Source organism: Balaenoptera acutorostrata, chromosome 5 (assembly GCF_949987535.1).
Source record: "Balaenoptera acutorostrata chromosome 5, mBalAcu1.1, whole genome shotgun sequence".
NCBI lineage: Eukaryota > Metazoa > Chordata > Mammalia > Artiodactyla > Balaenopteridae > Balaenoptera > Balaenoptera acutorostrata.
Genome location: NC_080068.1, coordinates 39,755,734 through 39,827,822, shown reverse-complemented (window position 1 = coordinate 39,827,822; position 72,089 = coordinate 39,755,734). Strand labels below are relative to the sequence as shown.

Below are 72,089 nucleotides of genomic sequence, written 5' to 3'. Positions count from 1 at the left end.
ACTCTCAAATTCTATGTGAATCTCATTTCCTTCTCCACTCCCAGGGCAGGCTTGATCCATGGCTTTGAGGGGACAACTGCAAGGTCAGCTCCTTCACCCCTATGTCCAACACCTATAAAATGGAGGAAATTGTTTATTACTTTAAAATATTTGTTCTTGAAAATTCAAACTTTTAAAAAAATATGGGGCTTTGGTGTGGGGCAGAAATGCCAAAGAGTTCTTGCTGAGGAAAATTTGAGAATTAAGATGTGATGAAGTAGTGAATAGATGCTTTATGGTTAATTTGGCCATGTAATGAAACATCCCATTTTAAACCAGGTTTCTTTTATGTTTTCTTAAATGTATTTTGTTAAATTCCCAATGGAATAGGTAAAGTTCATGTAAAAAGATCATAACCAAACGAGTTCTTCCAAAATGAATGGAGTTTTTACCTTAAAAGTTACTACTCTTTTTTGGGGGATCCATTTGTAACTGCTCAGGAGGCAGTAAAATGAAATGGCAAATCCTATCCTCCTTCCCCCACCGTGAGGCCATGACAGATGCTTGGGAACCACGGCGATCCTGAAACAAACAAACAGACAAATTCTTTAGAAAAAGAAAGATATGAATATGGAGAGTCATTATTTAAATCATTTACTGTAAAATAGCCAAGTTATAAATAAGCATGTAGAAGAGCCTCCAAGTTATAAGCTAGTCTGCTTTGAAAAAACATTAGGCACTGTGTCTAAAACTAATTTAATACACACTGTTTCTTTTTGCGCTCTTTTTATTTCTTTTTTTTTTTAATTAATTAATTAATTAATTAATTATTTTTGGCTGTGTTCGGTCTTTGTTGCCACACACGGGCTTTCTTTTTTTTTTTTTTTTAACTATCTTCTTTTATTTCTTAGATTGCATTTTTATTTTTATTTTTTAGAGATTGGAGTTTTTATTGATTGATTGATTGATTGATTGATTGATTTTTGGCTGTGTTGGGTCTTCGTTTCTGTGCGAGGGCTTTCTCCAGTTGCGGCAAGCGGGGGCCACTCTTCATTGCGGTGCGCGGGCCTCTCACTATCGCGGCCTCTCTTGTTGCGGAGCACAAGCTCCAGACGCGCAGGCTCAGTAGTTGTGGCTCACGGGCCTAGTTGCTCCGTGGCATGTGGGATCTTCCCAGACCAGGGCTCGAACCCGTGTCCCCTGCATCGGCAGGCAGATTCTCAACCACTGCGCCACCAGGGAAGCCCACGGGCTTTCTTTAGTTGAGGCGAGCGGGGGCTACTCTTTGTTGTGGTGCACAGGCTTCTCATTGCGGTGGCTTCTCTTGTTGCAGAGCATGGGCTGTAGGTGAGCGGGCTCAGTAGTTGTGGCTCGCGGGCTCTAGAGCGCATGCTCAGTAGTTGTGGCATGCGGGCTCAGTTGCTCTGCCGCATGTGGGATCTTCCCGCGCCAGGGCTCGAACCCATGTCCCCTGCATTGGCAGGCAGATTCTTAACCTCTGTGCCACCAGGGAAATCCCATCTTTTAATTTCTTTTTCAAAGGAAGTGATGCTTGAAAGGGTACATGGCATATTTTTTGAAGTGTTCTATTCATTCACTAATAATGAGAAATGTGTGGTTTTGAAAACTATGACCGGGACTGTTGAACACTTTGAAGGCCATCTAGGTTATGAAAAATGTAATTGTTTTTGGAAAAGTCATCAGTGTTAAGTGTTTTGTGCAAGACTTGTGTAAGGTGTTTGTAAAGTGTTTGAATTTTTTTTTTTTTTCTGAGACATGGTCTGGAATAGGTAAGAAATATTAATGACAATTTATCTTAGAAAGGATGTTTACATTACAGTTTGATTTAACTTCCCTTTAAATTTTATTATATAGTATTTATTCTGGTTGGGCATACATCAATGACTTGTTGACTATAAAAGGTTAGCCACATTGGGTATCTGTGTGGCTTATCATCTTACAGAGGAAGAATTTTATCTTTGACTATCCTTTTAAGGAAATAAAGTGACATAGAATGGCACAGAAATACGGACAAAACAATGATCTTCAGAGTCAGATAAACCTAAGCCTTGAATCTAGGCTCCACAACCGACTGGCTGTGTCACTTTGGACAAGTTACTTAACCTCTCTTAACTTTAGTTTTCTAATCTATAAAATGGGAATTCTAATAATACCTCCATCTTAGAATTATTGTGTGGAGCATGGGAGAAACTGCACATAAAAGTGCTTAGCACATTGCCTGATACATGCTGATACTAAAAGTGGATAACTATAATTATTTCTTCAAAGACTGTCACTTTATAAAAATAGGTAGGCCTCTGTCTTTTTAATAAACAAAGACATATCTCTTCCTTATATACAATGGGATCTCACAGAATGTTCATAGACCATTACACTAAATGAAAATCATAGGTTAGGAATCAGATCCAAGTTCCTATAAATGGGTAAAGAGGATAATGCTTTCCAAGTTTCAGCAGAATAGAGATCAGTGGGAGGGATCTGAAAAGAGACACAAAAACATACCAAACTAAACTGTTGGATGGAAAAAATTAACAACAGGTCACAGCATAGTGAAAAAGGGTGCAGCCTCTGTCACCAGTCTACCAGAGTTCAAATTCCAGCTTTACTACACTAGTAACATGATATGGGGCAAGTTACTTAACCTCTCTGTGCCTCAGTTTCTTCTAAAATGAGGTAAATAAAAATACCCAAAAGAGTTGTTGAGATGATTCCCGGAGTGAATATTCATGAAGTGTTTAGGACAGTGCTTGGCATATAGTAAAAGCTATGTAGATATTTGTTCAATAAATAAATATGAGTTTTCTTATTACCTAAAAACAACTCCATAGTTATTTGGCCACACTATGCAGCTTGCAGTATCTTAGTTCCCCGACCAGGGATCAAACCCCAGATCCCCTGCTGTGGAAGTGCGGAATCCTAACCACTAGACCACCAGGGAATTCCCAACAAATCCATATTTAGATTGTAAGTGTAACTTAGTATGAAGAGCATCTCAGAAGAAATTCCTGTAACATATACAAGGCCCACTTTTGCATTTTCACTATTTTTTCCTATTTTCTTCTTCTTTTCCAGAAAAAAAGATATTATTAGGATCCATTTAATTGTGGGAGAGGAGAGCTATGATTCAGTCATTTATCTTTTTAAAGCTTTTTTTGGTGTGTGAACTTGTTTTGATGAACACATAATTTGGTGTTCAGCCTTAATGCTTTCACCAGCATTTTTGAACTGAAGCAAAAGGGCATAGGAAAGTTACTGAAGAAGTGGCCTTTGAGGTGCTTTTATTCATTCCTCTAGCTCAGATGACCAGAGGGACCAATGCAAACAGAGTATGCTGGGTCCAAGACCGGCAGTGAGCCTCCACCACCAAAAGCACTGGCATGCTTTTAAAATTGGAAGCTTTTCATTTTAGATGAGACTGTAACTGACTTCCATTTTTTAGCAGGAAGCTTTGATTCTTGATAAAGATCTGCTTGTTGCTCATTATGCATCATCATTATTGCCTCTGAAGTATATTTGGGGAAAAGCATATCTCCAGTTTTCCTTCTGGGAGCATTTTACTGGATCCTAAAGCAGTTTAATCTTTTTTTTTTTTTTTAAAGCTATGGGATAAGTTCTAATTAAAAAATATTTTTATTTATTAAAACCCAATTTGTTTTCAATTTGTTTTTCTAATATCTAATTTTTTTCTTTGTTTATTAATTGCAGAGTTACTACACTCAAAACAATTCCAAATCTAGTAACTATACAAAACAATCTCATGAACTGAGAAGGAAGTTTCTTGAACAGGGAGTCCTCTCTGCCTGGTACTATGGGACCATAAACATGACTAGGCTGGCTGAAGCCATACACAGCAATCTTCAGCATCAATGGGAAGAACTGCAATTGTTCTGTGGTCTTCTGTCGAAACATTAAAACTGTTTTACTGTTGGTTATGAATGTATAAGGAAATGAAAAAAATAGTAAAACTAATATTTATTTAGTACATTGTAATTTAAAACATTAGACATATTGAGAATTTACATGTTTATTTGTAAAAAATGTATCACAAATAGTGTGAGTAGTGCTCGCCTTCTTCTAATTGCATAACTTATGATATGGAGTAGGTAACTTTTCTAAGCTTTAACTAATTCTCATATTCCTTTCTAAGTTTGGATGAGCTTCCAATATTTTATCTTTTGTGCTTTCAATGTTGTAAAATATCTCCAAGAGTTGCTTTAATGTAAAGTGTTTTTCTGTTGCCTTTTCCACTGGGGCATCTTTATCCTTTTCATTACAACTGCTTTCCTCATTTATGTCAATAAGTTTGCCTTCACTAAGTTTCTCTGGCTGCATATGTAATGTAAATATTCCCATGGTCTGCTCTTTCTCTATAACTCCATTTATGTTTGATTTGAATTTTATATCTAGTGATACCACTTTTTGTTTCTTTGCTGTACTTTCATCTTTCTTGGCCAATTCCTTCTTTCAATGATCCATTTTGTAAAATGTCACATGGGTTTATCGCTGGGAAACAAGAGGGGACCACAACTGCATTTTTGCTGTCTGTGTGTGAACTGAATTCCAGATGTGCAGTGACCAATCACTGACAGACTTCAAAAGGAGTGACATGACTGGTCACTGATCATGTGTGCATCTGCTATTTACATAGTGATTTGTGGACTAAAAAGCAAGCTGTAAAGTTGATACTTATGTAATTACTCAGTTACTCTACCAGGGTAATAGAGATTGGTAATAGAGATTGTTGGGGGATGGTGTTATTTAACTATCCTGTGGAACTGAATTGTGAATATCAGAACCATGAAAAGTGAAGACTGACTCTATATAATTTGCATGCTTTCTGTAGTAAAAGTTGAGAAATGTTAAAGCAATGGCTCTCAACATATTGCCTGGGTGATCATTCTGGAACACTTATTTGATTACATCATTCCTCTGTTAAAGATACTTGAGTGACTTTTTGTACAAGACTGTGAGAATGAACACAATCCCTCATCTTCCCTGTAGCCAGGCCCCCCCACCCTTTTTTTTTTGGCCGCACCTCGTGGCATGTGGGATCTTAGTTCCCCGACCAGGGATCGAACCCGCACCCCCTGCATTGGAAGCACAGAGTCTTAACCACTGGACTGCCAGGGAAGTACCAGGCCCTTTTCAACATGACTTTTTAACCCCTCCCATCAAGAGGTAGGTCTATTTCCCCTCTCCCTGAATCTTGGTTGACCTTGTGACTTGCTTTGGCCAACAGGATGCAGTGATGTTCTGCCCCTGCTTTGTACATTTCCTCTCTTGAGACCCTCCTCCCTGCTGTGTAACCACATGAGTGGACCTAGCCAGGAAAGAATTGTCCAGCTAAATTTACAACAAAGTGCCCACCCACAGAATCATGAGCTAAGTAAATACCTTTGTTTTAAGCCATTAAACTTTGGAGTAGTTTGTTATGTACCAATATGTCACTAAGTATTCCAATACATATAGGACCAATTCTAACCACAAGGCCTCCCAGTCATTGCTTGGACACCCCTAGCAACAGAGAACTTCCCACCTTTAACAGTAACTTTCTCTACTTTTGTGTAATATGAGATTAAAAATAAAACAAAACCCAAAAAAGGTGGCACTGATAATTATAGTTATCAAATCTTTGAAGAGCGCTGAATATTTTTGAGAGTTATTTCTTTATAATAACTGAAATCTATTACCCTGCAGTTTCTATTCATTGGACCCAATTTCCCTTCTTAGGGGTACATAAAACAATCTAAATTTCTCTTTCACATGGATGCTCTTCAAATATTTAAAGGTAGCAATTTTGTGCCTCATGAGTCCTTGCCTCTTCATCCTAAGTATTTCTAATACTAACTGACATGTAACTTTCTCCCAAGACTCTTGTCATTTCCATTTCACCAGCAAGTTCCTCCCCACTGGTCAGAGTTTGTCACAGAGGAGCAATTCCCTTAGTCACCTTCTTTACATGATAAAGTCGTTGAGCAAGTCAGGAAATTTTCAGATCACTGCTTTTCAGCTGATTCAAGGAGAGCAATTTTGCAATCTGCACTATGAAAACAACGTCCTTTTTCTTTTTTTCATCTGGCCTGCTATAGCAGGGACTCTTTAGAAATGATCCTGAAACTGTTTCAAGGACAGAAAAAAATTAGAAGAAGCTAGGATTCAAGTAGTTACACTTGCTAGGCACAACTCGGGACTATCCTAGAATCTTTTGTATCTAGTGTTCTTGTTTCAGGAGGATTTTTATCCTTGGAGAAAGACCTGTTTTACCTCTCATATTGCTTATGTTTACTTAATGTTGCTATTTGAGCCTCTAAGGCCATAAATATTGATTTTCATCTGGATGCCTTCTCTTTACCTCTTGGGTCCAGCCCCAAGGCTGTGGAATCCTCACCTAAGACAACAGGAGCTGCTTCTGCCATAGAGCTGTGCACAGTAAGCAATGCCCTGTGTTAGGACAGAGTGCCAGGGTAGAGACCGGAAGTAGGGACCAAAGTTTGCTGAATATGTAAAGACAGCCAAGAATCAAATTTGGGAAGTTGTGGGTTTTTTTAGGTGACTGACTTGTATTTGAACGTCATTTATTGGTTAGAGAGGGTATAATACATGTATGTGTAATCAGCCAGGGTGAATCAGGGTGAACAAGAGGAAGTGAGTTACTTTTGCATCTGTTCCCAAATCTGCAGTGATACATCTTTTCACCCTCAGTGGGGGGAGGAGAGGAGGTCCTTCAACTTGACTTCTTACAGTAATTTTTGCTTAAATTGCTATTAGAGCAATGTCCTCCGACTGGTCCTATTTTCCAAACTGTGTTTTCTACCACCTTATTGCATCTCTCATGGCAAAAGTCCTCTGCATATTAACACATATATGGAGGTCTTTTCAAATTCCCATTTGTGCATAGCCCCCAAATTTGCCAATTTGAGTTGTAGCAATTTTCTTTTGAGTTGTAGCAATTTTCTTTTGAACTCTGGCCAGCATTTTTTCACCCATATAAATGCATGGGTGTCTTTGAGTCCACGCCAATTCCCAATGCTGGATCCTGCACATTATATTAATTGCCATCCTTTCTCTATGTCAGTGGTATGTTCTACTTACAACTTCAAATTCTCTTCTCCCAACCCTGCTCTCTTCTAAAATGTTTCTAGTTACAGGTGATATGTGGTCTAGACCAGAGTTCCTCATATCTGCCTGATCAGCAACTCCACAGAAGCCATTTGGTCTTCAGAAAATCCTGTTTAAGTAGGTAAAGTAGGATAAGGGTTGGGGTGAAAATCAATATCCAGCCACCTAGGTCATCAGGAGTTTCTTGGACTTTTGCATTCTGACAAGGTCATATGGCACTGGGTTATGTCTGGGTCTTTGTCTGAAACATTCTTTCTTAGATTACACCTCCCTTAACCCTCACTCCCCCCAACTCCAGTCTGTAATCACTGTCTCAGTAGTTTCCCTGATTTCCCTGTGACACTGACTGTTGAATTCCAAAGGCCCTCAGAGGTCATGCTATATTAGGGTCTATTCCCCTTCTGTCACCAGGAGTCTAATAGTTTGGTAGTAACCGTGAGAGGCAAATCTGGTTCTAAAATGATGATTTCATCTGAGATCGAACTGAATTTTCCACCTTAGTTCAAAACAGCCTGGAGACTTTTAAAAACAAAATCACAAAATAAAACAAAAAAACTTGTTACCTCTACGTCATTTGGATGCCTGGTCCCTGAAAGAGCTGGCTAAACCCGGCTTAAAACCCTCATATCGTGGTCTGTGAAGGTCCAACGTCCTCCTGGTTCCACACACTGCTCTCTGCCTTCAACATTCTCCTCCCCTTCAGACTGTCTCTGATCAGCCCCGTGAAACCCTGGAGATTAAATCTGTGTATTCACCATTTTCTACTCACTAAACTTCCAGCCTTTCATGATTGTTTCCTGCAGATCTGCACGAAGAACGGTGGTGGTCCCAAAGAGATGTCACCATGTAGGTTTTTGTCATCCTCCTTCCACCACCCTACTCCCTTCTTTTCTTCCTTTCTCTCTCTCTTCCTCTTCTGAAACTACCACAAACTCCATCCACTTGTCTTACGTAGGGCTTTCTACCCACATTCGGACCCTCTCAATTTCTTGCCTTCCAACCTACACAGGTTAGACAAGGCATTTCTTCTGTGCAGATACAGTATTCTCCCTGAAGGGAATTCTGTGGAATTCAATTTTTCCACTTCATTACACTAGAAAAATAGATTTTGAAAAGTTCTGCTATGGCAGGAACTATTTACAGTGTCATATTTTGGGAGGTGGTAATATTTCATCTTTACTTTTGTAATCTATTGCTTTTTTTAGTTGATTTTGCCAAATAGCCTCAAATAACACAAGCTAGAATAATTTTGACAGGCTCCTGAGATAGAGAAGTACTTCACCCTTGACCCACATATTGTTGATTTGGTAATGCTTTCTTTTTGCATCTCCTTTCCTTAAGACTCTAAGCTGATGAAGACTCTCAGCTAGTGTAATTAATTGGTTTTTCTTTATTGTGGTGCAAAGCAAAGCTGAGCTACTCTCTTTCTGCTGATCTCCTTATCTCTTGTTTAAGCAGATTGTTTGAAAAGAAAGAGGAGGAAAGGGGAAGGAGCAGGAGGAAGAAGAAAGAGAAGAGGAAGGAGGAGAAGGGCTACTTCATCATTGTTTCTATTTCCCCCTAACTTGCTACAAAGGCCATCTGAAGCCTTGGGGCTGTCCTGTTCCGGTAGAGGACACTACATATGCTCTGAAAGAAAACTTCCATTTGATACACATTATTAAGCATGATTTCAGTAAGTGAAAGGGAGGACAAACTATAAATGAGATACATGGCTGAGAATGGATTATAAAGAAATACATTTTCTTCTTCTTTATTTATATCATTAATCATTGAGGGGAGGAAAGGAGGTTTTGTCCTTTTGTTTATTCCATTATTTCTCTTTCTTGGAGAATCTCCGTGTTTTACTTATTTTGTCAAAATTTAAATGAAGGAATTTGAAGAATAGTACTCTTTTATTTCAAATACTTCGAGGATTTACTGAGTTATTTTTCTGGTCCGGTAGTAAATTCATTCCAGATGGAGCTTCAAAGAGTTTTTTGCCAAGGTTTATATCAATATAATAATGTAACAAAAATTGTCAAGTCATAAAATTCTGTTTAATGCACCTGCTTGCTCGCTCCATCTCTTTCTCTCCCTGCTCCCCATCTCTTTCTGTTTTTAATACTTTATAATTATTTAACATTGTTTCCACTCTTTTTGGACACCACAAATTTTATACCACTTCCCTTTTAGGAAGGAAAGAGAATATGAGTAATAATCCGGCTGCCAAATGACTCAGAGTTCCCTTACAAACAAGACTTCCATGACAGTTAGAAATGGTGAACAGAAGGCAGATCAGAACTTTATGTCTATTTAATGATTTACTGTAGACCCACTGCCTAAATTGCTTTAGGCCCTTCCTCATTTCTTTCTTTTTTTTTTTTTAATTTTGTTGAAGTATAGTTAATTTACAATGTTGTGTTAATTTCTGCTGTACAGCAAAGTGACTCAGTTATACATCTATATATACAATATATATTATATACAATATACATTCTTTTTCATACTCTTTTCCATTATGGTTTGTCATAGGGTATTGAATATAGTTCCCTGTGCTATACAGTAGGACCTTGTTCATCCATTCCATATATACTAGTTTGCCTCTGCTAAACCCAAACTCCCCAAAAATGTGGAACACTTCATGAAATTTGTGTGTCTAATCTTCTCTGTGTGATTCCAATTTTATTTCATTTTTTTGTAGTTGATTTTTTTTTATTGGAGTATAATTGCTTTACAATGTTGTGTTAGTTTCTACTGTACAGCAAAGTGAATCAGTATATGTGCTGCCGAAGCGAGCACGCTTTCTGATTTCTTTTTGCTCCGCAGTCATGGACTTACTTTCATGGATGACTTATTCCTATGCTCTTCCTTCAGATTCAGAAGATGAGTGTCTGAACTAGCCAAAGTCCACTTTTTTTGCTGTTAAAGAAAATAGATTTATTGAGCAATTTTTTTATATTTCATTACATACTTTTTGACAACTGCTCTAAGTAGCATCAATTTTTAACCATCTGCCTTTTCATAATTTAAATTTTTATCAGAGAAATACATGTACTCAGATTTTAACAAGACTTGTGCTGAAACACAGTGTCCAGTGCCACACTCAATCCCACCATCATTCTTCTCACCAGAAGAAACATTTGTTTCAACTAGCTATTCATGGAATTTATTTCCCCATTTCTAAATAACATGTTTATACTACTATTTCTTGGTGTTTTTTTCTGTCATTTTACATATTCCCAATTGCTTTCAAGAAGTTAACCATCTTACACTTCCAACAGCTTCTCTCTAAACTTGCACAATCTTCCTCCATCTAAACTCCCAGTATAGTTACATGATCCTTTTTTTTTTTTTTTTTTTTTCTTTTTTTTTTTAAAGATTTATTTTTTTATTGATTAATTGATTGATTGATTGATTGCTATGTTGGGTCTTCGTTTCTGTGCTAGGGCTTTCTCTAGTTGTGGCAAGCGGGGGCCACTCTTCATCACGGTGCGCGGGCCTCTCACTGTCACGGCCTCTCTTGTTGCGGAGCACAGGCTCCAGACGCGCAGGCTCAGTAATTGTGGCTCACGGGCCCAGCCGCTCTGCGGCATGTGGGATCCTCCCAGACCAGGGCTCGAACCCGTGTCCCCTGCATTAGCAGGCAGACTCTCAACCACTGCGCCACCAGGGAAGCCCGTATGATCCTTTTTAATTAAACACATATTGAGAGTTTACATTATTATGACTGTGTAAGCATTATTCACAAGGGAGCCATATATCGTACTATGATTACTTTTCCTTTCCTTTACAATTCCCACCCCCCCTTTTTTTAATTGCCAATTTTTTTTTTTGGCTGCACTGCGAGGCATTCAGGATCTTAGTCCCTGACCAGGGATTGAACCCATGCCCCCTGCAGTGGAAGTGAGGATTCTTAACCACTGGACCCCCAGGGAAGTCCCAGTAATTGCCTTTTTAAAAAGCTTATTCTTTTTTTAAAAAAAACAATGATACTCTTTTTTTATCCACACACCCCTTATTTATTCATAGCTCTTGAGAGCAGGGTCAATCTCCTCTAAGTTATACCTATATATCAGGTAAGTAATCTGCTTTTCTCCCCCCCTACCTATCCCCCACCCCTTCCTCTTTCTGCAAACAGCTGTCCCCTGGAGCTTTCTTCTGTTCTGATTGGGATTGGTTGCCCTCTAGGTCTGACACACAGATCCTGTCCTAGAATTTTCTTTGCCTCCCTGTGTTGGAGTTCCTATTTCCTAGGTCCTACACCTTTTTTAGTTTACTTTCCATTGTGTGAAGAACCTCTTCTAGTAGCTTCCCAACAAAGGACATATGATGGGTAAAGTTTCTGAAAATTTGGAATGTCTGAAAAGGACTATATTCTACCCTCATATTGATTAATAGGTTGGGAATTTAATTCTAGGTAGAAAATTTCCCCTGGGACTGTGAAGACATTGTTTCATTGTCTTCTAGCTTCCAGTGTGAATGTTGATAAGCCTATTTTTTTTCATTCACAATCTTTTATGTATAAACGATTTTCTCTTTCTGGGAGATTTTAGGAGTTTTTCATCATCCTTAGTGTTCTGAATATTTATGATGGTGTGTCTCACTGTCAATCTTTTTCATTTATTCCACATGTTATTCAGTGGGCTCTTTCTACTTGAGAAGTCACAACCTTCATTTCTGAGTAAGGTCCGTGAGATAAGGAATTTTACTGCTTTCCTGTTTACTGCTGAATTCTCATCACCCAGCACAGGGTCTGGCATATAGAAGGCACTCACTGAAAAGAGAACAAATGAATTCATGACTAAATAAATAGGGGAATTTTTTGGTTATAGTTCTTTGTTAATTCCTCCCCTCTTGTATTCTCTGGAACTCTGGTTCTCCTGCTTTCTATTCTTCTCTCTTTTTGTTTTAAAACTTTGTCTCTTTGTTTTAATTTCTGTGACATTTCCTTGGCTTTATCTTCTAAACTTTTTATTGCATATCTTTTTAAAAATTTTATTTATTTTTTATTTTTGGCTGCGTTGGGTCTTTGTTGCTGTGTGCGGGCTTCTCATTGCAGTGGCTTCTCTTTGTTTCGGAGCATGGGCTCTAGGCACTCAGGCTTCAGTAGTTGTGGCACGTGGGCTCAGTAGTTGTGGCTCATGGGCTCTAGAGCGCAGGCTCAATACTTGTGGCTCATGGGCTTATTTGCTCCGCAGCATGTGGGATCTTCCCGGACCAGGGCTCGAACCCGTGTCCCCTGCATTGGCAGGCGGATTCTTAACCACTGCACCACCAGGGAAGTCCCTATTGCATTTCTAATATCTGTAATATTATGTTTCACCTCCAAGATTTCTCCTTTTGTTTTCTAAAAGTTCCTTTTATAAAATAGCACATTTTTCTTGTTCTAAGGGTATTTTATATTTTATACAGTGTCTTAAATCTTTGAGGATATCATTATATTTATTTGCTTGTTTTACTTTAATTTCCTCAAAAGTTAGTTTGCAAAGGTCGGTTTGCTTCTTTGGGGTTTACCCCTCTGGGGTTTAGATTTCAGGTTTCTCTGTTCTGCTGTAACTTATGACTCATCCATCTGCTTTGTATATTCTCTTCTTTGTTGTAGTCTTTTCTTTTTTTAATCCTGTGACTTTATATCTTTTAAAGCTTCCTTCACTGCCATTTTAGAGGAGTTATGAGAGGGAATGATGGTAAATTTACGTTTTAATCTATCAGTTTCACTAGAATTTCCCACGACATTTTTCAGTGAAAAGTTGAAAGAATTTAAGATTAGGTGGCTTTTTCCTGAAGACTTGAGCACAGCATGAGAAAATACTCTTTAACTATCATGAAGATGGTGAATGAACTTACTGTTTTGGAATAACAAAACACAATGTTTCAATAAACTGTCCTAACATTGTCAAACATTTTTTATGTGTGAAAAGGTGTTCTAGATTTTGTTTAAAAGTTCTAGTAAATTTCTTGAGGATTTATATAACTTTTGATGGACTTTGCAAAAACCCCCAAGGAAAAGTCATAGTGAGGGCTTGTCTACCTGAAGTGGGGAGGAGACAAGGAAAAAAATAACATCTCTCAAAATTATCCTTTTCTATATATTAAATGTAGAAAGAACAACTCAAGGGCATTGCCAGTAGTACTTTCATCGCAGAGTGGCACTTAGATGGCAGATCACTTTGCTCCCTGGGAGGGGCTGTTTGCAAGGAGTTTACTGAATCAGCCTGTCGCTGCTGGTATCCAAAAAGAAAATGAAAGGAGTCATTGCTAGAAGAACAGATGATAAAGTTTAGATAAAATTTTGTTTCCCCTCAACAATCTAAAGCAACCAATATCTAGAGCAGTGGTCTTTTACTTTTTAAACCATGTGGTTAAAAACAGTTAATACATATACATATTAAAAAGTCAAGTAGTGCTAAAGACTTAAAAATGTGTGCCCCTTCACCACTTTTACTGCTTTTAGCTATTTCTTCTGATATTTACATGTGTATTTCAAGGAAAAAAAGATATAATCATTAGATTCATCAATTTTAGATCTTATTGACTTCAGTGTCAGCCCAGTCCCTCTAAGAGGCAGACACAGAAGTGAGAACTTCATTAGAGTAAATACCTGTGAGAAAAAATGGAAAGGGACCTTGGAGAAGGCTAGGAAATGCTGTCAGACTGCCTGCAGTTCTTACTAAGTCAAGAGATAGGGAAGGGCAGAAGATAGGGTGGAGTTACCTTAGACCACAGAGCAGCTATAAGGAAAGCTCAGCAAGGCCACTGGGGAGTCCTTGAGTCACAGTGACCCATCGGAGGAATCCCCTATCTCTCAGTCATTGGCTGGGAGCACACCATGGGTATGACCTCCACATAAACATGGTGATGAATTTCAAAGTGCAGTAACCGGGCCCATGGTAGATATGCTCCCCGCATCTAGAGATCTGAGAGAGGACATTCTCATGCCTGTCACCACTTCCAATACAACAGGTGAAGATTTTAGCTCCGTTACACAGACCTTCCTGTTTTTCTTCCCTCCAATATAATTACACTCCAGTTTTGATTAAACCCATATTCAGTGCTTTCATTATAATGATTATATAAAATTTTGCCCCTAGCTGAGCCAGATAATGCATTATAATTATAGTATATTTATATGTTTTGCTTTTCCTAGAGATAATAATTGCTTCATTTTTTCCCACTTGTTTAGTTTTTCTTGAACTTATGGATCAACTTGCCCACAATTCCCAATAGGTTTGTAAAATACCTCTTAATATCAATTTCCATATAGTAAACTTAGCAGCAAATGCTGGGTTCAGGGCTGGTAAATGTTTAACAACTAGCTCTCCTGGGGTGGGAAGGTTAAAAACCCTGATATTTGGCTTTTTCCCTTCTCCTGTGTAAATACTCCCACCATGGCAGATTTCAAGCTATCAATGTGATATCCCTGAATGCAGAGCTGGGAAGAGAAGCACACAGCCATTAAGGACACCCTCAACAAAAATATGGGCAGAGGTTTACTGGAAATAAAATGTTTTAAACTTGTAGTTTCCATAAGTATTTATTAAAAAGTAATTTTATAATTTTATTTTCCTTTAAATTTACTACAATTCTGTTATAACTGAATGCATTTTACATAAACAATTTACCTTTAGGTTTTCATGTTTGAACATCTTGCTGTCATTGGGAACACTGGGGAAAGAACAGTAATTTTAGTGCTTCTAATACTGACGATTCATCCATCCATCAAAACCTTTCAGCTTCAAAACAAATTTTACATGGAGGTAGCCATGTGACTGAGTTCCAGCCAAAATAAGGCAAGAGGAAGCAATATATGTCACTTGTAAGCTTAGCCTACCAAAACCTCCATTCTCTTTTTCACCTTCTGTTGATGGAATGCCGAGGACAAAGTCCTCTAGGAGGGCAGAGCCACATGAGAGTAAATTGGTCTCCTGAATGGATTTCATGTTGTAACCACAGGACCAGCTTGAACTGGTTCTGCTCTGTCAGCGACAAGATTCTGAGTTGTTTTTCAGAGACAACGGAACAAAGCCACAAGTCATGCAGCTGAAGCATGCGCACAGAAAATTCTGACCTCAAATAACACTCAGAACCAAAGGACCAGGATGTGACCGAAACCTGAACACCGGAACACTTTCAGAAGCCAAGGGTCTGTTGTCCAGGAAGATCCAGAGCTGAAGCCCTTTGCCGTATTTTACCATAAATGGCCAATTTCCAAACCTCTGATGGAAACCTGCCCCACCAGCATTTCCACATATCAAGCTGTTTCCCAACCCCTTAAATTTCATCCGGAACCCCAGATATGGGAGACAGATTTGAGGCCTGCCTCCTGTTTCCTTGTCGTCAACCTCACAATAAAGCTCTTTTCTCAAAAGCCACTACCATAGTAGTGTTACCGAGTCCAAGCTCGTATTGCTCGCCACACAACAGGCTAATAAGTCGAGATGACGAGCTGCTGGGGCAAGGAATGGCAACTTTATCTGGAAAGCCAGCAGACCGAGAAGACGGTGGACTCATGTCCCCCCAAACCATCTTGCCTGACTTGGTACTCAGGCTTCTTTTATACCGAAAGGAGGAGTAAAGTCAAACATTTCCTGCTTCCCATCAGCCTCTGGATGGGATGTGTTAATTTCCTCCTGTCTGCAGTCATTCACAGGTGGGCCTGGTCAGGTTATTTCCTATGAGCGAAACAAAGGTATTTTAGCTTAATGCTCATTACCTGGGAGGCAGGGTTCCTAGAGATGGGCCATTATGTATAATTTAAGCTTATAGGCAACATCCCTTTAGTGATTGACTTGTAGTAGAATACAAGTTTCTTCCCTATTACAGTATAGGCTTCTATTTGTGTTGGGCAGCGAGTCCTTGCTTGGTAACAATGTGAATGATAAATAAAATCTTATTCTATGAACAGCTGGGATTTGGGGATTTATCTGTAAAAGTGATTATTGTTACCTTAATGAATACACTTCTTTACACAACTACTTTGCACATTGAGTTATTCAAGAAATATTTAACATCTAATAAATAGCAGGCAGTTGCAGGTAGTTGTGATACAGTGGTAAATAAGACTGATAAAGTTCTTGGAGCTTACATTCCCTCAGAAGGGAGAGAACCACTAAGCAAGTAAGCAAATAAATAGTAAACAAATATCAGTGGGAGGTGCTATGAAAGAAATACAATAAAGTGAAGAATGACAGGATAAAGAGGCTAATTTAGATGGGGTGATCATGGACGCTGAAGTCTGAAGGATGCCTCAGCTGCATTTTCAAATGCTTCTTTTGACAAGAAGCATTTTTTTTTTTTTGACCATGCCACGTGGCATACAGGATCTTAGTTCCCCGACCAGGGATCGAACCTGTGCCCCCTGCAGAGGAAGCACAGTGTCTTAACCACTGGACCGCCAAGGAAGTCCCTAGGAATGGATCATTTTTAGAAAGAATATTTCGGTGCTTTGTACCTCTTCCTTCCCAGTTTGGCAGAAAAAGTTAAATGTCCACCCAAACTCCATGCTCCCTCTCACAGTGTGCAGGTATCACTGGAAAGCAGCTGCTCAGCCAAAGATTGTTTTTTCCTGATGTTCTTGACTAGTTCTACACTGAGGCCTTTTTTTATTATGGTAAAATATGCTTAACATAAAATTTACCATTTTTAAGTGTACAGTTCAGTGGTGTTTAGTACATTCACATTGTTGTACAATCATCACCACTCTCCATCATCCCAAACTAAAACTCTGTACCTTTTAAAGGTACAATCCCCAGTCCTCCTTCCCCCCATCTCCTGGTAACCACTGTTCTACTCTCTGTCTACATGTGTATGGCTATTCTAGATACCTCATATAACTGGAAGTATACAGTATTTGTCCTCCTGTGTCTGGCTTATTTCTCTTAATATAACGTCTTCAAAGTTCACCTATGTTGTAGCATGTGTCAGAATCTCCTTCCTTTCTAAAGGGTGAATAATATTCCATTGTATGGATATAGCACATTTCATTTCTCCATTCATCTGTGGATGAGGTGGGGCTGCAGGTTTCTTAGAAGTGGCTGAAACTTCTCTATTCGTCTCCATTCTCTCTTACACCATCCACTTCAGAGAACTCTGAGATCCTAGAAAACAGAACTACAAGAAGGAAGGGCCGTGTACCCTGGAATAACCATGAAAGCTGCCCTCTGACCAGGCACACCTGCCTGGGTCCTTTATATAAATAAGAAAAACACTTTCATTGTATTAGCTAACCACTGGAAATGTGGAGGTTATTTGCTACAGTATCTTGTTTTACCACAATAAGCATTATCAGGCTTCTCATACTCCTTTATCTACTTGGCAAAACACTTTTTGGCCACTGACCCATGAAACTATTTTTTTTCTCTCTTTACTTCCACAATTTCTCTGCTTCTAGAAAACCACAGTCCCTTAAAAATCAAGAAAGCAAACAGTAATGAAGTGGCACTTTGCACTCCCCGTCCCCCTTCCCCGCCACTAAAAGTAGGAATTGTGATGTCTTTTCTGGAACCTATTCTAGATTAGCCCATCTCTCACCTTGACTGAACTAAGATATCCTTCTGTGTGAACATGGATCATGTTTCAGTTCAAATAATGAATTTTCTTGAACTGAGACTGAACCAAGTTCTTCATACCAAAGTCATCAGGCCTCCACTTGGCAGGGGCCCTGGCAAATCAAGAGCAACTGCTGCCATTTGTGTTGACACCACCTCCGGATGTGTTATGTTGGTGTGTTTTTGTTTAAGCATTGCCAGCCAGAGTTTATAATGCTCAACTTTCTCCTGTTCAGCAAGGTCCTGAGAAAAGAGGGCAGAGCGTTCTATGAAGAGCGTACAGACTCTGATATGATGCAGCCACCATCGGGTGATCAGTTACCTAAGTGTAAATAAAACACGTTAACAGTTTCCATGCTGATGAGAATGACCACAGGGTCAGACTCTCCACCCAGATTTCCAGGATTCCAGGAGCCCTAGAGATCTCTGAGCTTTCTTCCCTCAAATCTATTTTCAGGCCATTTCAAAAAGATAAGTTGCTCTCTAAGACATCCTTTAACTGACAGGTGAATTTTCCTTGGATTCAATCTCGAATTATTAAAAAGCAGGTAATAAAAAATTTGAAATGTGTGTTGGAAAAGTCAAGGGACTGTAGTTGACTCCAACTCTGTGGGATCAAAAGGCCCTTGGAGCACGGTCACTCTTGGAGTTCAGAGCTGGCATTAGCTGAAACACCAAGCCTCGTTGTCTCTGGCCACACTGGGTCCTGGGGCACCAGCTCTCAAAGGTCCCACTTGAATGGGGAATGGAGGTGGGTGAGGGTTGGATAGAAAGGGAAGGGGGAGAGAGGAATGGGAATTTAAAACATTACAAATGGTTAGAAATTAGAAAACAGAAATGAGAGAGAGGGAGCAAAATGAGGGAGAAGGACTTGGCAATGTGGTAGATGAATTAGGAGGTGAGGAAATGGAAGGAGAAAGGGAGAATAAAGTGGGAAAGAAGGAAAGGGGAACAGAAAAATGGGAAATAACGAGGAGAGAGGGAAAGGGTTGGAAATTAACCATCACTGAGTACCTCTACATAAATGGTAAACCACCTTGAGGTGGAGTCTCACTTTCCAGCCTGAAGGGACAGAGGCTGAGGCTGGGGTTTAGGCATGATGTCTATGAAGTCTTACCCTGGATGAGGGCTGATTGGTACTGGAGGTTCCTTCAGCCAGGACCAGATCCATAATCTGCAGGGCCCTGAGCAAAATGAAAATGCAGGATCTCTTGTTCCTAAATTATTAAGAATTTCAAGATGGCAACAGCAGACCATTAAATTATTCGTGGGGTTCTTCTGGGCATAAGACTCTGTGCAAATGTACACATGTCCATGAAGTTGGTCTTGTCTTCAACATATTAACTTAACTAGAAAGTTAGAAAAGGAACTCCAACAGTGTCTATATGATATAAAACGATCTGGTTTACTGAAACTGGAACTTTGGCACCATTTAAGTAAAATGGTTGCTTGTTTGAATTTTTCTCAAGCCAACTATTTACCTTGTGGTATATGAATTTAGCTCAGAGTTTTCTTTCATACCTGGCTCCACTCTCTAGAGCTTTATCTTTATGATAAGACTTGTACTTGCTTACTGGAAAATGACAACTATGAAATTAATAGCTACTCATAGTTTTTAATATCAGGCTCAGAGATGATATTAGTTGCACAATAAAGGGTCAAGTGTTAGCTCACATTTATTGAACAGAAGGAGAGCTTGTGATAAGTTCATGCAGGCACACAGGAAAAATGCATGGAGAAGAAATTCATAAAAATGTAATTATGTCCAATTATTAGGAAGGCTGAATTAGTTCATTTAACTCGTATATTTTCTTTTATGCTAAAAATAATAAATTAAAATGATATTAGGCTCCCTTTCTCCTGTATTCTACATAGCTCCAAGTTTCATATTTAGTTTCTTTTTTGCCAATAAAAATTATGTTCTTACAAAAAAGTCAAAGATTAGGAACTTGCTGGGTATCTCTGCTTGGTTGTTGACACCTAGCTGTCCTTTACCCACAGAAAGGTAGCTGGGTTTCTGGGCAGGAATCTCCCAGCATGCCCTACTCTTGCTCAGATGTAGGATAACCAAGATTATCACTCTTTTATTTTTGCCTTCCTCCAGGATGTGCATTTCTCAATCTCTAATCCACCAAGTTTGGGATTTTAAAAGGGCAAATCTAAGTTTTATTCAGAAGATGCCAATTATCTATAGAGAAACTAGCACTCAAAAACTTTTTTATTCTGAAATAATTTCAGATTTGCACAACTGTGGCAAAAATAATACGTGTAACCTTCAACCAATTTCTCTAAATGTTAATATCTTACACACATCATAGTACAATTATTAAAACTGGGAAATTAACATTATTATCATTCTATAATCTATAGATCTTATTCAAATTTTGCCAGTTATCTCACTGGTTTTAAAATGTTCAAGCTGAATTTGTAGTAAGATGTAGCTGATAACATGTAGTTTTCTGATTTAAGAATTTTCCCCTAAAATGTGTTTACCATCTGAGTTGTTTGTAATCTTAGAGTAAACACTGATGCTGGTGAAAATCTGAAATTGTCATATTAAGACAATCTTTCTCTATAAATGATCCAGTTTTAGTGCTTGAATGGGAAATTTGTTTCCTCTAAACTCTGGAAAGATGAATTTGTGAACTTCAATAACAATGCAACAATTTCTAGATTTAAAAAATTGAATATTTTACCCACTGAAAATTTCTTTCTCTTCTTTGATTATGCCCTCTGCCCAATGATATATCATGTAACATAATGATAACCCAGATGTATATAGTATTGTATTAGGGACTTGACTTACTTAATATGAAATGGCCTAACTTGGATTGGATTGATATGAAATAAAGAATATTCCCAATAACATGATATGTAGGATATATTCAAAAATAATAGAAGAAAGATATGGAGGCAATCCAAATGTTCATTGACAGATGACTAGATAAAATGTGGTATATACATAATGGAATACTATGCAGCTTTAAAAAAGAAAATCCACATAGATGAACCTTGAGGACATTATGCTGAATGAAGTGAGCCAGTGACAAAAGGACAAATACTGTATGATCCTACTCCTATGAAGTATCTAAAGTAGTCAAAATCCTAGAAACAGAAAGTAGAAAGGTGGTTGCTAAGAGCTGAGGGCAGGAGGGGAGAGGGAATTAGTGCTTAATGGACAGAGAGTTTCAATTTTGCAGGATGAAAAAGCTCTAGAAATCTGTTCCACAAGAATGTCAGTACACTGAACACCACTGAACTGTACACTTCAAAGTGGTTAGGATGGTGAATTTAATGTTATGTAGTTTTTAAAGTCACAATTTAAAAAAATAATAGAAGAGGTGGAAGCAGTTAGAAATAAGGATCAAACAAGCTGGCGAAAAGCTGACAATCGGAGAGGCAGCGTGATGGGTATATGAGTCATTATACTATTTTAAAATATATTTTAGAAGTCTGTATAATAAAAAGATGAAAGAAAGAAAGAAAGAAGGAAAGAAGGAAAGAAAGGAAGGAAGGAAGGAAGAAAGAAAGAAAAAAAAAAGAAAAAGAAAGAAGGAAAGAAAGAAGAAAGAAAGAAAAGAAGAAAGAAAGAGAAGAAAGAAAGGAAGAAAGAAAGGACTTCCCAGGTGGTCCAGTGGTTAAGACTACATGCTCCCAATGCAGCAGGCCTGGGTTTGATCCCTGGTCAGGGAACTAGATCCTGCATGCTTCAACTAAGAGTTCACATGCCGCAACTAAAGATCCCGAATGCCACAACTAAAAAGATCCTGCATGCCACAACTAAGACCTGGCACAGCCAAATAAATAAATAAATAAATATTTAGAAAGAAAGAAAGGTTTCTAACTCCTGGATAATATTTTTGTAGCATTATTTATAATCACACAGCATTCTTGATCCAAAATGAAAATAGCATTTCTCTTATGAAAATATTTTAGCTGAATTGTTAACTGTCAAAATAAAACTCAAAATTAAAAAAAAACAACAACCCTGGAAAGACCTTGACAACAGCGATGACACTAGAAAAAAATTTAAAATCATCTCAAATCCTACCACCCACTAGAAGTATTTTAGCGTATATACTCCAAATTTTTTTTTTTTTTTTTGCTGCTTCACACAGATTGCAGGATCTTAGTTCCCCGACGAGGGCTCAAACCTGGGCTCTTGGCAGTGAAAGCCCGGAATCCTAACCACTGGACCACCAGGGAATTCCCTTTTACTCCAGAATTTTAAACAAAGAATATTTTTTAATGTCAGTTTGTTACTGTCAGAGAAAAAGAACCTATACTGACACCATGTAGAAAATGACTTCTTCCTTGTTTATCGAGGAAGTCTTTCAAAATAGCACATAAATTTGCTATTACACACTGTATATGCAAAACTATGTGTTTATACACAGGCTTTTTTTCCCCTGTAGGGAAGCCAAAGCTTTCACCAAGGTTTCAAAGGCTACTGTGACTTAAATGGGTTGAGAACCAGTACTTTAGGTTATATATTCAATTCAAACAACTCTGCAGCCAGTCATTTCTTCATTAAGGAAAATTTTGAAGGACTTTAAAAAAATTGAATTCAACTTTGAAATTCTTAACACACATCTTCACCAAGGGAAAATAACCACTTAAGGCTGGATTAAAACACTTTGTTAGTAATTTTCACTGACACTAATTTCACTTTTCTTTGGGTGAGCAGTTATTTATAATGTACGTGGTGCCCTGCTCTGTTGTAATTTTTAAAGCAAGAATCACATCGTAATCTCTGATTTTTCTATAGCCTAGTATCATCCGTTTCCTATCAACATTTCTTTAATGAAATTCATGCTGAATAATATCTTTTCATGTATGAACTATAGAAAAAGACCTGTTTGGTTTGAAAATAGTCTGTGAGTTGGTGCAGTCTGTTTATTTTGGATATTCTGTATGTTGAATTCACTAAGATAAAAAGGAGTGCTCAAATTTGCAATATTATTAGATAACCAGGTAGGCTAGAAATACAATATTGTTTGAAGTATTTAAGTTATATCATTCCAAATTGAGTTCAACATTGAGTGGTCTTTTTTTCCTCCTACATAGATAGTATAATTTTGGTGATTGAAAAATAGGGTATGTTTTCAGACCAGATCGGAGTGTGGGTAAGAGCTTGGAAAGGGGAGGCTGAAAAGAGAATGAATATAATGGAGGAGAAAGTGAGGACTAAATGCACCAAAATAATTCAACAAAGTATGAACTAATGAATAAAGGGCCATCGGAATGAAAAAGGTATTGAGAAACCAAAAGAAAAAAATTCTAGCTATTTGAATTAGATATTGGAATAGGCAATTTAGGTTTTGAGTTATTGTCCTGAAATTATCTTAATTTACACAGGTTAGCCTCATATTTAAAAGTAACAAAATCTCTATTGAAATAATGGTTCATTATTAGAGTCCAATAGGTAAATGATTTTGCTTTTCATAAGTATTTTGATGTGAATTTATGACCGTTCTTTAACTGCACACTGAGTTTGTAAAGCTAGTTTGAATGGGAAGTGATTGCATCCTAGGCAAGTCAGAATGTGATTACTGTTACTATAAAAGATTCCTTCTGTAGACTGAAACTTTGTGTTCCTCCAAAATTCGTATGTGGAAAGCTAATCCCCAGTGTGATGGTATTTAGAGGTGGGGCCTTTGGGAAATGATTAGGTCACGAGGGCAGAAACCTCGTGAATGGGATTAGTGCCCTTATTAAAGAGGCATAATATTCCCCAGAGGAATCTTTCACCCCTTCTGCCATGTGAATACACAGGGAAAAAACCTTCACCAGACATTGAATTTGCCAGCATCTTGATCTTGGACTTCCCAGCCTCTAGAACTGTGAGATATAAATTTCTGTTGTTTATAAGCCACCCAGTTTATGGTATTTTGTTATAGCAGCCTGAACAGACTAAGACAATTCCCATGAAATACATGTCACTTAACTTTCCTACAATCCCATTCTTGTTGCAAGCAGCTGACAGGCAAATTTGATCAGATGTAGTGTATCCAATCAAATAAAGAAGGGGTTTTCAACAAAACATCTAGCATATTTGAAGAAGTAAATTGAAAAAGTTATGCTATCCAATAATCTTAGATACAAGAGAAAGCAAAAAGAAAGTGTGAAAGGACCCTTAGGACAGCGGTTGGAATTTCCTCCCTATGGTTTCTCATATAATTTTTGAAGAAATAAGCACAGAGGTAACTGTTGGATTTGTTGTAATTATCATATATTTAGGACAGCCAAGTTCTGACACGGAGCTGCACTAAATTCAAAGTTAATGTCATGAAAAGCAATGCTTCTCAAACTTTAATGTACATATCAATCACCTAGGGGTCCTTTAAAAAAGTACAGACTCTGATTATGTAAGTCTGGGGTGGGGCCCAAGAGTTTGCATTTCCAACATGCTCTCATGTGATGGCCGTGATGCAAGGGAATAGAACAATGCTGTGATGAGTCTTTTGAGTATCATGCCCTCAGTAAATGGGGAACTTGAATGTTAGATGTTATCTCATCCTTAAAAACATTATCATATGCATAATATAAGATTTAGATCCGAGACTAACTGAAAAATTTCTCTTCAGCCATACATTTACTTTGGCATCCCTTTAAGCTGTGCGCAAATCTGGAGGAGCTGGGCACTGCTACTCTTAGACCTGGGCACACAGACACCTTGCCCCAGCCCTGCGCCTCAGAGAGTCTTCCTCTTTGAAGTGACTTCTTTGAAATGTTCTAAGTCCTCTTTTGGTGCTGGCCCTGTTTCTCCCTTTGGAGAGCTCTCTGTCTCTCTGTGCACATGGAATTGACCAGATGTCCTGGAGCTCTTGTATGTATGGTGTCGTCCTGGGGCTGTTTTCAGACCCCAGTTCTAGGAGAGGTGCCTGGTGAGCAGATTTCTGCTGCTGCTGGTTGGCAAGGTATTTTATTTGCAGGATCATGTGAAATTGGGCTGTTGGAGTGATGTTGACATGCTGATTTGGGGTGATTCACACTTATTTTGGATATAGGTCTAATTTAGGGCTCTGGGCTATCTAAGGTCCACTGCTCAGGCCATATGTGTGGGCCCAGGCATCCACTTTCACTGTCTATGTGCTAACCATGCTGCCACTTCTGCTGTATAACACCAAGGGCTCCAGGGGTGGCATCAGGTGTCCTTACGCTCCTTGCCACTGGCGTTTAGGGCAGTTGCCCCATCCCTTTTGTAGGTTCTACACCATGGGTCAAGGAGTCCTTTGGGAGTGGCTGCATCTATCACTTCTGAGGGCTTTCTAGATGTTCTTCACCACAACAATGGACCCTTCTGATGGATGTGGTGATGCTCTGTTCTCCCTGGTTAGTGTTAAGCTCTCCCAGTTAAGAAACAGACATTCCTTGCATGAATTCGACTATTTATTTTGTTATGCCTAAAATCCCCTTCCTGCTGGTGGTGATGTATGAGAGACAAGGTGCAGTAGTGTTGAAAAAGATCACATTCTAGGAATGCAATAATTATGGCCTAAAGAGTTCAAGGCAAGACATAGAATATGTGTTGTTCCATGTTATGCTATAACATACTAAATGATAAATTTAAGATGACCAGAAAACAAATTATTCACGTTTCCTGCACACTCTGGGTGAGGCTTGAATTTGTGGTTATTATCAAAGAAGTGCCATAACAATCTTCGAGTGATTGGAAGCTAGTATTTACAAGTAGCACAAGGGATGGTGCAAAATCAAGAGTAATGATGTGACTAACATGACACAGATGGTAGTAGAGTGTTGTAGAGGCTAGAAGATTCATATTATTTTAATACAAACATGTTACAAGCACCATGGTGTTATGAGAAATAATAGCATTACTACTGTTTCTTGTGTTGAAAGATATGAAATTGGCAAGAAATGGCTCATTTGATAATAAAGAAAGAAAAAGAAATGACTCTTGAACCAAACAAGAAGAAATAGCACCTGGATACCAAGAAGAATCTTTACTTGCATCGAGTGGACAATAAATAAATAATTTTGTTATTATTCTAAATCTTCATCAATATATCCCTATACCTCAATGGACCTATGAATTATATAATACTTTTTCTTTTTTTTGGCCACACCACGCGGCTTGCAGGATCTTAGTTCCCCTTCCAGGGATCGAACCTGTGTCGTCTGCAGTGGAAGTGTGGAGTCTTAACCACTGGACTGGCAGGGAAGTCCCTGTAATACATTTTTTTTTTTTAATTTATTTTTGGCTGTGTTAGTTCTTCGTTTCTGTGCGAGGGCTTTCTCTAGTTGCGGCGAGCGGGGGCCACTCTTCATCGCGGTGCACGGGCCTCTCACTATCGCGGCCTCTCTTGTTGCAGAGCACAAGCTCCAGACGCGCAGGCTCAGTAGTTGTGGCTCACGGGCCTAGTTGCTCCGTGGCATGTGGGATCTTCCCAGACCAGGGCTCGAACCCGTGTCCCCTGCATTGGCAGGCAGATTCTCAACCACTGTGCCACCAGGGAAGCCCCCTGTAATACATTTTTAATCGACTTATTTATATAGACAGGAACCCACAGGAAACATTTGCCCAGGGCCCTGCACACCCTAGAGTTAGCCCCGGAACTGGGATTTTGGTGTTAGTGAGTACCCTTGAGGAGATTTCTGAGATGGAGATTGTCATAGTAAAACATTTAGAAACACACCTGGAACTGACAAGGAAGAAGTCAATAGTCAAAGTATACAGGAAAAATAGGCAAAGAGAGCTCGATATTTGTGCTTCCAGGTATTTCTCTGAGTTTCACTCACAAAGGCTTAAAGCCAAAAATTGGATTAAAAAGGGAAAGTTTTTTCTTTGCATCTAACGTTGGGATTTCATTTATACGGGTCAGTTCCTAACTCAAATCCTCAGATCCTTTCTCTCACACTCAGAAAAATCAAAACTTCTTACTGTGGCCTGTGTGATCTCCAACAGTCTGGTATCTCTTTTGGCACGTCACCTACAGCACTGCCCACTTGCTCATCCACTCTGGCCTCAGTGGCCCTCATACAGTTCTTCAGAGAAGTTTGTTCCTTCGTCAGAATTTGCACTTTCCTTTCCCTAGATATTTGCACAGGCCATACTTTCACTTCACACATATTTCTACCCAAAAAATGTTAGTTCTCAGAGAGTTCTTCCTTGACTCTACTATTTTATTATTTATTTATTTATTTGGCTGGGCTGGGTCTTAGTTGCGGCACGCGAGATCTTTAGTTGCGGCATGTGGGATCTAATTCCCTGACCCGGGATCGAACCCAGGTCCCCTGCATTGGGAGCTCGGAGTCTTAACCACTGCACCACCAGGAAGTCCCAACACTACTATTTTAGAAACTCTTTCTCATGACACCTGCAGTCTGTTGTTTGTCCTGCCTACTAGAATGTGAGCTACATTAAGGCAAGAAGTTTGCTTTATTCACTCATGTTTCCCGGGGTCTAGAACTGTGGCTGACACTCAATAAGTATTTGTTAAGTAAATAAAAAGTAAATAAATTGAGAAAAATTGGAAACATCCTAAATGTTATATTACAAAGGAATGGTTAAATATAGTACCATTTAGTAGTGTGTGCCCATGAAAAAGGATGAGGTTAAACTCTATATACTGAAAGAAAAGGCTTTGGGCATGTGTTGGTCAGTTAAAAAAGCAAGTTACAGAATATAATGTGTGTCTTGTCTTGAAACAATTTGTGTAACACATGCAGTAAAAGAATGTAATGTATTTCTCATATATGTGCTTGTGCCTGCATTAGGAAAAGATAGGAAGATTGTACATTAATAGTACATTTAGGGACTGGGATTGTGCGGGGCGGGTTTATATTTTTTACTATACATACTCCTCTTTTGAAGTTTTGTAATCATACTTTTAAAATAATACATTTTAAGGTTTCTCTCATAAATTTCTTAGTTTTTTTTTTTTTTTTTTTTTTAATTTATGTTTGGCTGTGTTGGGTCTTTGTTTCTGTGCGAGGACTTTCTCTAGTTGTGGCGAGCGGGGGCCACTCTTCATCGCGGTGCGCGGGCCTCTCACTGTCGCGGCCTCTTGTTGCGGAGCACAGGCTCCAGATGCGCAGGCTCAGTAGTTGTGGCTCACGGGCCTAGTTGCTCCGCGGCATGTGGGATCTTCCCTGATGAGGGCTCGAACCCGTGTCCCCTGCATTGGCAGGCAGATTCTCAACCACTGCGCCACCAGGGAAGCCCAAGTTCTTAGTTTTAAGGCAAACAATTAAAAGAATATCATGAACAAAAATTATTGCCAAAGTAATAAGGAAAAAAATCTTAAAACAATAGTACTCTGCTCAGTGCCTCACATACAAAGGACTCAGTAAGTTTCAGCACATACACCAACACTCCTAACTGTCAAAGAAGCCGGAGTTGGGAGAACCCCCTCAACATCTGCAAGGTCTCTCTGCTACCACCCAGATCCTTGCTTCCTGAAGGAGGCTCACAGAGACTCAGAGATTAGAAATCAAAACTCTTAATTTTATAACTACAAGAGGTCATTTTTTAAAAGCACAACAACACATTTATCATTTGTTTTTAAGAAATTGCTTTTATTAATGATTTGTTTTTAATGAGGATAAAATAGGATAGTCAATGTAAAAGCAGCCTATAACATGTGTGAAAAACACAGAAAACAAGATTATTCTTGATGTAGTTGGAATCAAATTTTTCTTTCTATTAAGAAAAAAAAAAAGACCAGTTTGTTTTCCCCTCCATCTCTCAGATCCGTGGTGTACTATTAGGTAGCCAGCCTAGTTCCTTTCCCTGGGTTAGCTTTCATTTTTGAAGCTCAAAACTGTCTAAACATCTCTGGTACCAATGATATGTGAAAGCATAAACTACAAAGAAGAGGTTACCATGGGGTTAAAATTTTAGGTACTCTGAGATTCAAGAGAGAGTCACCTTTTGAAATGTCATAGTATTTTAAGAGATTATGAAAAGGGCAGAAAGTGTGGCGGGTCCACTCTTGGTGGATATAAGAGCTATATAAGGGACAGAATCAGGTGAGAAAGTTCTGTTTGGGGCTGATGAAAAATGGAGAAGCTAGACAACGCTCCCAAACATTGAGTTTCATAGGAGTAATCTTTCTGCCTTTTGGAGCACAGCTGCCTGCTTAAACTTGATCTCTAACTTTTCACTCACACTGTGTACTTGCTGACATTCTGTGGCCTGGCTACAGTTTGGAAGACTACTTTAAGAACAGTCTTAAAACTTCCCTGTGTAAATAAGTTCTTTTGGTATTTACGGTCACGGTCACGGAGGTAGCTTTGTCCACCCTTAAATGGAAAGAAAAGAAATGAAATCTCTTAAAGAAAAATGACCCTTTTAAGTATGTTTATGTAAGCATAGAAGTTTTTAAGAGGCATGGAATAAAAAATAGATCTGACTATTAAAACTACATAAATAATCTCGAGAAATAGAAAGACAGGTGATTAGTCTTGTTCATTTGACCACTGCTAATGTCAAACCAATGTTTTTAATATTAATGGCATTGAAAAATGTGAAATAGAGCTTTGAAGCATTGACTCTAAACTTAGTTCCACATCATTAAGGTGCATACATCTCAGCCTGAAGCACATTTATTCATTTCATTTTGGTTTTGTGGCCAACCACTGCTTCAAATTGAATATCCTGTATGTGATTTATGGCTGCCAAGGCACGTTCAGGAAGAAATCTGTATGAAAAAAAGATGACAAAATTTCAATTTAAAATCTTTGACACCAGAGTTCTTTTTTGTTGTCAGTTAAAAATACCCTGAGAATTATCTGGTTTGCATTTAGTTTTCTTCTGTTCTTTCTTCACATCTACCTCTCTCTTTTTTTGTGTGTGTCTTTTAATACTCACAGTTCAAATATCATGCAAATATAAAGAAAGCACTGATATATACCACTCTTCTCACCTTCTCATATTAGTAAACTATTACATGAAATCCTATGTGAGTAAAGACCTAAAACTGAAGATCTAGGCTTATTGCTGTAACTGTCAATGAATCCTGATGCTAAGAGTTCACAGAGCAGCACCACCAGAATCCATTCCATCTGCCTCTCCACCTCTCCTTGAGTTTTTACTGAATATCTATTGATATTATGCCCTCTATAATAAGGTAGACTAAAGTACTTTAAAGACAGCTACTCCCTTTGAGGAGCTTATTGTTTAGCTAAGAGGCTGAACAACAGGCTCAGATGGCTTCACTGTTGAATTCTACAAAATGTTTAAGAAGGAAATAATACCCATTCAACACAAGTTATTCCAGAAAAGAGAAGAGGAGGGAATACTTTCCAACTCAGTTTATGAGGTAAGTGTTATCCTGACACAAAAATCAGACAAAGACATTACAATGCAGGGTTGGTTTAATTTTTAAAACAAGTCAGTGTAATGCACCATATGAACAAACTAAAATAGAAAGACCATAATATCTTAACATATTCAGTAAAAGCATTTGACAAAATCCGTATCTACTCTTGATGAATACGCTCATCAAAGTAGTAATAGAAGGGAACTTCTTCAACCCGATAAAGAGAAAATGAAAAAAATCTATAGCTGATATCATTCTTAATTGTGAAAGACTGACTACTTTCCTCTGAAGATCAGAAACAACACTTGGATGTGTGTTTTCACCAATCCTCTCTGACATTGCATAGGAGGTTCTAGCCAGTGTGATAAGGCTAGAAATAAAAAACATATAGACTGGAAAAAAAGAAGTAAAAGTATCTTTATTTGCAGGAAATATGATCATCTGTGTAAAAATGTCTGTTAGAATCTACAAAAAAGCTACTAGAAGTGAGTTTAGCAAGGTTGCTAAATACAGATCAAAGTGCAAAAATCAAATATATGCTAGCAACAAACAATGGGAAATAGAAAATTTTTTAAAATGCCATTTGCAATAGCATAAAAACCATGAAATACTTTGGGATAAATCTGACAAAAAGGTGTGTAAGACTTGTACACGGAAAACTACAAAATACTGTGTAGATATATTGAAAAAGATGAAAAAATAAAAAGATACCTTGTGTTCTTTGTTCTCTTGGATTTGAAGACAATATTGTTAATATGTCTGCTCTCCCCCAATTGATCTATAGATTCAATGCAGTCTTAAAACCCCAGCAGGCTTCTTTATAGACCCTTTAGTTTTAGCTAGTTCACCATATTGCATTCTCTTTAAACTGTTTTTCCTTCAGTTAGAATAGTCTCTGGCAAAGACTAGGCAGAGGTGATAGATGGAGTAGAGAAAATGAATCATTCTCTTTCTAGATTGAGTAAGGTTATAGTAGAGGAAACTTAACTCTTCTCCCCAGGCATGGAGAATTTCCATGGCAACTTTCACAACTGAAAAACTCTCCATAATGATAGCTCTATCAGTGTTGTAGTATTTTAGGTGTTTTGTGCTGTACTTACTTCTCTAGTGTTAGGAAGATACTGAGATATGATGGAACAAAAATCATTTTCTTATTGGTAAGTATTCCATCTATCAATCTTCTTGCAACTTCACTTGTCTCCAATACAGGGCATAGTCTGTGATTAAAAAAGAAAAGTTTGGTCCTTTTTGTTGTTTTTTATAATTAACAAAAGCAGGAAAATTAACTTATCTTTTCACTAATTAGGATTTAAAAGCTTCCAGGGGCTTCCCTGGTGGCGCAGTGGTTAAGAATCCGCCTGCCAATGCAGGGGACACGGGTTTGAGCTCTGGTCCAGGAAGATCCCACATGCCATGGGGCAACTAAGCCCGTGCACCACAACTACTGAGCCTGCACTCTAGAGCCCACAAGCCACAACTACTGAGCCCGCGCACCACAACTACTGAGGCCCACAAGCCTAGAGCCCATGTTCCGCCACAAGAGAAGCCACCACAATGAGAAGGCCGCACACCACAATGAAGAGCAGCCCCCGCTCGCCGCAACTAGAGAAAGCCTGCACGCAGCAACAAAGACCCAACGGAGCCAAAAATAAAAAATAAATTAAATAACTAAATTTATTTAAAAAAATAATAAAAAAATAAAAGCTTCCAGGATTCACTGCACAAATACCCCATGCCACGTTGATGTTTTGTTATCACAATCTACTACTTTCACATCCAGTAGGTGTGCTTCATGGCTCACTCAGTCAAAACATCAAAATGGTGGTGAGGAATTAGATAATAGAAGAGAAGAGGAGCCAGGCAAGGAACAGTAGTGGGTAGGACTGATCAAAGGATAGAAAAGAAACATCTGGCATCTTTCTTCAGGGCTTGTTAGATATGAGATGAGAAATCTATAGCTAAGTACACTTGCTTTCTTCTTATGAGAAGAGAAATCTATAGCTAAGTACACTTGCTTTCTTGTGGAGGTATTCCACAAAGCTGGATTGTTTTGAGGGCATTTAGTACTTGAGATTCACTGCTGACTTGCCTATGCTGAAGTTTTATGAGAGTTCAAGACATGCATAGGGAGTATTACATTACAACTAGAGGTGTGACCTTGCTTATACTGAAGACTGTATACGTGGGTTCTTGAGAAGTATTCATAACCACAGGCCAGTATAGAATGCCCATTAATGCAAGATGATGACAGGAAATTAAAATGTAAATGGATTGAAAGTATTGCACCAAAGTTAAGTTGTCTAGGCATAGGCTGAATGGCTTAGTGAATACAAAGGTTGTGCAGAGGAGTTAAGTAAGTAGTGGCTGTTATAACTTCCTTCCCTGAGATATCATGTGATTTACTTCAGATTATTATGTGATTGAGGTTTCCATGACTTTGAGTGGCAAGCCAGCAGAGAGTAATACAAATCAATAGTTTTCTAAATTATTGGGTACTACTTCTTCCCTCCCTGATTTCCCCGACCTGGGTCTATCAACCCTGTCTCTGAGCCAAGCCTCACATTAGTATATGGACATGTTAGCCTTTGCCAAGGAATTTCAGAATCAGGTAGTCTGGGTGAGACCAATTCCAAATTTTCAGCATTGCCTGGGTCAGTCCCCCGGGTCATCCCCAGGAACCCACATACCCGAGGTTATATTAGCCTTACCCTTGTCATCTATTTTGCCTTCCCCTCTGGAAGACCTGGTACTCTGGGCTCACACTAAGCCTGAATGCTTACCAAGAGGATTTGTATTGGGCCCAATTTCCTGTTTAAGAAAACTGAGCCCAGAGTCCCAATTATATCATTGTATTTACTTACGTACAGTACCGTGTACTTGTTAAGTACTTGTGTTCTAACACAGTTAAGGACTCAACTGCCAGGGAGTGGCTACAGCTCTGGAGATGACGCAGCTAATTCAGAGTTTCAGAGTCCGTAGCTTCAGATGAGGCTGAGCTTAAAAGGGAATTTGTTAGCTCCTTTGAATGACTATATTTAGGACTAATTCCTTTCCAATAATAAATTGGCTTCAGATTAGCAAGCTCAGTATATTTTGTTAACCTGTAGCAGAATGTTTATTAGAATCGAGGCAAATTGTGAAGCAGGTGTATTAATTTTAGGGTCCTTATCCTCACCTTTCCGCTTTTTTCCTCTCTTTTCAGGGCCAATTTCTCCTCTCTTATCGTCTCAAATCCTCCTTTACCAGAAACAAAGTACTTGGTCAAGAAATTCACCTTGGACTTCCCTGGTGGTGCAGTGGTTAAGAATCTGCCTGCCAACGCAGGGGACACGGGTTCGAGCCCTGGTCCACGAAGATCCCACATGCTGTGGAGCAGCTAAGCCCACGTGCCACAACTACTGAGACTGTGTTTTAGAGCCCGTGCACCACAACTACCGAGCCCTCGTGCCACAACTACTGAAGCCCGTGTGCCTTGAACCCGTGCTCCGCAACAAGAGAAGCCACCACAACGAGAAGCCCGCACACTGCAATGAAGAGCAGCCCCTGCTCGCCGCAACTAGAGAAAGCCCGCGCGCATTGATGGAAGACCCAATGCAGCCAAAAATAAATAAATAAATAAATTAAAAAAAAAAAAGGAAAAGGTCTCAGTTTAAAAAAAAAAAAAAAGGGCTTCCCTGACGGTGCAGTGGTTTGAGAATCCGCTTGCCAATGCAGGAGACACGGGTTCGAGCCCTGGTCCGGAAAGATCCCACATGCCGCGGAGCAACTGGGCCCGTGAGCCACAACTACTGAGTCTGCTCGTCTGGAGCCTGTGCTCCGCAACAAGAGAGGCCGCGATAGTGAGAGGCCCGAGCACCGCGATGAAGAGTGGACCCCGCTTGCCGCGACTGGAGAAAGCCCTCGCACAGAAACGAAGACCCAACACAGCCAAAAATAAATAAATAAATTTATAAAAAAAAAAAAAAAAAGAAATTCACCGTGACTGAGGGGTTAAAGACTCAGCTTACTGTCGCTTCTAGGAACATTTGCATTTTAAAGGAGGACAGGGTGGTAGCCATGATCAAATGCATGTGGTTATATTTACTATGTCAATGTTTTCCAAACCTGCCTCCAGAGTTACCTGGTTTCCTTGTAAACAAAGCAAAACAAAGCAAAACATTCTTGGAGCTCGTTTCACTCTACTGAATCAGAATCTCTAAGGAAGAGCCTAAGAACATTTATTTCTTATGTAAGCGCAGTGATGATGCTTAGAATCAGGCAAGTTTGGAAGATGTTGGAGTGCTTTGTGCTAGCACTGCGGCCAGTGCTGTTGAATGTGGAAACGGGGCATACACCTGTGCCTTTCCATACTCTATAGAGGAGGATGCACCGCGAGCGGGAGGGGGAGGTGAGGTAACATTCGTTTTGGGGGTGTGGTTTCCAGGAGAGGACACTCTTGCCATCACCCCCGAAGCACACCTCTCCATCCTGCCCACCCCCGTTCTCACTCCCTCTTAACACCTGCGTGTGTGTTGAGTCTTTCACCTGGACACGAATAAATACCCAATGCCTGATTCATTGGCAGCTGATCACTCCTTCTAGTCCCTAATGCATTTTCCCCCTTTGTTCATCTAATTTCAAAGTGAAAACGTAAAGGCAATACAATAACATTAATAAGAAAAAACGTTTTTCCTTCTTCGTTTTTTTGTTTTCTGTTTTCTGAGTTGACCCACCTAAAAATTTCTCATGTAGATTTCATACCAATTTCTCATGCCATATTTCCATCTTAACTTGATTTTGACCTTACCTTGTGCTTGGGTTTTTGGTGAACCCGGTATTCACAAAAACTGGGCAGAGACACGAGGTTTTGATACCCGTTTTTCCCAAGGCTTCAAATTCTGATGTCAGAGCTCGGTGGAACCCAACAGCAGCAAATTTGCTGGAACTGTAAGAGAATTATCCACCCCTGTTAGCTAAGGGAAAGTGAAACATTCCTCAGCTTTCTGTGAGAGGAAAATGTTGATTTTGTTTGAGAACAAATAAAAGCCAAACCCCCAAATCTTCCACGTGGTCATCTATTTTCATTTACATTTTCTTATCTGATTTCACTGAATTCTGAATGTACCAATTTTTTTATTAGCGGTGATAACAATAGAACAAATTCTAATAACTTTGATTGACTTGCTTACTGCTCATTCTACCTATAAGGTTTTTCCATTCAATCTTTAAACTGTTTTCTAATCAGTTTTTACTGCTGTTTTTATTTTGAAAAATATGAATCAGGAAAATCATGTTTAGAAAAACTATGTAACTAATATCTGTATTAACAAACTTCTGTGGGACTCTACACATATCTCCTCTCTCTCTTGATAGTTTCTCTTTTGAAATGTGGAGTTCACTTTGGCTTCTTAATTTCATTGTGAAGATCTGGAGTAAAAAGACTTCAGGTGGTGTGGGTGTGTTAGTGTGTGTAACATTCAACATACTACTTTGTCTTCTTCCTTTGATTTTCTGATCTTTAAAATGCTGGTAATAGGGACTTCCCTGGTGGTCCAGTGGTTAAGACTCTGCGCTTCCAGTGCAGGGGGTGCAGGTTTGATCCTGAGTTGGGGAACTAAGATCCCACACGCCGCACAGTGCAGCCAAAAAACAAAACAAAACAAAAAATTCATTTATAAAAAGATGCTGGTAATAAAATATAGAGCCATCTTGAGGATTAAATCAAATAGCATATGCATAATAACTTTATTACCTATAAGGAGCTATGTAATGTTAATTGTATTTTTGACCCAGATGACAAGAACCATAAAGTTAAAGGCGGGCTGCTCTCTTAAAGGAAAAGAAAAAAGGAAAACTATTATTACATTGGGTTTCCACATTTCTAAACATTAAAACAATATTAAATGTTTAATCTGTGAAATTCTGATTTGTGTTTTAAGATGGTAGAGGCAGCTTGAAACAACCATATGTATGTGCAAGGACACCTTAACCTACAGTGAAAATTAACTACATCTGTGACTACATTTGGTGTCAGAAATAATTTGGTCCGTGACCAAATTCAACCTTGAACATGGATGTGTAGGTAAGTAATAAACCAACTAACTACCCACCCCCATCCCCACCCACTGATACACATGTATTGGCTGTTACAAAAAGAATTGGCCAAAACGTTAACAAATTAAATTTTTCTATGAGGTTGATATAAGACCAGAATAAGGAAATGAGATGCCATTGAAGGAGTGTATGAAGAAAAGATATTTTGCAAATAGTGTGTCTTTAGGGAGTTCCCACCTTCATCTCTTATGTCCTTGGTAGAGCATGGAATATGCTATCTGCATCTTTTAATACGGTGAAGGCTTTCTCTCAATCCCTCTCTGTCTCTCTGTCTCTCTCTCTCTCTCACACACACACAATCTTTCATGGCACAAGCACACTGGAAAATGTTTTGATCCAGGAGCCACTCTGTTTAGCTTATCTTGGGCATGCAGGCCATGGCATAGATTTGTGTTCATTTGGACTTCCTTATATTTTGCTTCTTAGTCTGTGAGTTCCTTCCTTCTTTTTTTTTTTTTTAGTTCCTTATTTCCTTTATGAGCATCTACTCATTCCAGGATACAATGGAAACATGCTTGGCATTACTGTTTTCTTTCATTGCTCTGTGGAGGAGTTCTCAGAAATCTAAAAATATTTTAAATGATTTTTCATTTAAAACCAGTTTCATTGTTTTAGGAGAAGTCATTTTTAAGAGTTTATTCTAAACTACTGTATACATTCTGTAAATCCAAATTATCTGCTATGAGATTTTTTTTAGCTTTTATTTTTTGCAAGGCATTTGACTTTTTGTTCTAAGAAGATTCAAAAATGAAGAAAACACAATTCTAGCTCTCCAAAAATAAATAAAGAAAATAAAGAAAAATTAAACAAATTACCTGTTATGAGGACTGGAATCTGAGGTCTAATAAAACCTTAAAAGTATAAAAATATATAGCACTGCTAGAAAGTAATACTTACCAATATGGAATAATATAAGGAATCACTCCATGGCCGCATACTGAAGCCACTGTGACAATGTGGCCGTGGTTTCTCTGCATCATCGCTGGAAGAAGTGCCTTTGTGATCTTCAGGATCATTGCAGAACCAAAAGAAACAATGACACAGGTGTTAAGTTTCCAAATTAGGTAGTTTTATTTTTAAGACAAAATGTCATTTGAGACAACTTTTTCGATGAAATAAAATACGTGCCAAGATTCCATGATTACTTCTCCACCGATGACAGAAATGAAAAAAGATTAAAACGATTGTTTTGAGCTGGCTCTGAGTGTGCACTGCATATCACATGCAAAGAACTCATCTTAATATCCCTCTTCTTCCCTTCAGAGGGAATCAAATATCTCTTTTATGGATCCATCATCTAAACAATATTATTAAGGGAAAAATTCAGAGTTTTCAGAGCTGAGAAAATTCCGTATGGTAATCTGGTATCATGTGATTTTTTTGTTTGTTTTTTTGGGGCTTTATCTTTCTAATGAGAAGAGTTAAAATCTTGTGTACCTATATCAAGTTGAGTTGAAAAAGCTGAGTCCTGTACTGACCCATGGTCATTATGCATCATGATTAGATTTAGTATCTCCCTATTTGTAATACTGTGCATTATATGTTGATGTTACAGGAAACAAAAAGTCTTTCTTTACCTCCAAAAAGCTTTACTGTTTGGTGAGAAATATCAATATTATTTTATGAGAATTTTATAAACCCACCCTATGGACCCTGTGCAAATTCATAGAGCCAAGAACTGCCAAACCAAGCCACCTCCAAATTCCTGACCCACGGAAACCGTGAGAGGAATATGAACATTTATTCTGGCTTTAATCCACTAAGTTTTGATGTAATTGTTATGCAGCTGTAGACATCGAATACATGGGGTCTCTAAGTAGTTTGGTGGGCACAATAATTAATTCTCATTAGCATGTGTGAGGGGCTTGGGAAAATGGGGGAACACATCTCTTTTTTTCTTCTCTCTTCCAGAATCCAGATCTGTCCTATGTTCTACACTAATATTGAGGCACTGGAAGATTAATTCATATAAATGCTCTCTACAAAGACATATTTCAGTCTCTCACAAAACCAAACAATTATAAGAGGTCTGTAGAGCCTTATCTCTAAGCTCCAGCCTGACCTAGAGCTTTGCTCAGAGTTCCAGCCAGAAGAACCCCCAACCCCTATATAACCCAAGTAGTGAGTTCTTTGTCCTTTCTGTTCTAAAATTCCATGACATGAGGTCACAAGTGAATGTACACTGTATGTATTTTCTCTAAATCACTGAAAAGGTGTACACTGACAATCCTAAGGAAAGCTCCATGAATATTTTTTGAGCGCCCAGTACATGCCAGGCTTTGTGTTAGGTACTGGTGGATAAGGCAGACTAACTATCCTACATTCTGGTGAGTCGTGTCCCCTTGAAATCTGTGCCCTTCTGTCAGAGACACGAATATTGGATGATTGTTGTTTTAAGGCAAAGATATGGAGTTTCCCATCCAGAAGGATGTGAACTCAATTATGAACTTCATGTACCTTAAGAGGAGTTGTCAGACATACACAAACTAGGAATATTTCTGACTCACGCTCACCCAAAAATGTCCTAGGATGTTGACCTCAAAAGTTTTGGTAATCTCTTCATCCTTTGCACTAAGAAGGTCAGCTGGATATATTGTCCCAGCATTATTCACCACAATAGTTACATCACCCACCTCTTTCTTCACCTGTGAAATAGAAAGAACACATTCATTGGGTGTAGTATCGAAACTCAAAGTTTTGGGGCTGCTATCATCCAGGGATTAGATTCTTTATTCTGTTTGATGAGATCTCTCAGAGTTCAGGCAGGAAAGAGCTTTAGTCCAAAGAGTGGTTGCCAAGGGGACACTGTCATAAAGCTGGGGTAAACTGTTTTTTTAACATCTAAATTTCAGTACCCAGTACATCATAGATATTTTTTGAAACTTACCAATAAAATGAAATTAATATTTGTGTTGATTGATATATCTGTTCTAACCAAATATTTTAAAAGTGCTAATTGAGTAATCCTGTTTTCACTACCTACTAGCTACATGACCTTGGTCTGACATATCAGTTCTTACCAAATATTTTTAAAGTACTTATTGAGTAATCCTGACTCTGCCACCTACTAGCTACATGACCTTGGTCTGGCTTAAACCCTCTGAATCTGTTTGCTCACCTGTCAAGTGAGGTTAAGAGGGTTATTATAGGGATTAAATCAAAGGGTACAACCATTTTCAGAGTGCTTGGTCCATTGTATTTGATATTTACCCTTAAAAATTGTTATAATAATTATTAATATTATATTTTCTATAGAAGATTAGATTGGCACCAACATAAATAAAATCTCAAAGAGGAAATATTTAAAGGAAAAAATAAAGGAATTACTGCAGAAGTAATAGGACTAAAATGAAAGTAGAAAGTTATCCTTTTCCCTGGTGATAAATCTTTTCTCTGTCACTCTGTACAGCTGCTCAAACTTCTGACCAGAATGAAATCGATTAATAATATGAAACAATAATAATAGGCAGAGTTGAGTGGATTATATGGAAGGAAAAGTTCTATGTCCTTCCTTGTTCACACAACTACCTCAGTTAGCAAAGGCTAAAAAAAAAAAAAAATCTAATTTAAATTAGGTAGTCATAAAGAACCTTTTCATATTCCATGTAAGGGGACACAAAATTATGGGAAGAAATTTGTATTCTGAAGTCTCACCTGGTTTACAGAGTCATAAATCTCTTCTCTGTTACTGCAGTCTACCACAAACACATGTGTAATGGCCCCTAGTTTTCTGCATTCAGCTGCAGTTTCCTCAACGCCATGCTGTAATTGGAAAAAACAAATTCCAAAAGATGTAGGTCAGTGAGGGGACAAAAGTGAGGGAGAAAGCATTGGACAAGAAATTTTTTTTAAGATTAAAATTCACGTCCAAAATGTCCCACTTGTTTGTAAGCAAATTTCCTGAGAGGCACCGCTTGCCTAACTCGCAGAGATTATACCTGGCTTTTCTGCCAGGGAAGGCTCATGTTAGTCTCACGTGTTTTCACTTGTTTTGCTACATTCTCATAGCTTAAAGAACATGCTTGAAAGATGTTGCTCTTTGTGGTATCATGAAAGGAGATGTTTGAGTATGGAGAAGAATACTCAACAATATATTTAACATATGTTTGTTGAGCACCAATTATGTAATAGGCAGTAAAGCACCTAGCAGATTGTAAAAATTTTAGGATTGCGTGCATGTGAGAGAAGGCACGAAGAAATTCTGTCACATATTCTTCTTTGTTTTTTATTTGGTTTTTGCCTTGCCAGACCTTTAAAAAATACATTCCTAGCTCAACAGTCTGCTCTGGGGCCAGGTTTGGTCCATTGGCTGTAGTTTGCTAACCCCTGTTCTTGCCTATCCTGTGAGGTATTGGGTTGGCCGAAAAGTTCGTTTGAGTTTTTCTGTACGATGTTCTGTTCGGTTTTTCTGTAAGATGTTCTTTCTGTTACAGAACATCGTACAGAAAAACCCAAATGAACTTTTTGGCCAACCCAATATTATCCCCATTTCAGATAAGGAAACTGAGGCTGAGAGAAATTGTCTGCTCAATTTAAACAGTTTGGAAGTACCCTGGCTCCTGAGTCTATGTTACCAAACCTGCATATCATGGCATAAAAATCACTGCTAAGGTCTCAGTTATGTTCCCTTCATCAAACGATCCTGATGGGGACTTCCCTGGTGGTTCAGTGGTAAAGAATCTGCCTTCCAATGCAGGGGACGCAGGTTCGATCCCTGGTAAGGGAACTAGGATCCCACATGCCGAGGGGCAACTGAACTCTTGCGCTACAACTACTGAGCTCGTGCGCCTTTACTAGAGAACCTGCGTGCAAACTACAGGGTCCACGTGCCCTGGAACCCGCGCGCCACAACTATAGAGCCCATGAGCCCTGGAGCCTGCGCACCACAACTAGAGAGAGAAAACCTGCATACCACAACTAGAGAGAAGCCCTCACGCAGCAATGAAAGGTCCCACATGCCTCAATGAAGATCCCGCGCCACAACTAAGACCTGGCACAGCCAAAAATAAATAATAAATCTTAAAAAAAAAAAAGCTATTGGGTGCCGTGACCATAGTCCTCTTCTAACTTGCTCTCTGCAACTAGATGTGATGGGTAATATGGCACTTGTACTTTAAACAACACCAACAACAAAAAACCCATCCTGATGCATATGTAGAGTAAGGCTCCAGGGAATTTAGTTACCAAACTTTGAGAAAGAAAAATACAAATATAAGCAAATGTTAAGTCAGATAAGTTTTTAAACACCTGTCTCACTTGTAACTTTAAAAGGTGGGTAAATGAATCCAGTACCTTATTAATATCCCACAGAACCAGTCTGCTCTTCCGTTTTGCAAATTCATAGGCAGTTTGCCTTCCTATTCCATGCCCAGCTCCTGTAATGAGAACAATCTCCCCAGCCACAGATTTTCTCCTCTGGGGAATGAAAACCTTCACCAAGGATTCTAAGTAGGAGTAGATGATGATGATGAGAAGCAGGAGGAGATCCAAGATAATATTCATGGCTCTGCTCTGCACTCTTCTCCTCTGGTTCAGTCCCTGTCTATTCCCAGCAAAGAGCCACCCTCTTCAGAGAGCTGCAGGGAAGAGCTGTGTTCCAGGTGTTGATGGGACTGGCAGAGGTAAGCTACATTTGCAGGCAGGCTTTGTCCATGTGTTCTAATGCGTTAGATACACTTTGAGCTTTTGAAGTGGTATCAATTGCTAGTAAAACCTTGGCACGGGGACAAGGGAACTCCAGAGAAAGTCCTCTCTGGATTTACTTTTTGGTTGTTGTTGTTTAATACTATATTTTATTAGTTTTCAAGCACTGATTTGACATCTATACCTTGATTTAAAAGTTTATATTTTATTTTGTATTCAGCTCATACTCAAGTTTAAAATGAATGCAAGCATAATATAGGGCATAAGTTATTTAAAAGTAAAGCATTTATCATTGAAGTGAAATCAGGTCATGGGATTTATGGTAGCTAACAGTTCAATGAAATGGTGCCCTCTTACTGTATCTATCATTCCATTTCTCTACATTTGCACCTCCGTCATCCATGCCTATTCCCATGTGCTAATTGCTATTACATTCCACAGTAAAGGCATAGTTTTAAACTTCCTCTACTTTCAGGAGGCACACTTTTCTTGCAGTTCAGTTTATGAACAAAAATGATCAATATTGGGGCTTCCCTGGTGGCGCAGTGGTTAAGAATCCGCCTGCCAATGCAGGGGACACGGGTTCGAGCCCTGGTCTGGGAAGATCCCACATGCTGCGGAGTAACTAAGCCCGTGCGCCACAACTACTGAGCCTGCGCTCTAGAGCCCTCGAGCCACAACTACTGAAGCCCGCGCACCTAGAGCCCGTGCTCCGCAACAATAGAAGCCACCGCAATGAGAGGCCCGCGCACCGCAACGAAGAGTAGCCCCTGCTCTCTGCAACAAGAGAAAAACCCACACGCAGTAACAAAGACCCAACACAACCAAAAATTAAAAAAATAAAATAAAATAAATTTATTTTAAAAAAGATCAATATTTATTACTGTAGGGAAATCAATACTCTGATTTATTTGCCCAAAGTTAATTAGGACCAATTCTTTTTATTCTGCTAATAAAAAAAACTCACTTTTTTAAATTCAGGAGAAACATTAGCACCTTTTATCCTTCTTAAGCAGCTCTCTGGCATAATATGGACTTACTTTCTGAGAAGCAGTTCTGTTCTATGTTTCACCATGGCAACTGAAAAAAAGATGCACAACCTAAAAAATGAGAATTATGTTTTATTTGGTGGCCTCACTGAGGACTACAGCCTGATGTTATACCCTCTCAGACAGTGTACTGCTCCAAAGAGGTAAAGGAGGAGCTGATAGGGATAGAGTAGGATAATCAAATAGTTAGCTTAGGGAATTCCCTGGCGGTCCAGTGGTTAGGACTCTGTGCTTTCACTGCCGAGGGCGCAGGTTCAATCCCTGGTCGGGAAACTAAGATCCCGCACGTTGCATGGTGCAGCCAAAAAAAAAAAATTAGTTTAGAAGTCCCACTAGGGGACTGTAGATAGAGAGGGAACTTTAGGGGGCTTTGGGAAACCACAGTAAGTTAACGATCACTCAAGAAAGCAATGGGGAAATCTTGAAACTTTGTGGGCTTGCTTGACTTGTGAAACAGAGCAAATCGCTTAGCAGCAAAGCCAGACGGGCTTGCTTAGCAACAAAACCATGCAATGGAGGCATGAGTCATGCCTGAAGACGATAAAACAATAGTGGAAAAATAAGGCCTACATCCCGCCCAGTGAATGTCAACAAGTTAATGACTCCCTAGGACATGCTCTCTTCACACATAAAAAGCAGTAATTTGGGAAAGGTGACACTTCAAAGTGAAAGACTGTCATTATACTGAGACCTGAAATAATTTTTCCATAGCACCATGACAGTCCCGGATGGGCCACATAGTGCCAAAAACTCCCCCACCCAACAGGTAGGAGGAGTTGATGGAAGACTCAAAGAAGGAGGAAGAAGATGGTCTCCCCTCCCCACTCCCCCGCCCCCCACCTGCCTTCTCCTTTGATTACAAAAATGTAACCCACTAATGCTTGCTTGCCTGACTGTTTGTTTGTAAGCCTCACAAGTGTCCTATTCTAATAAATCACTTCCTATCTATCACTTTGCCTCTTGCTGAATTCTTTCTATGCTGAGACAAAAAGAGCCAGAGCTCCTCCGAGCCACCCCCCACCCCCCCACCCTGAGATGCATTTCTGTGGTTTCAGAGCCAGGATATATAGTAGTTTTTGCTGGGAAAAAAATGTAGTCGAACATCAAAGTTTATTGCTAATCACAAAAAACAGACATCTCAAGTTAATAATTTTAGTGCTTTTCTATGTATGGGAAGATGCAAGAATCTGGGCTCCTTGACATTATTCCTTTGATATGCATCTTAACTATTTTGGGCCAGTGTCCTGTCTTTCTGTATCCTGAATTCCCCTCAAGGTGCATGGTTGGGCAGCTGCAGCGGCTGATGGCTTGATGGAGAGCAACATTCATTGTTTACGAAATGGCAGACAACAATTCTTTGTCCACAACCATGAAGTTTTACCTCTAGAAATAATCCTAGAGATACTGCAGCAGCTAATGGTCGCTTGGTATCTCTCTGTGAAATGTTTTTGGTTTTGTTTTGTTTTTTAATGAAGAAAAGAAGAAAGTAGAGATATTATCTTAAAGAATCTTAAAGCATGGACTAACCAAGCTTAGTTTGATTGATTTATTCATAAAAGCTCAGTATCAGTCTCAATTTGCTAATCATTTTACATGAGATGCCTATTTCCCTGAAAACCTCTTGTGTTTGGGGGAGATTATAGGTTATATCAGTTCCCTTTGTGATAATTTGGAAAAGAGCATTAGACCAAGAGCCAGAAGTATTCACTTACAAGGGGTGTGACTTCCAATACCTCAAAAGTGGAAACAACTTAAGTGTTCATCAATGGATAAATGGATAAACAAAATGTGATATATGCATACATAAGGGAACAAAATTTTCCACCCCAAAATGTGTCTCCTTGGCATGAAGATTAATTTAGGCTGATTATTTTTAAGAAACAGAAGACTTGGGAATTCTTTCTTTTTACTTCCCCACAAGCTGCCTAAAGAATTTAGATAAAGGGCCTATTCCCAGAAGACGTGCTAAATATATACAATGGAATATTACTCAGCCATAAAAACTAATGAAATGTTGCCATTTGCAGCAACATGGAGGACCTGGAGGATATCATACTAAGTGAATTAAGTCAAACAGAGAAAGACAAATATTATGTGATATCACTTATATGTGGAATCTAAAAATAATACAAATGAATTTAGTTGCAAAACAGAAACAGACTCACAGATATAGAAAATAAACTTTTGGTTACCAAAGGGGAAAGGACAGGGAGGGATAAATTAGGAGTATGAGTTTAATAGTACACACTACTATATATAAAATAGATAAACATAAGGATTTACTGTATAGCACAGGGAACTACATTCAATATCTTATAATAAGCTATAACAGAAAGTAATCTGAAAAAATATGTATAACTGGATCTCTTTGTTGTATACTTGAAACTAACACAATATCGCAATCAACTATACTTTAGTTTAAAAACAGCTATGGAGATGAATGGTGGTGATGGTTCCACAACAACATGAATATACTTAATGCCATTAAACTCTACTTTTAAAAGTGGTTAAGGGACTTCCCTGGTGGTCCAATGGTTAAGACTCCATGCTTCCAATGCAGGGGGCAGGTTGGATCCCTGGTCTGGGAACTAAGATCCCACATGCCTCACGGCATTGAAAAGATTTTAAAAAATAAAATAAAATAAAATAAAATACAAATAAAAATGGTTAAAGTAGTAAACATTATATTATGTATATTTTACCACACACACACAAAAAGTGGCATGACTTCAAGCAATTCTTTTTATTTTTTCTATGTCTCACTTTTCTTATCTGGAAAATAATGATAAAAGTAAATGCTTCTGGGTAAAATGCTTTTACCCAACACAGACCTTTACCAACACATCACAAGTTCAACCTTCCTCACATACCCACACACAAGGGGGATATGAGACTCAAATGAGAGAGCATGTATATGAAGTAGATTTGCAAGTAGTAAATGGTTATATAAACCAAATAATAATAATAGTAATAGCTTAAATTTATTAAGTGCTTACTATATGCCATAGACTGATATAAGGGCTTTATGTAACAACTTACTTAATCCTCACAGGCAATATTTGAGGTAGGTCCTACTAGAATGAGCATTGTATAGATGAAGAAACTGATGGAAAGAAAAGTGAAGTAACTTGCTAAAGTCACATAGCCAGTAGGAGGTTGAGTTAGGATTCAGGAAGTCAGATTGCAGAGCCCCAACTTTTAACTTAGACCAACTAAGTTAAAACCAACTAGCCAAATAGTTCTCAACCAAGGATACTTTTGCCCCAAAGGAAACAATTTGCCATGACTGGAGACATTATTGGTTGTCACACCTCAGGCATGCCAGTGGCATCTAGTGGGTAAAGGCCAGAGATGCTGCTAAACATCTTACAATCCACAGACAGCCCTGTGCATTGAAGGAAAGAATTATCCAGCTCCAAGTGTCAGTTGTACCAAGGTTGAGGCATCCTGACCTACGCTATACTATATTGCATTGGAGAGAGTATAATTGGCTCTTTAGTTTTAACCCTGAGTGTATTTATAAAAAAAGAGTACTTGACTATATCAGTCTGCATGCAGGTTTGCAGTGATGTTTATATGGAGCCATTTAAATATTTAAATATTAACATAGGTGATTTAGATCAGACCTCATGCTGGCTGCAACATCAGGAATCTGTTTTCAGGTTGAATGCCTCTAAGTTCAATATTTCACTTGCTCAGAGTGGGCCAGACCAGAGGACTCACACCATGCAAATTCATATACTACTGATATACTTCTAAAAGGCAATTAAAAATTTTATAGCAGGATCTAGATTCTTTTACCTTCTGGGATATCTGTATTATCCAAGAATTAAGAAACTTTGAGAAAGTGAAAATCACTTTGTTAATGTTACTTAGTTCACATTATGCTCAAATAGTTTGGATGCTGAGAAATTTCATTCAGACTGCGATCACTTGGAAAACTACCTTTTATTATTTTTTTTGTTACCTTGGGGTGAGAATGTTCATATTCCTCAAATACAGGTTTAACCTTCTCAACAAATGCTAGAAACATAGAATCTACCCCCTTGCTTTTTTTTTTTTTTAAGTGTTGAAGAGTTTTGTTTGCATGCCTTCATGACATCATTGGCCTCATTTCAACAAATTTTCGCAACAAGTAAAAACGTTTAGTTTACCCTGATCACATGTTACATCAGTTTTTTCCTACTGATATGAATGAAGGCACATCAAGTTTATCATTAATTTCTCTTTGCATTACATTTTAGGTTGAGTTGCTTTTGGAAAAATTTTCTTGACTAAACTACCATCTATACTATACCATCTATAACATTTAGATTCTTATTAAACTGAAATATGTTTTGAATTTTGTCTGCTTTTTTTTTTCTTTTAAATTAATATCCCTCTTGAGAGCCACCCCTCTGACTGCCAGTTTTAGAAATGTAATGATTTTTACACAGGTAATAATAACCAGAAAGGGAAAAAGATGGAATAGCATAACTAGCAGATTTATAATTTGGAACACAGATAATAATGATGGTAATATTAATCATAGCATTTATATAGCAAAAGAAAGGGAAGGAAAAGGAGAATGTGGAGAGAACATTGGCAGAGGTATCATCCGAGTTGGACTTTACCTTCTGAGCAGAGCCATTCTGTGAATGTCACTTGCACACTGTAGAGTTCAGAAGAGTTGATATGATATTGTAATTGATGATGGGTAGGTGGTATATCATGGTGTAAAGAAAGGTCAACACTAAGCCATTATTTCTTTGGAGGCCATAAAATGAGGAAGTTATGGAATCTGTGCACATTGTTTTAATCCACAGTTTGTTTAGTCTAACTATAGTAATCTTCCAAGTAGAAGTTTAAGAATATAATCTTTTCAAATAAATACTTTTTTTTCCCCTTTCTGGAGGGGTTCATTAGTTCACCATCAAGGCTTCTGTGTACTGCCAAATTGATAAAGCAGTATTAGGTAGTCTTAAAGGTCATATAAACTTTATCTTGAGGTTTCCAAATCTAGTGTATATCCAACCAAACAAACCTCCAATTCACACCTCATATACAGCCTCAGCTTATTTTTGATTTATAAAACCCCTCGCCTCATCTCTACACATCAATCCTGCTTCTTTCCCTGCAGTAGCAAAGAAAGGGTCCTGCTCTCTATAATTTGCTTCTCAACCATTCTTTCCTTGTTCTTCTCATTATTCTTCTTTCCCTATTAATTCCACTCTTCCTGTTACAGGACCTGTCTTTTTTGCTTTCAACTGTTCTTTTTTTTTTTTTTTTTTTTTAATTAATTTATTTATTTATGGCTGTGTTGGGTTTTCGTTTCTGTGCGAGGGCTTTCTCTAGTTGCGGCAAGTGGGGGCCACTCTTCATCGCGGTGCGCGGGCCTCTCACTATCGCGGCCTCTCTTGTTGCGGAGCACAGGCTCCAGATGCGCAGGCTCAGTAATTGTGGCTCAAGGGCCTAGTTGCTCCGCGGCATGTGGGATCTTCCCAGACCAGGGCTCGAACCCGTGTACCTTGCATTGGCGCGCGGATTCTTAACCACTGTGCCACCAGGGAAGCCCTCAACTGTTCTTTGATCTCTTCCATCATAAAAATATTCAGTGAACTCTTTCCCCATCCCCGTTTGCCATCCTGTCTTTCATCTCTTACTGTCAGGTTAATTATAGTGATTGACTTGTGGTTTGGCTACCCATTTCCTTGGGAATATAAAAGTCTCTTGCCCTTTTACTGTACCACCTGGTACAAAGTGCTGTGACCGTCCTAAATATAAGGAGCTAAGTGAGCTCACAGGAAGTGCAAATCATCTAGTCCTGAAGATGGGGGTGGAAGGTGAGCCATAAATGGGACCTAAGGGTGAGAAGGGGTTAGCTGGATGATGAAGGGGATACAAATGTTACAGATACAGGAAACCAGGTGTATGGGTACCAGGAGGTGAGAGATCATGGCACATTCAAGGAATAAGAAGTTCTGTCTTGGAGCACAGAGCATGGGGTAGAGAAAAGATACAGACATAGCAAAGGCTTAATCTCTCAGAGTCTTTTTTTTTTTTTTAAGTAATTATTTATTTATTTATTTTGGCTGTGTTGGGTCTTTGTTTCTGTGCGAGGGCTTTCTCTAGTTGCGGCAAGTGGGGGCCACTCTTCATCGCGGTGCGCGGGCCTCTCACTATCGCGGCCTCTTTTGTTGCGGAGCACAGGCTCCAGACGCGCAGGCTCAGTAGTTGTGGCTCACGGGGCCAGTTGCTCCGCGGCATGTGGGATCTTCCCAGACCAGGGCTCGAACCCGTGTCTCCTGAATTAGCAGGCAGATTCTCAACCACTGAGCCACCAGGGAAGCCCTCTCAGAGTCTTAACAACAGTGAGGGCTAGTAAAAGGTTTTGAGCGGAAGACTGCTATCATCAGATTTAGAAACGCTGCAAGCTGGAGATTGCATTGGAAGAAGGATAAGAAGAGATGAAGGGAGACCAGTTAGGAGGCTTTTCAGTAATCCAGGTCAGAAATGATGGTGGTCTGAATGAGGGTGGTGGCAAAGGAGATATTTAGGAGCTAGAATCATGGAAGAAATATGCATTCATTTAAAAAAAATATATCAAATGCTTGGTATGTTTTATGGGCTGTTCCAGGCATTGGGGGTATAGCAGTGAACAAAATACATAAAAACAAATCACCTCCTGGACTTCCTTGGTGGTCCAGTGGCTAAGACTCCGAGCTCCTAATGCAGGGGGCCTGGGTTCTATCCCTGGTCAGGGTACTAGATCCCCCATGCCGCAACTAAAGATCCTGCGTGCAGCAACAAAGCTCCCGTACGTGGCAACAAAGATCCCACATGCTATAACTAAGACCCGGAGCAGCCAAATGAATGAATAAATAAATAAATATTAAAAACAAAACAAAACAAATCTCTTCCCTTGGGAAGCTTACGCTCTAAGGGCAATGTTGACAATAAAGAGTATAAGTAAGCAACATATGTAGCATGCTCCATAATGATAAGTGCCAAGGAGAAGATTAGAGAACGGAGGGAGAAATGGAAATGTGTGTAGGCTCTGTAGGCAGGGTTGCAGTTTTAGGTATGGAGTGAGAAATTCTGAAAAGACCTAAGGAAAAAGACTTAAAGGAAAGAGGGAGCTAGCTATGTGAATATCTGGAGGAAAAGGTTCTGGAGAGGAAAGAGTAATGTACAAAGGTCTTGAAATGGGAGCACGTCTGGTGGGTTGAGAAACATCAAGGGACTAGTGTGGGGCTTCCCTGGTGGTGCAGTGGTTAAGAATCCGCCTGCCAATGCAGGGGACACGGGTTCGAGTCCTGGTCTGGGAAGATCCCACATGTCGGAGAACAACTGAGCCCGTGCGCCACAACTACTGAGCCTGCGCTCTAGAGCCCACGAGCCACAACTACTGAGCCCATATGCCACAACTACTGAAGCCTGCACGTGCTCTGCAATAAGAGAAGCCACCGCAATAAGAAGCCTGCGCACCGCAACGAAGAGTAGCCCCCACTCACTGCAACTAGAGAAAGCCTGCACGCAGCAACGAAGACCAAATGCAGCCAAAAATAAATTAAAAAAAAAAAAAAAAGGGACTAGTGTGGCTGGAGTTAATTGCAAGAGGGTGAGGGTAGTGTGATGGTTAGTTTTATAGGTCAACATGGTTAGGCTACAGTTCCCAAGTTATTCAATCAAACACTAATCTAGGTGTTGCTGTGAAGGTATTTTGTAGATGTGGTTAACATCTACAATCAGCAGTCTTTAAATAAAAGGAAATTATTCTTGATAATGTGGATGGGCTTCACTGCATCCATTGCAAGGCTTTGAAAGCAAAACCAAGCTTTCTCTGTGCTATAGATTGAATGTTTGTGTCCCTCCGAGGTTCACAAGTTGCAACCTAATCTCCAATGTAATGGTATTTGGAAGTGTGGTGTTTGTCTCAGGGTCCAGCGAAGAATCATGAGATTGGAGTTATACAAAATGTAGCCAATATTCAATTCACAAATCACTTGGTTTTTGCACAAAACACAGGTTAGTCAAAGTAGGAAAAATAGGAAAGGGGGTTAAGAACCACTCCAAGGAGAAGTCTGGGAAGGAGGCATCTCAGCACAAGCAGTGGTCTCTGGTCCTGCCACAGGTTGTGAGCGGAAGTCGCCCTCTACTCTGACAGCCTCCAGAGCTGTCCGTCTAGAACAGCTCTCAGCAGGGGGAGTTGGGTCCTCCAGTGAAGAGCCTTCAGTGGGTTCATTTCAAGGAGTCTGCAAGTGGGGTGTTAACGATTATGCCCCAGGGGGTCTTGTCTCTATCAGTTACTCCTGTTCCATTGAACTCTTTCTGTGGACGCTGCCTCCAAAATTCCTTATTTAAAGGAACACACTTAATTTATCACTCTAACACACTTGCAGTTCTATACCAGACGTTTCAAAACAACTAATATTGAAGTTGACATTGGCCATTATAACCTGGGGCCTTTGGAAGGTGATTAGGTCATGAAGGTGAAGCCCTCATGAAGGAAATTAGTATCTTATGAAAGAGACCTCACGGGACTTCCCTGGTGGCGCAGTGGTTAAGAATCCACCTGCCAGTGCAGGGGACACGGGTTCGAGCCCTGGTCCACGAAGATCCCACGTGCCTTGGAGCAACTAAGCCCGCGAGCCACAACTACTGAGCCCACGTGCTGCAAATACTGAAGCCCGTGCGCCTAGAGCCCGTGCTCCGCAACAAGAGAATCCACTGCAATAAGAAGCCTGTGCACCGCAACGAAGAGCAGCCCCCACTCACTGCAGCTAGAGAAAGCCTGCACGCAGCAACGAAGACCCAACGCAGCCAAAAATAAATAAATAAAATAAATTAAAAAAAAAAAAAAGAGAGACCTCAGAGAGCTCCCCTGTCCCTTCTGTCCTGTGACGACACAGTGAGAAGACAGGCTGGCTGACTGTGAACCAGGAAGCAGGCTCTCACCAGACACTGAATCTGCTGGTGTCTTGATCTTGGACTTCCAGCCTCCAGAACTGTGAAGAATAATTTTCTGTTGTTCATAAGCCACCTGGTCTTTGGCATTCTGTTACAGCAGCCTGAACTAAGACACCCTGAGTAAGAAGAAATTCTGCCTCAAGACTGCAGTATCAACTTCTGCCCAAGAGTTTCCAGCCTGCCAGCTTCCTCTACAAATTTCAAATTTTATAGCCTGCACAATCATATGAGCCGATTCCTCAATTCCTTGAAATACATCTCTCTCTTTCTCTCTCTCTGTCTGCCAGTATGTATGTATATAAAACCTCCTACTGGTTATGTTTCTCTGGAGAACCCTAATAAGGTAGTAAAGTAGCAGGTAAGAAGACTGGACAACATATGGCCTTGTAGGTCATGGTAAGGACTTTAGCTTTAAGTTTTAGATAAGAAGTTAATGAAGGATTTTGAGCTGAAGCATGACATGATCTCATATTTCAAAGAGTCAATCTGGCTGCTGTGTTTGGAGTAGCAGAAAGGGGAACAAGAGGTGAGGGAGACTTGGATTGGGGGTAGCAGTGGGGATGAAAAGAGGTGACAGAATTCTGGATATATTTTCAAAGTGGAGCAAACAGAATTGTTTTCGTGATGGATATGGGAGTGAGAGAGAGGAATTGAGGATGACACGAATCTTTTTGGCCTGAGCAACTAATTAATGGGGTTTGGAACAGGTTTGGGATAACATTAAAAGCTCACTTTCGGCAATGCTACCTTGAAATGCCTATTGGCCGTATGGGCAGAGATATCAAGAGGGCACTGGATATCTGTCTGGTGTTCAGAGGGAAGATTTGGGCTGGAAGTATAAACGTGGGAATGATGGTTGATATTGAATGTGTGTGCTGGGGATTAGGATGTTGGTGAGGTGAGAGATGAAGGTGAGGGAAGAGGAGGCAGGTATAGCTCCAGGTTTCTGGTTTAGACACTTGTTAAAAGTGTCATTCTGTTAGGGAACACAGATGGGGTAGAGAAGATGCCAGGTTTTCCATGCATTGATTTAAAAACATCTATTTAACTGGAACTGGAGATAATATAGGAGACTATATAATCTAATTTGATCCTTTTATAGATGAAAAAACTGTGATTTCAGAACAGCTAATTTGAATTACATTGACCAGTGCTCTTTTTGCACTTCTAGGGTGCCTGTAATTATAGGGAAGACTATAAAAGTAAAAGGCACATTTCCCCAATGCTGAGGTTGACCTAGTCATTCCTAGACCAAAAAACCCCCCAAAACCAAAGAACTCGAGTGGTCAGATTGGCTCTCAGGTCAAGTGGAAACTCCTATCTATTTGGGGGAAGGATTTGATGTCCAGTGTAGATTACGACTATTCCAATATTTTCAGGCTCAGCATTTTAATTTCAAGAAACTTTACCTATCTATCTACCTATCTATCTATCTATCTATCTATCTATCTATCTATCTATCTATCTATGTGGCTTGTGGAACCTTAGTTCCCCAACTAGGGATTGAACCTGCACCCTTGGCAGTGAAGCAAAGAGTTGTAACCACTGGACCGCCAGGGAATTCCTAATTTCAGGAAACTTTAGACTATGGTGATTTGGGGCCAGGCCTGGTTGAATTTTTTTTAAAATTAATTAATTAATTAATTTATGGCTGTGTTGGGTCTTCGTTTCTGTGCGAGGGCCCTCTCTAGTTGCGGCAAGCGGGGGCCGCTCTTCATCGCGGTGCGCGGGCCTCTCACTATCGCGGCCTCTTTTGTTGCGGAGCACAGGCTCCAGAAGCGCAGGCTCAGTAATCGTGGCTCACGGGCCCAGCTGCTCCGCGGCATGTGGGATCCTCCCAGACCAGGGCTTGAACCCGTGTCCCCTGCATTGGCAGGCAGATTTTCAACCACTGCGCCACCAGGGAAGCCCTGGATTTTTTTTAGGTGGAATAATAGGGCATCTGTATTGTAGCATTTTATTCTACTTTAAAATAATCCCAGATTGAATAGCTTCAATTGCCATCAGAGATTTTCATTGGCTGATTTTGGAATATTGTTTAAACATAAAGGAAAGCTTGGGTAAAAGTAGAGGTTGTACAGGGTGATGGTTCAACTCTCCAAGAATTCCACTGAGGCTGTATGATAGTGAGGTCAGCAAACATGGGTTCAAATCCTGAGCTTGACTTCTAAGTAGCCATGTGATTTTATGTGTTTGGTGAACTTCCCTGGGCTATAGTTATCTCATCTTTGAAATGGGGATAATGATGTCACACACAGAGAGTTGTCCAAGGAGGTAAATCTATTACCCAGCCTGGGAGAGGAGGCTCTTAATCGCTCCCCTTCCCCACTGTAAAATACTTATTGGCAGTTTACTCACTAGCCAGGTTGGTGTTGAGAAGGTACTGAGGGTCAGTTTTAACCCTTTTCTTTGGTCTGATTCCCCACTCTTTCTAACCCTCATTTCCATTAAAAAGTGTAGATTTCTGGCAAGTGAGAATGGTGGCATGGGGGCCGGGGCGGGGAAGAGTTTCTGAAGCAAGCATGGGAATATTCTCAAATGGAATAGGAGAGAGGCTGGTGAGCCTCAGCAGTCCCATGGCAGAGCCCCAGCGTGATAGCAAGGGCTCAGAAGAAGGCTTTAGGGTGTGTCCAGGGAGGGTGGCTCACCGCCACAGTCAGGATTTCTGTACCCTGCAAAGGAGAGAGACATCGGTCTTCAAGGTCCTAGTTTAGGACCACAGGGTACCATGACAGTTGACAATTGGGAGTCTTTCTGCATTTACCTGAAAACAATGTAAGCCTCTCTGATTTTGGTGTGACCCTTACAAGTAGCACGGTTGATGGCTGAGATGGATTTTCCCATTAAACTATTGAGAAATGGGTTCAGAGTTAGCATAATATCCAAGAAGTACCTCGCAAAAGAGAGAAGTAGTACTTATTTCTCACAATGGTCAATGCCAAAATTCATCCAAGTGCTAATTTTAGACAAGTGTGTTGAGAGCCAAAGCAAGTTTATTGTGAAAAGAGGAAAGTTGTCAGTACATTTTGGGCCTCAGTTATTTTACTGAAGTTTCACTAAAGGCTTTCTCCTAGCCTGTTGAAACTTGCCACTTGACAAGCTGGAACAGTACAACTTAATCAAAAGAATAAACAATCTGTTTCAAAATGAGTTAGAAGATGACTATAACGGACTCTCCACCTTCTAGTGTCATTCTCTGCTAACGTAATAGGGTCTAGGTAAATCCATAAACGCTGGCGATTCACAGATACTCTAGTAGAACTAAAGTATGGAGAGGACTCCAAGTTACAATATTCAATATAATGATGTTTTGGAAAGCAGACTTTTTTTTTTTTTTTGGCTGCATCATGTGGCATTCGGGATCTTAGTCAAACCCATACCCCCTGCAATGAAAACACAGAGTCTTAACCGCTGGACCACCAGGAAAGTCCCTGGAAAGCAGGCATTTTTGACTCAGATATGTACTCACGTCAACTAAATGTAGAATATACATTTTGATGTATATTCTACATTTAATTTTGATTCTCCGTATTAGAAGAAGTTAGTTGATGGGAAAGAGGGAGAAATTTATTGTAGAAATACCTTCGGATGAAATTTACTTATATGTTACCAAATCTATAGTGTAACTTTCCTTAAACAGATTTACAGATACTAAAAGAGAAAAAGAAAAAGACCTTGATCACATAATCCATTTTCCTTTCATTTGAAGGTTAAGCTATGTTCTGTTCAAAATAAAAAGATAGAAACACCAAAAGTTTAAGTTTGATCCATTTATTATTGTTGCTACTTATGGGTACGTTCTCCCAATTCTCTGCCTCAAATCCCAATGATGCTTTTATCCTTGCAACACGTGTTCATCTCTAATTTCCTTGTGCTGAAATGTGTGGCATTGGAATGTGAGGTATTTCTCAGAAAAGAGTAGTAATGTGTAGGCTGGAATGTTTGAGCAATATTTCTTATATCACATGAAATTCATTATGAAATACCATTAGATATAGTCCTTCATTATATTTAGCGAGCTTAAAGTTTCCATTTTGATGTAGTATTAATAGAAAAGGAAATGTGAACTATATAAAATTTAAGTGTAATTAAAAATAAAAATATATCTTAAATATTTTTAGTACAAACCTTGCAGAGCCTTTAATGAGCCACAAAATCTTGGGAATTATTGTAAAACTGTTTCTCTTTTTCTTCATTTTTTCACAAAATCAGTTCCTAATATATTTCTGTGTATTATATGAAATTAGGACCTGCCAGAACCTCAAAAGGTGTTATTGAAAAAAAAAAGATAATTAGGAAAAGCAGAAGTCCAAACATTAAAATTCTGATTAATATTAGATGAAATCAACTTAAACTTTGTAAATCAGTTTTCAAAAGACCAAGCACTTATTTTTCTTTCATTTTATATCCAATAACTGCATCAAATCTAACATCAATCTTTCATTTTAAAAATTGCCAGGAAACGCTCAGGAAGGATCCTAAAAGAAAGATACATGAAAATCATTAGGAAATTAATATTAAGTACATTTGTAAAATATCTTTAAGAATACTTATATTTATCATATATCATGTCCATGTTCGTCTTAAATAAGATTGAGAACATTTACTCTGAGTCACTATTATATGTTCTTTCTAATGAAATCCATTTCCTTTTGAAAAGGAAAAGGAAGGAAGTTTAGTCTTCTTTAGGGTAGGAGTGACTTGAAAGATTTAGTCTTCAAAATAAATATACTTGAAAATTCTTCAAAAGATCTAAGATACAAGGTGTATAGAACTGAGTATTTCAGATGCTAAAGGCTCTTAAAAAAAAGAAACCTGACATTGGAAAGGAAATAAGAATAGGAAATAATTTTATACTTTATAATCCAGAAACTATTAAAATGTTCCACTAAGAGACTGTGGCAGCAGAATTGCTAAAAGAAAATGCAAACAGGGGCTTCCCTGGTGGCACAGTGGTTGAGAATCTGCCTGCCAACGCAGGGGACACGGGTTCGAGCCCTGGTCTGGGAGGATCCCACATGCCGCGGAGCAACTAGGCCCGTGAGCCACAATTACTGAGCCTGCGCATCTGGAGCCTGTGCTCTGCAACAAGAGAGGCCGCGATAGTGAGAGGCCTGCGCACTGTGATGAAGAGTGGCCCCCACTTGCCGCAATTAGAGAAAGCCCTCGCATAGAAACGAAGACCCAACACAGCCATAAATAAAATAAATAAAATAAAATAAAATTAAATTAAATTTAAAAAAAAAGAATTGCAAAAAAAAAAGAAAATGCAAACAATATGGTTGGTTTTGAGCATAATGCTGAACAAGTTAACAAAAGGGTTTAAATTCCTTACATGTAAACGAAAGAGTTAACACATACCCCAGAGTGTTGTTGTGAAGAATCAATGTGTTAACATAAATGCCTTAAATGGTGATGGACACACAGTAGGTTTAATTTTTTTCTCCCCACCCTATACTTAAGAATTTTGAGGAACTTGTCACATTCCAATGAGTCTGAGAGAAACTAAACAGAATATATAAGTAAGTCAGTGTAACTATATACAGACATCTGCTTAGATGGCATTAAAATAAGGTTTGGAAATTGAGCACCAAACATTCATAGTCGGAGGAAAATCAGGGCAATATTAATAATAGTGATAATTACAATGATAGTAGTGTATAACATTTATTACTTATAGTATACTATAACATTTTATAGTATATACAACATATATACTATATATAGTATATATTATATTACTTATATAATATAGTATACTGAATATTTTAAATGTATTATTTTGTTTATTCCTCACAGCCCTATAAAGACTTGTTGTTGTCTCCATGAAGAAACTGAGCTTCAAAGAAGTTAGATAACTCATCCATGTTCATGTAGCGAGCAAGTCACAAAAACACAACTTCATCTAACTCCAGAACACAAACTGTGAGTCTCTATGTTAAGGTCTAGGTAATCTTTATTTAATTAACAAACATTTTGGTGCCTCCTATGTGTCCATGAGCTCTTCAAAGTGCGAGGATATAGTGATGAAAACCAGGCAAAGTTCCTTCCCTCAGAGAGTTACCTTCTAAAGGACTCTGATCACCGAGGGCTCACATAATGTGACAAGTCAAATGTGAAACACTTCACAGGTTTTAATTCACTTATTCACCAAGAAGATCCTTGAGCTTTACTACCTAAACCTTTAAGGTAGTTTCAACCATAGTTCCTAGAAGAAGGGGCTAAAAAGCCTGACACAAGCCACTTAATGCTTTTGATCTCTTGAATTTTTTTTTAAGGCTCTAGGTCAGTAGTTCTCAAAGTATGATCTTTGAACCAAATGCCTGTGGCAGTTGCTTGTTAAAATAGAGATTCCTGGATCCCAATTCAAACATCCTATATTAAAATCTCTAGAGGTGAGATTTTTCTATTTTTTAAATTGACTTCCCAAGTGATCCATGTCGGGGAAGCCTGACTTTAGAGACAGGCAGGAGGAGGCTTTTTTTTTCTTTTCCTGACCAAAGGCACCTCTTCACTTTCCCCTGACCAGACTCACTGCCACACAGCCTTCCCAGAAAAGTAATGGGGTAATGTGCTATGATGAGACAGTCTTTAAACCAGCAGTTTCCAATCTTGGCTGTACATGAGAATCACCAAGAAGGTTGTATCCCTCAGAGACGAGGCCACAGACCATTTAGATCAGAATCTTGGGAGCAGGTATCAGGCGTTACCGTTTTTTAAAATCCCAGGTGAATTATAAAGGGCACCAAAGTTGAGAGCTACTGCTCCCAAGAAATGCTTCTCAAATTTGAATATGCATACAATCACCTGTGGGTCATATTAAAGTACAATTTCTGATTCAGGAGATCAGGAGGCTCTGCATTTCCAACAAACTCCCAGGTGATGCTGACGCTGCTGGTCCATGGACCATATATGAAGTAGCAAGGCTCAAGGGTCTCCAAAATTATAAAAGATTATTTAGCAATTCCTATGCTTCAGTATAATTTTGCACAAAGTAAGAGCTCAGTGATTATCTGTTGTATATTTAAATGAATATCTAAAACCCGACTATGGTCTCCTCCAAAATCATTGTCCCATAATTCCATTATGTAATAATGCTTAAAAACTATCCTCCTTCATATGCATTCATTTATAAGACAGGACTTCCAGAATTATACAAATTTCTTTCTTCAAAAAAAAAAAACACAAAAAACTTTAAAAAAATATGGAAATTATTCAGTTCCTTTACCCAACTGCTATACCAATCTTGCTTGAATGATTAACAAATGTGGTTTTAAAAATGGATGGATTCTAGGGCTTCCCTGGTGGCGCAGTGGTTGAGAATCTGCCTGCCAATGCAGGGGACATGGGTTCGAGCCCTGGTCTGGGAAGATTCCACATGCCGCGGAGCAACTAGGCCCGTGAGCCACAACTACTGAGCCTGCGCGTCTGGAGCCTGTGCTCCGCAACAAGAGAGGCTGCGATAGTGAGAGGCCTGCGCATCGCAATGAAGAGTGGCCCCCGCTTGCCGCAACTAGAGAGGGCCCTCGCACAGAAACGAAGACCCAACACAGCCGAAAATAAATAATAAATAAATAATAAATAAATTTTTTAAAAAAGGATGGATTCTTTAAGCCTATTATTTTTATTAATTTAATTACATTTAATTGTACTTTTATCAAATGCCTGGTTTTAAATCTGAGTAAAAACATGTAATAGATAACCTTTATTTATAATGCTGACAAACATCACTGTGGCTTACCTTTCCACCACTGTTAAAAAGCTTATAGAAGATGGAATAAAGATCATTTTCTGCTAGGTCAGGATCCCATCTATCAGCTTGTTTACCACTGCCTTAGGTTCCAGGGTGGGTCCCAAACTGAAATCAGAAGGAGTCTTCAGAAACAAAACATTTCAATGACGTTTTAGCTTTGGTTTGGTGCTAAGTGAGTAAGTTAAGTTACCATACAGACCATAACATAACTGACTTGCAGCATCTAGCCCAACACAGATGCTCAAAAATGATAGCTGTTTTAGCATTAATAATAACAAAAACAGGAGGAGTCTTTCAAGATGGTGGAGTGGAAGGACCTTGAGCTTACTTCCTCTCATGAACACACCAAAATCACAACTAACATCTGAACAACCATCGATAAAAAAGACTGGAACCTACAAAGATCTTCTACATCTAAAGGCATAAAGAAGAAAGCACAATGAGACGTGAACAGAGTATCTGTCAGGCAAGAGCTGCTGTGATGGTTTACGATGATGCCAATAAAAAGTGGGTGCCAGCTGGTGGTTCAATCAGGTTCAGCAGAGTTCATACATATCATCATACAGGCAACAACACATTCAGAGTGGTGGGCGGGATGATTCAGGACCATCAGGTCGTGATAAATTGTGCCATTCCTAAAGGGTTGCTAGACAGGTGTATGGTCTCAACTTTGGCAGCAAAGAAGATGCCAATGTCTTCACAAGTGCCATGATGAATGCCTTAGAAGTGCTGAATTCACAGGAAACAGGGCCAATATTGCCTAGACAAAATTCACAACTACCTGCCCAAGTTCAGAATGGCCCATCACAAGAAGAATTGGAAATTCAAAGAAGGCAACTACAAGAACAGCAACGACAAAAGGAGCTGGAGCAGGAAAGGCTCGAGAGAGAAAGGATGGAAAGGGAGAGATTGGAGAGGGAGAGGTTATAAAGGGAAAGGCTGGAGAGGGAGCGACTAGAACAGGAGCAGCTGGAGAGAGAGAGACAAGAAAGGGAATGTCAGGATCATCTGGAGCGGGAGAGACAAGAGCGGGAGAGGCTGGAGAGACTGGACCGGGAAAGGCAAGAAAGAGAGTGGCAAGAGCAGCTAGAAAGGGAGCAGCTGGAACGGGAGCGAGAGCGAAGAATGGCAAATGCTGCTGCCCCTGCCTCTGTGGAGACTCCTCTAAACTCTGTGCTGGGAGACTCGTCTGCTTCTAAGCCAGGCTCGCAGGCAGCCTCTCAGCCGGCTGAGACTCCAACCCAACAGGGCATTGTCTTGGGACCACCTGCACCTGCACCCCCTCCTCCACTCCCACCAGGTCCTGCCCAGGCATCAGCCGCGCTCCCTCCTTCCCCAGGGCCCCCTCCACCCCCTCCACTTCCGTCCTCAGGGCCCCTGCCTCCGCCTCCTCCACCACCTCTTCCTAATCAGGTACCCCCTCCTCCCCCACCCCCACCTGCTGCTCCTTCCCTCCCTGCATCTGGATTTTTTTTTTGGATCCATGTCTGAAGACCATGGCCCTTTAACTGGACTTGCAGCTGCAATTGCTGGAGCAAAACTTAGGAAAGTGTCACGGATGGAGGATGCCTCCTTCCCAAGCAGACGGAATACCACTGGTGTGAATTCGGCCTCATCTAAAACAGATACGGGTGGTGGAAATGGACCCCTTCCATTAGAGGGTAGTGGTTTAATGGAAGAAATGAGTGCTCTGCTGGCCAGGAGGAGAAGAATTGCTAAAAAAGGGATCAACAATAGAAACAGAACAAAGAGAGGACAAAAATGAAGATTCAGAGCCTGTAACTTCTAAGACCTCTTCAACAAGTACACCTGAACCGACAAGAAAACCTTGGGAAAGAACAAATACAATGAGTGGCAGCAAGTCACCTGTTATTTCCAGATGGGATTCTCCAAGGTAAAATCAGGTTGTTTTCGACAACAGGTCCTATGATTCATTACACAGACCAAAATCTGTGCCCTTGTCACAGCCCAGTGCCAACGGAGTCCAGATGGAGGGACTGGACTCTGAAAGACTGAAGCAGGACATTTTAGATGAAATGAGAAAAGAATTAACTAAGCTGAAAGAAGAGCTCATTGATGCAATCAGGCAGGAACTGAGCAAGTCAAATACTGCATAGAGAATCAAACTAAGGAGAGATAGGACTTTAATCTGGAGAAAGGAAAAAAAAAACCTACAAAGAACAACTGTGTTAACAACAACAAAACCCTTACATTTTGTGAGCTGTAAGAAAATGGAGACAAACAGTCGGAAGGAGGGAAAAACCAGCATACTTTGAAAGACTTCAGGCATTACTGCCCTGGTGATAAGCTGTTTCCCTCCCAGTTTGCTGCTTTTTTCTGACCTTCACAACAGGATGGAAGAGAGTCATATAGGAGTTCCTGTATCAGTTATGCAGAAAATACTGAATCCGTCAGGCAAGATCACCGTGCATTGAAATATTTTCATGTCAAGAGAAAATCGCACATTTTCCACAATCCATTGCCCAAATAAAGAGGAGAAAGGCTTGAGAAGTTTTTTTCAGAGAATGGTGATGAGGAATTTAGCAAGTTATGCTATTGTATTGTAAATGTTTCTCTCAGGTTTGTCTTCCTATCATATTTGATATTCCATGAATAATTGAGTTCAGCCCTATGTAGGTTAAGATCATAAAATGTGGAACAAATGGAATTGTATGTGCTTTCAAAGGGTGATATTTATAAGAAAGTGTCCTAAAAATGATTTGTTCAGAGTGAGGAATTTTAGAATGATAGGAAGTCTCTCGAGTTTAGCTTTCATGCAATTTTGTAGATTCAAACATAAAATTTGTCCAGAATTTAAAGATTTAGATGCCTTCCTAAATTGTTACAATGCTTTACCAAATCTGTGACTCAACACAAACCAGTGTTTGAGTAAAGTACAGTACAACACAAACCAGTGGTCAAATGTAAAACAGCATATTGTAGATTTACTGTAGGTTTTCAACCTTTTTTAGATTTATGCATGTGGACATTTTCATAATGTAATTACAACTACCACAAAATTAGCTTTTTAAATTACAGATGGTAATGCATGTCAAATTAATATGTAGTGGCCTTTTCAAGGCCTAGTCCCAGGGAAAACATTGTGTAGAGTATAGGCGAGCGGGAGGAAGGGAAGGAATAATTTTTTATTCCAAGTTAATTTCTGCACTATCTTCGTTCTCAGTTACCTGCATGAATAATAATGAGGAATATTTTGTGACTTTTATTGGTAAATATGTTAACAGCACCAAGTACTTAATCTTTTACATGTCTTCAGCTATTTGTATTTTAACTTGAGTAAGTTCAGTGGTCTGAAACATGATTCTGAGCTTCACATGAATTACATCTTACTGTGGAACTCAGAAGTTCCATCCCTGAATTTGGCAGTTGTTATTACCTAGGCGCCCTGCAGTTATACAGGTGTCCAGGTACACGTTCCTGACTACAAAGCTGCTTTTGAATCTTGTTATGTTGAAATACTAGAAAAGTAACAAGGATGGCAGCAATTAAGGTCACAGAAGTCATTAGATAAAGGGAAAACAACAAGGGGGGGGGGTCCCACATAATCTTCTTTTAATAAATAAAGTGAGACTTAGGTGGTGGGAAGAAGGAACTAGATACTCACCACCGTGTGTGTGTGCATGCGTGCGTGTTTGTGCGGGCACTCACATGTGTGTATGTTATCCACTCCCTTTTCTTTGAAACTTCTAAGACTAAAAATAGGGGAGAAATCCTGTATGTTGAGATGATAGAATTTTTTGAAATTTTAGGAAATCAAAATTCTCCAGGCTCTCCATCTTGATTTATGCTTGAGTTGTTATGTGCCATATTTGCTTTGAAACCTTTGATTATCAGTAGTTTTACTAAAATTTTGAAGAAATAATCCACTTTCATCTGCTTTCTAGATTTCTTAATCTAAGTTCGTAAGACAGAACTTGTCGATAGCATAGTTAGAATTCTAAATGCTGCAAGTTTGCAGCCATTACCACTTCAAAGAGGTTTGAATGAGGGAATTTTTTTCCCTTGTTAAAATAGTTCCTGTTTCTGTAGGAACTTCATTTTTAGATCTGTAATGGATGAGCTATCATAATTCAAGTATACAGTTCTTTTTTTCTATCAACTATTCATTGTCATCCAATAGTGAAGACATTAAAGATGCAGGCAAGCTTATGAAGTACTACTTTCTAAAAGAAATAGGAGGCATTTTCATCTTTATTATTGTACTTTTGGTTAGGCAAAACTTTGATGATACAAATGTTTATGTCCCCCATAAATCTGGTCAGAAATCACTTTTGATTTTGTTGATTAAGTTAAACAGTCTATAGTAGGATAGAGTACTGGGTACAAGTGGTCCAAAATAAGGTAAAAGACTACGGTAAAAATGTTGGATCTTAAAAAAGAAACTGGTTTATGCACTAAACATTTTGTGCCTTGGTCTAATATTAACATGATGTCTGTGTAAAATGACAAAAAGAACCAGTGTTGAGTCACGTTTTATTTCCTGTCGTTCTGCATTATCCCAGATTGCTAAATGTGTTCTTTCCAAGAAGTTTGATTGAATTATTGTATACATTTACTGTCCTATGTGACAGTTTTGTCATTGTTAGAGATTTCAGTAATTAAAATGGGAAACAGAAGCTTAGGTTATTTTCCTTATCGAAACTATATTCCTTGGAGCCACAATATTATGATGGTTTTCGTGCTCTTGTACATTGGATGTCTTAAACTGAGTGCAGTTTAGGGGATCCTTTCTAATTACAGGAAGGTACTTATTTCCTTCAACACTGTGATCTGACCTGTGACAAATCTGTACTATACACTATGTAAATGGCTAACAAGTCAACTGCAAACCAACTGAATGTACAAATCTTAGTGCTGGTGCTGAAATCTTTTCAGAATAGTCATCATGATCTCAAAGTTTGTCTCAAAATTTGCAAGCATCAAGTGTCAATCAAAACTGAAGATGAAACACTAATGAATGTTGAATTCTCCTGCTTTAGGTGTACTTCCTTATTAGAATTTTTGGTTCTATGCTATTTTTACTGTACTGTTTCATTTAAATTTCCTACATACTAACTTCGTTTGTGCGATTGAAATAAAATTGCAGTATATATAAAAAAATAACAAAAACAAAACCATTTATTTAGTGCTTATCATGTACTGCACACTGTGTTAAACAATCTACATAAGTTATCTCACTAAAGTTTTCCAACAACCCTATGAAGGAGATACTATAGTCCCTATTTTGCAAATGAGAACTATAGGAGTAACTAGAACTCGAAAATAATTTAGCTAGATTAGGACTGACAAATTTCACTTTTAAATCTCTAGAAGTCTTGGGAAAGAAGTCAGATGCCATTATACAAGTTTTATTATCCTATTAAGACTATTTAATGAACAATTTCTAGAGTATCAGAGGAATTAAAATATAGAAATATGCTCAGCTCTAAGTCTTTGATCTCCGTATGTAACCCTTATATTAGGTCTTGATTTAATTTTCAGCTTTCTTACTTAGTTCCATGTTACATCTTTACTGTGTAATCATCCTGGTATATGTACTACTGAGTAGCAAGTAGTCCCTAAAAAGTGGCCTCTGTTATCTGGGTGTTAGAATAAGGACACTTAGGACGGAGTTGCACAAGAGTTGGTCCTGAGTTTTTAGCATTTTAAAAAAAAATAAATTTATTTATTTTATTTATTTACTTTTGACTGCGTTGGGTCCTTGTTGCCGCACGTGGGACTTTCTCCAGTTGCGGTGAGTGGGGGCCACTCTTTATTACGGAGCACGGGCCCCAGGCACGCGGGCCTCAGCGGTTGTGGCTCACCGACTCTAGAGCGCAGGCTCAGCAGCCGTGGTGCACGGGCTCAGCTGCTCCACGGCATGTGGGATCTTCCCGGACCAGGGCTCGAACCCGTGTCCCCTGCATTGGCAGGTGGACTCTTAACCACCGCGCCACCAGGGAAGTCCCTAACATTTTTTTAATGACTTAGAAAAAGGATACATAATCAAATTTATTCATGAAATTTGCTAATGTCACCAAACTGGGTGACTAACATTTTGGGGAGGCAGATTTTAAATGTGTGCCACTAGTTGAGAGAAGTGAGGCAAAAAAAATTGGATGAGATTTTTTTTTTTTAAAGATTTTGATTGATTGATTGATTGATTGATTGCTATGTTGGGTCTTCGTTTCTGTGCTAGGGCTTTCTCTAGTTGTGGCAAGCGGGGGCCACTCTTCATTGTGGTGCGCAGGCCTCTCACTATTGTGGCCTCTCTTGTTGCGGAGCACAGGCTCCAGACGCGCAGGTTCAGTAGTTGTGGCTCACGGGCCTAGTTGCTCCGCGGCATGTGGGATCTTCCCAGACCAGGGCTCGAACCCTTGTCCCCTGCATTAGCAGGCAGACTCTCAACCACTGCGCCACCAGGGAAGCCCAAGCATGAGATTCTTTAGGAACAAATACAGAATAGTTCATTTAGAAAGAAGAACATGTAGTAAAGTAAAACTGGGGCAATTGGAAAGTGTAGTATTGTACTTAAAAGTGAGCATGATAATTGGATACATGAAGGAGAGCAGAGCTTAAAACATACATGATATAATCTTTCATTCTCAGCATAGGTCAGTCATTTATTAGAACACTGTGTTCACCCCAGCACCCCGACGCAACAGTATTACATATGAAAAGCTTGGAGATGTCACTGCAGAGGAAATATAATAATGAAAGCGATGGCTTTTGGCTCAATAGAGGCAAAAATGAAAGGCAATGGAAACTTGAAGAAGACTAAGCAGTCCTTTAGCCTGTGGGATAAGAAGGTAACGGGTGCTGAGGAGGATGACTCTAGAAGTTGAAGGATGCTGTGCCTTGAAAAGTGTTCAGAGGGAAATTCACTTTCAAGCATATCGCTACCAGACTTCAATATTCCCAAGCTCCATCAAAGTTCACAAACACCTGTGTAAACAGTATAGCATACTATCTCATGCACACTGTGGCCTTGCTAACCTACAAATCAGATGGCGTTGCATTTACTGAACTTAGTTACTTGATCTCTTTACCTAAGGTCTTAGCCGCTGCCAGAAGAATTTTCATTAAACTTAAAGGCTGTCCGATATCATGATATTAAAAAGACCAAAAGAAAAGTCTTCCAGAAAAAATTCAGTTTCTTGGCAGACTAAAATCTTTTTTTGTTTGTTTGTTTTTTTGTTTGTTTTTTTATACTGCAGGTTCTTATTAGGCATCAGTTTTATACACATCAGTGTATACATGTCAATCCCAATCGCCCAATTCAGCACACCACCATCCCCACCTCACCACAGTTTTCCCCCCTTGGTGTCCATATGTCCATTCTCTACATCTGTGTCTCAACTTCTGCCCTGCAAACTGGCTCATCTGTACCATTTTTCTAGGTTCCACATACATGCATTAATATACGATATTTGTTTTTCTCTTTCTGACTTACTTCACTCTGTATGACAGTCTCTAGATCCATCCACGTCTCAACAAATGACTCAATTTCGTTCCTTTTTATGGCTGAGTAATATTCCATTGTATATATGTACCATATCTTCTTTATCCATTCGTCTGTTGATGGGCATTTAGGTTGCTTCCATGACCTGGCTATTGTAACTAGTGCTGCAATGAACATTCGGGTGCATGTGTCTTTTTGAATTACGGTTTTCTCTGGGTATATGCCCAGTAGTGGGATTGCTGGGTCATATGGTAATTCTATTTTTAGTTTTTTAAGGAACCTCCATATTGTTCTCCATAGTGGCTGTATCAATTTACATTCCCACCAACAGTGCAAGAGGGTTCCCTTTTCTCCACACCCTCTCCAGCATTTGTTGTTTGTAGATTTTCTGATGATGCCCATTCTAACAGGAGTGAGGTGATACCTCATTGTAGTTTTGATTTGCATTTCTCTAATAATTAGTGATGTTGAGCATCTTTTCATGTGCTTCGTGGCCGTCTGTATGTCTTCTTTGGAGAAATGTCTATTTAGGTCTTCTGCCCATTTTTGGATTGGGGTGTTTGTTTCTTTGATATTGAGCTGAATGAGCTGTTTATATATTTTGGAGATTAACCCTTTGTCTGTTGATTCATTTGCAAATATTTTCTCCCATTCTGAGGGTTGTCTTTTCGTCTTGTTTATGGTTTCCTTTGCTGTGCAAAAGCTTTGAAGTTTCATTAGGTCCCACTTGTTTATTTTTGTTTTTATTTCCATTACTCTAGGAGGTGGATCAAAAAAGATCTTGCTGTGATTTATGTCAAAGAGTGTTCTTCCTATGTTTTCCTCTAAGAGTTTTATAGTGTCCAGTCTTATATTTAGGTCTCGAATCCATTTTGAGTTTATTTTTGTATATGGTGTTAGGGAGTATTCTAATTTCATTCTTTGACATGTAGCTGTCCAGTTTTCCCAGCACCACTTATTGAAGAGACTGTCTTTTCTCCATTGTATATCTTTGCCTCCTTTGTCATAGATTAGTTGACCATAGGTGCGTGGGTTAATCTCTGGGCTTTCTATCTTGTTCCATTGATCTATGTTTCTGTTTTTGTGCCAGTACCATATTGTCTTGATTACTGTAGCTTTGTAGTATAGTCTGAAGTCAGGGAGTCTGATTCCTCCAGCTCCATTTTTTTGCCTCAAGACTGCTTTGGCTATTCGGGGTCTTTTGTGTCTCCATACAAATTTTAAGATGATTTGTTCTAGCTCCGTAAAAAATGCCATTGGTAATTTGATAGGGATTGCATTGAATCTGTAGATTGCTTTGGGTAGTATACTCATTTTCACAATGTTGATTCTTCCAATCCAAGAACATGGTATATCTCTCCATCTGTTGGTATCATCTTTAATTTCCTTCATCAGTGTCTTATAGTTTTCTGCATACAGGTCTTTTGTCTCCCTAGGTAGGTTTATTCCTAGGTATTTTATTCTTTTTGTTGCAATGGTAAATGGGAGTGTTTCCATAATTTCTCTTTCAGATTTTTCATCATTAGTGTATAGGAATGCAAGAGATTTCTGTGCATTCATTTTGTATCCTGCAACTTTACCATATTCATTGATTAGCTCTAGCAGTTTTCTGGTGGCAGTTTTAGGATTCTCTATGTATAGTATCATGTCATCCGCAAACAGTGACAGTTTTACTTCTTCTTTTCCAATTTGTATTCCTTTTATTTCTTTTTCTTCTCTGATTGCCGTGGCTAGGACTTCCAGAACTATGTTGAATAATAGTGGTGAGAGTGGACATCCTTGTCTCGTTCCTGATCTTAGAGGAAATGCTTTCAGTTTTTCACCATTGAGAATGATGTTTGCTGTGGGTTTGGCATATATGGCCTTTATTATGTTGAGGTAGGTTCCCTCTATGCCCACTTTCTGGAGAGTTTTTATCATAAATGGGTGTTGAATTTTGTCAAAAGCTTTTTCTGCATCTATTGAGATGATCATATGGTTTTTATTCTTCAATTTGTTAATATGGTGTATCACATTGATTGATTTGCATATATTGAAGAATCCTTGCATCCCTGGGATAAATCCCACTTGATCATGGTGTATGATCCTTTTAATGTGTTGTTGGATTCTGTTTGCTAGTATTTTGTTGAGGATTTTTGCATCTATATTCATCAGTGATATTGGTCTGTAATTTTCTTTTTTTGTAGTGTCTTTGTCTGGTTTTGGTATCAGGGTGATGGTGGCCTCATAGAATGAGTTTGGGAGTGTTCCTTCCTCTGCAATTTTTGGGAAGAGTTTGAGAAGGATGGGTGTTAGCTCTTCTCTAAATGTTTGATAGAATTCACCTGTGAAGCCATCTGGTCCTGGACTTTTGTTTGTTGGAAGATTTTTAATCACAGTTTCAATTTCATTACTTGTGATTGGTCTGTTCATATTTTCTGTTTCTTCCTGATTCAGTCTTGGAAGGTTATACCTTTCTAAGAATTTGTCCATTTCTTCCAGGTTGTCCATTTTATTGGCATAAAGTTGCTTGTAGTAGTCTCTTAGGATGTTTTGTATTTCTGCGGTGTCTGTTGTAACTTCTCCTTTTTCGTTTCTGATTTTATTGATTTGAGTCCTCTCCCTCTTTTTCTTGATGAGTCTGGCTAATGGCTTATCAATTTTGTTTATCTTCTCAAAGAACCAACTTTTAGTTTTATTGATCTTTGCTATTGTTTTCTTTGTTTCTATTTCATTTATTTCTGCTCTGATCTTTATGATTTCTTTCCTTCTGCTAACTTTGGGTTTTGTTTGTTCTTCTTTCTCTAGTTTCTTTAGGTGTAAAGTTAGATTGTTTACTTGAGATTTTTCTTGTTTCTTTAGGTAGGCTTGTATAGCTATAAACTTCCCTCTTAGAACTGCTTTTGCTGCATCCCATAGGTTTTGGGTCGTCGTGTTTTCATTGTCATTTGTCTCTAGGTATTTTTTTATTTCCTCTTTGATTTCTTCAGTGATCTCTTGGTTATTTAGTAACGTATTGTTTAGCCTCCATGTGTTTGTCTTTTTTACGTTTTTCTCCCTGTAATTCATTTCTAATCTCATAGCGTTGTGGTCAGAAAAGATGCTTGATATGATTTCAACTTTCTTAAATTTACTGAGGCTTGATTTGTGACCCAAGACGTGATCTATCCTGGAGAATGTTCCGTGCGCACTTGAGAAGAACGTGTAATCTGCCGTTTTTGGATGGAATGTCCTATATATATCAATTAAATCTATCTGGTCTATTGTGTCATTTAAAGCTTCTGTTTCCTTATTTATTTTCGTTTTGGATGATCTGTCCATTGGTGTAAGTGAGGTGTTAAAGTCCCCCACTATGATTGTGTTACTGTCGATTTCCTCTTTTATAGCTGTTAGCAGTTGCCTTATGTACTGAGGTGCTCCTATGTTGGGTGCATATATATTTATAATTGTTATATCTTCTTCTTGGATTGATCCCTGTATCATTATGTAGTGTCCTTCCTTGTCTCTTGTAACATTCTTTATTTTAAAGTCTATTTTATCTGATATGAGTATAGCTACTCCAGCTTTCTTTTGATTTCCATTTGCATGGAATATCTTTTTCCATCCCCTCACTTTCAGTCTGTATGTGTCCCTAGGTCTGAAGTGGGTCTCTTGTAGACAGCATATATATGGGTCTTGTTTTTGTATCCATTCAGCCAGTCTATGTCTTTTGGTTGGGGCATTTAATCCATTCACGTTTAAGGTAATTATCGATATGTATGTTCCTATGACCATTTTCTTAATTGTTTTGGGTTTGTTTTTGTAGGTCCTTTTCTTCTCTTGTGTTTCCCACTTAGAGAAGTTCCTTTAGCATTTGTTGTAGAGCTGGTTTGGTGGTGCTGAATTCTCTTAGCTTTTGCTTGTCTGTAAAGCTTTTGATTTCTCCATCAAATCTAAATGAGATCCTTGCTGGGTAGAGTAATCTTGGTTGTAGGTTCTTCCCTTTCATCACTTTAAGTATATCATGCCACTCCCTTCTGGTTTGCAGAGTTTCTGCTGAGAAATCAGCTGTTAACCTTATGGGAGTTCCCTTGTATGTTATTTGTCGTTTTTCCCTTGCTGCTTTCAGTAATTTTTCTTTGTCTTTAATTTTTGCCACTTTGATTACTATGTGTCTCGGCGTGTTTCTCCTTGGGTTTATTCTGTATGGGACTCTCTGCGCTTCCTGGACTTGGGTGGCTATTTCCTTTCCCATGTTAGGGAAGTTTTCGTCTATAATCTCTTCAAATATTTTCTCTGGTCCTTTCTCTCTCTCTTCTCCTTCTGGGACCCCTATAATGCGAATGTTGTTGCGTTTAATGTTGTCCCAGAGGTCTCTCAGGCTGTCTTCATTTCTTTTCATTCTTTTTTCTTTAGTCTGTTCCGCAGCAGTGAATTCCACCATTCTGTCTTCCAGGTCACTTATCCGTTCTTCTGCCTCAGTTATTCTGCTATTGATTCCTTCTAGTGTAGTTTTCATTTCAGTTATTGTATTGGTCATCTCTGTTTGTTTGTTCTTTAATTCTTCTAGGTCTTTGTTTTTTTTTTTTTTTTTTTTAATTTTTTTTTTTTTTTTTTTATTTACTTATGGCTGTGTTGGGTCTTCGTTTCTGCGCGAGGGCTTCCTCCCGTTGCGGCAAGCGGGGGCCACTCCTCATCGCGGTGCGCGGGCCTCTCACCATCGCGGCCCCTCCCGTTGCGGAGCACAGGCTCCAGACGCGTAGGCTCAGCAATTGTGGCTCACGGGCCCAGTCGCTCCGCGGCACGCGGGATCCTCCCGGACCAGGGCTCGAACCCGCGTCCCCCGCATTGGCAGGCAGACTCCCAACCGCTGCGCCACCAGGGAAGCCCCTAGGTCTTTGTTAATCATTTCTTGCATCTTCTCAATCTTTGCCTCCATTCTTATTCCGAGGTCCTGGATCATCTTCACTATCATTATTCTGAATTCTTTTTCTGGAAGGTTGCCTATCTCCACTTCATTTAGTTGTTTTTCTGGGGTTTTTTCTTGTTCCTTCATCTGGTACATAGCCCTCTGCCTTTTCATCTTCTGTGTCTTTCTGTAACTGTGGTTTTTGGTCCACAGGCTGCAGGATTGTAGTTTTTCTTGCTTCTGTTGTCTGCCCTCTGGTGGTTGAGGCTATCTAAGAGGCTTGATGGGAGGCTCTGGTGGTGGGTAGAGCTGACTGTTGCTGTGGCGGTCAGAGCTCA

General features: G+C 39.2%; 1 protein-coding gene and 1 pseudogene across 1 annotated transcript; one reads left to right on the top strand and one right to left on the bottom strand.

Moving 5' to 3' along the window:
* Window positions 1-28,319: 28,319 nt before the first annotated feature.
* Window positions 28,320-41,684, bottom strand: HSD17B13 (hydroxysteroid 17-beta dehydrogenase 13). Its single transcript, XM_007177323.2, has 7 exons — window positions 41,321-41,684; window positions 39,683-39,790; window positions 38,542-38,673; window positions 36,926-37,032; window positions 34,722-34,859; window positions 31,036-31,152; window positions 28,320-29,314 (listed from the first exon to the last, which is right to left on the bottom strand). Exons 1-7 carry the CDS (start codon window positions 41,528-41,530, stop codon window positions 29,224-29,226), a joined length of 903 nt encoding a protein of 300 aa, XP_007177385.2. The 5' UTR covers window positions 41,531-41,684; the 3' UTR covers window positions 28,320-29,223.
* Window positions 41,685-59,876: 18,192 nt separating this feature from the next.
* LOC103011060 (protein enabled homolog) lies at window positions 59,877-61,586 on the top strand (annotated as a pseudogene).
* Window positions 61,587-72,089: the final 10,503 nt, after the last annotated feature.

Excerpts from the sequence above, each read along its gene's own strand:
- HSD17B13 (XM_007177323.2), bottom strand. The coding sequence starts at position 41,530 with ATGAATATTATCTTGGATCTCCTCCTGCTTCTCATCATCATCATCTAC. Across the intron at positions 38,674-39,682 it reads TTTATGACTCTGTAAACCAG|GTGAAGAAAGAGGTGGGTGA; the intron begins GTGAGACTTCAG and ends TCTATTTCACAG. Across the intron at positions 37,033-38,541 it reads ACATCCTAGGACATTTTTGG|ATCACAAAGGCACTTCTTCC; the intron begins GTGAGCGTGAGT and ends ATGATCCTGAAG.